This window comes from Panthera tigris, chromosome A1 (genome assembly GCF_018350195.1).
Source record: "Panthera tigris isolate Pti1 chromosome A1, P.tigris_Pti1_mat1.1, whole genome shotgun sequence".
NCBI lineage: Eukaryota > Metazoa > Chordata > Mammalia > Carnivora > Felidae > Panthera > Panthera tigris.
This window is the reverse complement of record NC_056660.1, coordinates 182,150,543-182,222,631: the sequence shown is the minus strand read 5'-3', so window position 1 is coordinate 182,222,631 and position 72,089 is coordinate 182,150,543. Positions and strand designations below refer to the sequence as shown.

General features: G+C 35.7%; 1 long non-coding RNA gene across 1 annotated transcript; it reads right to left on the bottom strand.

Annotated features, from left to right (window-relative positions):
• Nucleotides 1-35,664: 35,664 nt before the first annotated feature.
• Nucleotides 35,665-71,113, bottom strand: LOC122231719. Its single transcript, XR_006208949.1, has 4 exons — nucleotides 70,993-71,113; nucleotides 59,548-59,599; nucleotides 58,015-58,039; nucleotides 35,665-35,912 (listed from the first exon to the last, which is right to left on the bottom strand). It is a non-coding gene; the product is annotated as an uncharacterized LOC122231719 (long non-coding RNA).
• Nucleotides 71,114-72,089: the final 976 nt, after the last annotated feature.

Below are 72,089 nucleotides of genomic sequence, written 5' to 3'. Positions count from 1 at the left end.
ATCTAGGTAAATTTCATGAAAATATGAGTAATCATTTTTTCCCAGAAGCTCCAAGTACATATTTCCTTGCTCCTTATTTTCCCTACAGTTTCTTCAACTACTCATTTCTGAACCAACCATTGGGTGCTGAGGACAATTGCCTTAAGCCAGTCAGCTTCTCTGCTGGGGTTAGAGGCATAGATTGCTCTTCTTTGGGTATTTAGAGAGAAGAATGCCAAAAATGGAAGTCAAAATGAAATCAGTTCACTGCATACAAAAAGCAAAAGACAGACCAAAGCTGACAACTTTTTCCTATTGTGGGGAAGACACAAATTTAGGGAAGACTAAATTTTATTGTGAGGAAGACTGCTATTTATCTGACACATCAGTTCAATACTTAGGACCTATGTCAAGAGGATATGCAAATTAACGATTCTATTCATCAGTAAATAAATTAACTTTGGTAAAATTCGTGATTAATGAATTATATTGCCCATCTCCTTTCAAAAATATTTATATTAGCTTATAAATTAAGCTGTGCATTTTTATTAATTTTTAAAAGTAATATAAAATTTTGGAAAATCCAGATAAGGATAATGTAGGAGAAAGACTATCCAAAAAAATAACTAGTACATGTTTTTATATGTTTATTTTAATTGGATTATCTGATTTGGGTAATGTGATTGCCTTTAGCTTTTCTGTTTTTTGGGGTAGGAATGGAAATACTATTACATCATTTTTGTTTGCTGGAAATATAGTACAGAAAATTTGTTTCCTGATAATAACCTCAAATAGGAATTTGTCTTATGAATCACTTTAAAAATAATTTTCAAGATTTTTAAAAACTACAATTGTAGTTTTATAAGAGATAAGATTGATAGAGCAACATATAGTATTATTATACATAGGAGTTAACTAATAAGGTATACTGAAATATTGTATTCTAAATAGTCTATATGTAACTTTTATAATTTATATACACATATAAGTTATGTAAGTCAGAACCCTATAATGTCCATTATGTCTTTTTGTTTTTAGTTTTTCAATGTTTATTTTTGAGAGAGAGAGAGAGAGAGAGAGAGAGAAGACAGAACACAAGCAGGGGAGTGCAGAGAGAGAGAGCAAGACACAGGATCTAAAGCAGGATCCAGACTCTGAGCTGTCAGCACAGAGCCTGATGGGGTGAACAAACCCATGTCCTGCGAGAGCATGACCTGAGCCAAAGTCAGATGCTTAACCTACTGAGCCACCCAGGTGCCCCAGTTTCTATTATATCTTAATGAGGAACAATGTTTTCTGATTCTATGACTACTAACATTGCTTTTAGCAAAGACTATAAATTCTTTCCCTGCCCAAAGTTGTGAATTTAGAGTGGACTTCACGTCTGATTTGCTTTTCTCTTCTTTCAGAGCATAGGACATCAGGTAAACTATTCTAAATCAGGCAAAACAGAAGAATAGATAAAATTTTTCATTGAGAGAAAAGTATGCAGCACTTGTTATATTAGCATTAGGGACAAGAGTAGGAAGGGGTAGACTAGAAACCCTAAGCGTAATGAATGTTACCAAAAGGCTATTTGTGAGGAAAGTTGAGTCTTATGATTTAAAGGCAAGGGATAATAGACTGAAAGTCTTCTGCCAGCCGACATCTTGTTTAGCAGACAGAAATCAAACAAACAAAAACATTAAAGGAGGGGATAATATGTATTGAATATACACTTTGATGGGGCATTACAAGAGCAAATTAAGTGTGTTCAAGGATTACATCACCCTTAAGTTAAATATTAATTTATCCTCCAAGAGACTGGGTAGATTGAAATTAAAATTATTTAATTTCATTTTCAAGTCCTAAGCAGGGAGGCCACTGGCCCAGGTAGGGTTAGCTGCACACACTTTGACAAATCAGCCAGTGGCATCTGAGAAGGTGATATTCATTTGGTTAGTTTTAGTCACATGCCTGTTCATAGAATAGTAAACCGTGTTCAATTTCTTAGTGTCCCATTGCAAAAACATGGTTACTCCAATAAGTAGAAAGAAATGGAGAAAGAGCATTTCTGAGAAATTCATAGACGAGGGCAAGCTAGGCAGATAAAAATTAGATACCTACAGAAACCGTTTTGAAAGTGCTTTCTCTTGTCATATCTGGGACAATTTGACCATCTGGTAGTGATGAATGACCAATAACTGAATACAATAAGTATCTATGGGGCTACATTGATATAAATAAATAAAATAAATCAATAGATTCGTTTTCCTCTTAAGTAGGATGTAAAATAATACATCTAGAAAACATTATGGACCTAGAGAGTTATCAGTGTTTACTAATGGTTCTCATTAAATTATAAAAGAGGACATAATTTTATAAAGTAGAAACCTGTACACCTTAACCAAGACATTATAGTTAACATCACTAATATTGGGACAGATATCATGGGCTTCCTAATATGGAACCTCAAAAGGACATGATACCACTTTTGTGATATTTCTTCCCAAATGCATAATCTGACTCTAGTCATGAGAAACAAGAGATAGGCTCAAATTGAGAGCTAGTTTATAAAATAACTGACCTTTACTTTTCAAAGATGTCAACTTCAATGTACACAAAGAAAAGCTGAGATATTTTTCTAAGTTAAAAGAGACTAATGAGTAATGGTATCTAAAAGCAATGTATGATCCTGGATTGCTTCTTGGGCTGGGGAAAAATATAACTAAAACAAAAATTATTGGAACAATTAATCAAATTTAAATTTGGATTTTGGATTAGATAATGCTATTATATTTTGGTTGAATTTCCTTATTTTGATGATTATACTATGGTTATGAAGGTGAATGTCTTAGTTCTCAAGAAATACTAAGTAGTTATGAGTAACTACTGCCATTATGCTCTAGATTACTCTTAAATGTCAGTGAAAGGATATAGACTGCAAATACTACATACATTAAGGATGTCAGCCTTTGAGTTAGTGAAGATCAAAAACTATTGCTATTTTAGTCATTGTGGTATTACCATGATAAACTACAATATTGATATTTAGAATATTATATGTTATTGGTTTTTTTTATTTAGTTCTAGGAATCTAAGAAAAAAATGTAACTAAAGAATGGATCAGAGACTTTATATCATACCTCCATTACTGACTTACGTCAGTATATTATACATATTAGATGAATATACTTTAAATGTACTGCATAGGTATCCAATCAAGGGTGAGGTGGAGGGACTCTGGAAAAGTCATAGATTAGGAAAAAAATGCTGGAAAAATCTGTAAGTTTCTTGCTTGTCATTTAAAAACTTGATACCTAAAAAATTAACACTTCAAAACAGACTTTTTTCAAACAATGTAAAAAGTAACAATTTTGTTTTAAGAAATTCTTTAATAGTAGAAACTTCATTATTTCGAGTAATATATTTTACTATTTTTGATGCTTTTAATATTTTAAAGTTGTCTGAAATCGGGTTTAATAAGTTAATAAGATAATGATATAGGAAGTTGGCATGAAATTGGTCTACTTCCATTGTTAAAAAACATTTTTTTTCTAATATTTTGTTTTATTTTAAATACTGGTTTTATGTTTTTATAAAACTACAGGACATTGTATTTAATTAATCAAAGACTCATTATGTATTTCAACATGGATTAGACTAGGTAATGTCTGAAATGAAGGATGGCATAAATTACCTTCAAAATAAAAAACTGATACCAGAAGAAACTAAGGAAATTGCCCAGAAAGAATCTGTGCTTGACGTTTCTCTTAAAATACTCTTATTTCACTTTCACTGTTTACCCTTTATTAATGGATCTCTTCAACAATGTTAGGAGCAGGAAGAAATAGTAGTATTTTAAAGCAAAGAAAATTGATAAAATATTAAGCAAAATAAAAGTAGGAATCATTGGCTGAAATTAAAGTATGTATTCTGAATGTTTTGTTTTGTTTTGTTTTGTTTTGTTTTGTCATCCTATGTTCTACCTAAAGTTCCTTTGCTTTTATTCAGCTGGTTGACTAAATCAGGCATTTGCTAAATAGTTCCCTTGGGGCTTGGATGAGTTAATAGAGAGTTCTGAAGTAACATAGTACAAAATAGCTTACTCTGAAACACGATCTTTAATAAACTGTCTTGTATAAAACTTTTCAGGAAAACTTCCAGACAGTTTGTTTCACATAAGATTAAAGGAGGAAAAAAAAGTGCCCTACTTCTTACTCTCTTTCTCTGGTTAGTTTCATAGCTGTAAATTCTGCATTTATTTGTGTAAATTCTGTATTTATTTGTTTATAACAAAACTAGCTATAGCTATAAATCTGCATTTAAATCTAAATTTGAGGGAAGGTATAGCGCAAGAGGGAAGAATATTGTTATTTCAGAGCCATCTGCAAAAAATAAATAAATAAAAATAAAAAAGAGAGAGAGAAAGAAGGGGGCAGGAAGGGAAAGAAGAAAGAAAACCAAGAAAAAACTTTTTATTATTATTAGTAGTAGTAGTACTTTACAATTAATAAATGGTAAGGAATCTCTTTTTAAAATGGGTTGTTTTAGGACCCAGAGTTCTGTTTTTTCTTCTTTGCTTGTTATACCAAACCTCTTCTACATAGGAATACCTGTAGATTAAAATATTTATAAATTGAAATTGATAGAAATATATATGTGTATCTGTTTATATAATGTATGTGTGTATACATCTATCTACCTACCTACCTACCTAAATACAATTTTAGAAAAAAATATCAAATAATGCTCTAAATTATAATAGGACCTCAAAACCAAACGAAATATTAGAATGGATAAGTCAAATTTTCTAAACATTGTAAAATTTGCCAACAAATATGGTACTATGCTCCTTGGCCATCAAAGCAGAAAGGCAAACCTAACCAATCACTTAAATGACATTTCTCACAGGCTGCACAAGGCTTTTCTTGACTTTAAAGAACATTTTTCCCACCAGGCTTCATAGCTAGGAAACTATAGTAGAGTGAGGAAGAGGAAGGGAGTGAGGAAATTCTCAACAATATTTATATGATAAATTAAATAACAGGTTCATGATGCTTTTCATATTTGGGTCTCTCGATGTAGGTAGAGTTCATAACGCTAAATGGTAAAGTATGTAAAGCAATTCCTAAGGAAGCCCCCAAATGTGTGATTCTTCCCTACAGTTTTCTTGTCAGACCTGAAATGGCCCCAAATTAAAAGTTATGCCTCCTGCTAACAAAAGTGCTACACTGGTCTTTGCAGTCCTACGTTATTTGAACTTGTGCTCCTGCAAATGGCTTTAAAAAGAAAATCCCATATTTCATAGAATATAAATATGTATGTATATATATATGAATACAATACATAATTTCATAGACTATAAATATATATGTGTATACATATATGCATATATGTTCACATATATTCTATGAGCTATATGTGTACATATATACTATGAAATATGGGGTTTTCCCTTTATAGCCTTTTGTATGTATACATATGAATATTGCATTCATATATACATATGTATGTGTGTATATGTGTATAGAAACAGAGAAAGAAGGAGATGAAGGATGTATACATACATTAAGGTCTATAAAATTGTGATCTTTCTGTCAGCTTACAGTATCTAACTTTGATAAAATGTGCTTTTTTTATTTAAAAAAAACACATGTGCCTTGGTCCTCAGATCCTAAATAGTTTAAACAGTCTGGTGAAAATGTTATATTGATGTGTTGATTTTGAATTTTCATATAAAGATAATTAATTGTTCCTTGGAGGTTTGGGTTTGAGAAGAATTTCTGTGAACAAATCGATCTCCTGCACCTTTTACCCCTGCAGAGGAAAGGGGATCCGAGGTCAGGACAAATTCTAGCATTACAAACAAGATGTACTTCCTTAGGTATGATTGCTTTCTTCAAGAAAATTATTAGAAAGATTAACATGCAAATAGCAGACTAAACCAGCCCTTTTTAGGAAAAAAAAAAATTGCTCCACATACACTTTGAAAATCATTGGGACCAAACTCTATTTCTATAAACGTCAGTTAGTTTTATGATAATCAGAATACATTGTTTGGAGAAAAATATTAATTTAGGTAGGTCTGAAGAGTTGTCACCCAGTTAATTAATCCCATCTGCTATTTTTACTGTCAAAGCTGCAGCAATCTGTTTGCCAGAAATTCAAAACCAGAAAAAAGGCCCCATGAGTCCCACTAACAATCTTTGTCTATGTCTTTCACCTAATATACATGAATTCAAATTTAGAAAGGTGATAAAAAAAAAGAAGTTATCAGGATAATCTGCTTTATTTCATTTGTGTTCATGGAAATTTAGGAAGTTAACTTTAAATATCATGGCATTCAGAAAAAACAAACTGTGAAATTGCAGGAAAAAAATAAAGGGGAGACAGAGAGAGAGAGAGAGAGAAGGTGTAGGAATATGATTAAACAATTTTTTACCTTTGTTCCTAAAATAGAATGAGTGGTTTCACTTGCAATTAAAATGTGTATTTTATTACTTATAATCTTCTCCTTGATTTCTTGTGTCAAAAATTGTTCACTGCTCTTCATTCTGTTATGTTAACTTTGCAGTAGAACTTGAAAGTTGCTTTTTTTTCACACTTATTGTTCTATGTAGTCTTTATTCTTTAGATAATATTCTATTACAGGAGGACTAAGATTAGACTTGTTATTGAGAAATAATTCATATGTGACAATGTAATGTGAGTAATTACGTGCATTATAAATTTCCCAAATAGACATATGGTGTCTTGTTTTCCCCAGTGAATTTATCACTCAGGTGCTTAGGGAAGTGCATTAACTTTTCAAGACACCCATTTCCCAAAGCGTTTAGATTATGCCAGACCATAGAATGTAAATAAGCTCAGATATTTATCAGTAAAGAGAACTGGGTAAACACATATGGACCTATGTGGCCACAGAACCTACATATCAGATTTATCATTAGAAATGTAAGCTTCCCTTTCACAGTTCACCTGGTGAAAAGGCTGCTGTGATAGTCATCAGGGAGTGAGCAACTACAAAAGTTAACAAGCTAGTTTTTTAAAATATTTTTTAAATTAATTTATTTTTTTAATTTACATCCAAGTTATTTAGCATATAGTGCAACAATGATTTCAGGAGTAGATTCCTTAATTTTTCCTTACCCTTTAGACCATCCCTCCTCCCACAACTCCTCCAGCAACCCTCTGTTCTCCATATTTAAGAGTCTCTTATGTTTTGTCCCCCTCCCTGTTTTTATATTATTTTTGCTTCCCTTCCCTTATGTTCATCTGTTTTGTATCTGAAAGTCCTCATGTGAGTGAAGTCATATGATATTTGTCTTTCTCTGACTGACTAATTTCACTTAACATAATACCCTCTTGCAAATGGCAAGATTTCATTCTTTTTGATTGCCGAGTAATATTCCAGTGTGTGTGTGTGTGTGTGTGTGTGTGTGTGTGTGCGCATGTGTCTTCTTTATCCATTCATCCATGAATGGACATTTGGGCTCTTTCCAACTTTGGCTATTGTTGATAGTGCTGCTATAAACATTGGGGTGCATGTGCCCCTTCAAATAAAAAAACAAGTAATCCAGTGAAGAAATGGGCAAAAGACATGACTAAACACTTCTCCAAAGAAGACATCCAGATGGCCAACCGACACATGAAAAAATGCTCACCATCACTCATCATCAAGGAAATATAAATCAAAACCACAATGAGACACCACCTCACACCTGTCAAGATGGCTAACATTAACAACTCAGGCAACAACAGATGTTGGCGAGGATGGAGAGAAAGAGGATCTCTTTTGCACTGCTGGTGGGAATGCAAACTGGTGCAGCCACTCTGGAAAACAGTATGGAGGGTCCTCAAAAAATTAAAAATAGAACTACCCTATGACCCTGCACTTGCATTACTAGGTATTTATCCAAGAAATACAGGTATGCTGTTTAGAACATGCTATTTTTAATCCTTATTTTATTTCATCTCATAGTCTGACCCTGTTAATTACTCCTTTCTTCCCCTTTATAATCCTACCTTTATCATCAGGTTTTCTCAGATTTTCTCTTTCATCTCAAGCCCTTACATGTTTTTGTTTTATGTCTTTTCCTAGAGTGATCTTATCAATATCTATGGGCTGAACTGATTCTAGTGAGTCTCCATTTTAAATTGTATTTTTATCCCCTAGATTCTTCTGCCTAGATGTATTTTAAACTTACCCCACCTTACCCCAAACAGATCACATTTTATTTTCCCTCTTGATCCTCTCACCTGTGTATTATTCTTAAACTAATAATGTCCTTATTTACTGTGTCTAGTCAATTCAAAAACTCAAATGTGCCTTTCTTTCTTGTTTACCCAGTATTCATTGTAAAGTCATGTCTGCCCTGAAATGTAAGATCTTTGAGGATGGAAACCAATAATGCCCAGGTTATTTGTCAAATATTAACACAGCTCTGAATTTATATTAGGTACACAACAAATGTTTTTTGATGTGCATACAATTCCAAAAAATGTATTAAACATAATTCATATTATTTGGTTACATTGGAATTTGGTTGTTAGAATTTGCTTGGCATAGTTGGGTCATAGCAAGATTTTATATAATTTTTTAATAAACCCTATTTTCATGGTCCTAGCTATCAGAACAGGATTTTAACTTCTAATATTTGCTCATTCCACATGTAGGGAAAAACTGTAATCCCAAGGAATATCTGGGGTTTGTATATTGATTTAAGAAAAAGATACACCCTTATAAAACCTTTAATTCATCTGATTCCAGCCCATCAAAACACTCACTGATCTATCAATTTGTTGATAATGTGGATCTCCTTACTTGGGTCTTAAATGCAATTGTGTGATTTTTAGAAAGATTTATGTATTCACCACACATCTGTTTAGTGCTTACTATATGTGAGGAACTTCTCCAGACCCTTGGGTATATAGATAATACAAACCAGTGACCCTTGCCCTCAAGAAACTTAAATTCTCTATATATGTATCTATACCTATATCTGTTTCAAGGATGAATGATAAATTACAAAATAAAAGAACAAACCTAGGTGGATAGTGAATCTCTGAAGGGAAATGTTGAAGTTTCCAAGAAAAAGGGAGCGAGAACAAATGAACATTTTTTGACCTTCCTCTAGAAATTGTGACTGAGGAAGATAGATTGCAATCCTTTTCTCCTTTCACAATTGGGAGCTGCATTTTTTTCTTTTCTTCCCAATCAACTCCCAGCCTAAGTAGTGCGATAGAAAATCTAATGCACTGAAGAAATAAGCTCTGAAATAGCCAATGAAAGAAGCCATTCCTAAAGAATGAAGAGTTAATGAAGAATTTTTAACAGCCTATCGACTCAGCTTCACTCTGTTACCATTTAAATGGCCTCAAATGGGATGTGAAGCTTAACATATCACGGAGTAGCATGTAGTTTCTGGTGGCTGCAAACATTTTCTCATTAATCCTCGTTGCCGGATACATCAGCAATACCAAGACATTTTAGAGTCTACAGCCTTACTTCACATTTCTTTCTTTTGTTTTAAAGATGGAATTTAAGAGAATTAAACAAAAAGTAAGATTATGAACATTTTCTTTATTGTCACTACTCTTAAAAACCCATTTTTTAAAGAAAGGAATTAATATCCTGTTCCTATTGGTGGTGAAGAGTGGACCCAGTATTCTGCTTTCAAACAAAAAAAATTAAAAATTCATGTGACTTACGTGCTTCTATCCTGTTTTATTGCTTGTTCGTGTGATGTCTTAAATGTTCACGTGTCCTTGGTTCCATGTTTTTTATAGGTTATCCAATACATCTAAAGTTCCAAATATGCTATTTTGCTTATATTACATTGGCATTTCTGAAGTGTTTTTTTAAATTATGAATTTATATTGCATATATCTGCATGTCTTACTCATGGAGTCTCTACCATATCTGTTTTGCAAGATGCCAACTTGTACAAAGTTTTTTTTTCTATTGACATAGACATTGACAAAATATCTGTAATAAAATTTACATATATCATATTTATTGATTTTTAAATGTTTGTAGGTAACCAGATCTTCAATCCTATAATATCTTGATTGGCTGTTCACTCGACTTTGTGATTAGGGTGAACAAGCATCCCGAGTTGCCCAGGATAGTTCCAGGATAGTTCCAGTTTATGCCTGGCATCTCTGCACACTATTAATAATTCTCTCTTTTACTCAAGGAAGCATCCCTATTTATATGATCAATTAAATGGTCACCATATCCATGACTGATCTGAAACCTGGCTATCATTAGGACCTTGCACTTTAATGTGACTTCCAAGAATTTATTCATCTACTCCTTTACCCTTATGGAACATCCTCAGCTCCTTTGAGAATTATTACTATCATCTTTTCTCTCTTCATCACTGTCATGGACATTTCTCCTCATTTGTTGAAGGCTTTCATAATTGGTCTTACTCTCTATCCTGACTGAGCTATCACCTTTTTTGTACTGTATGCTTTTGAACAGCCAAACACTGTGAAGTCTCAGTTCTTTTCCATTTCATCTCTAATCATATTCACCTCCATCCAATTTTATATCCATAATGATTCCCTGGGTCTTGTCGGCTTCACTATAGAAATCTGCTGTTCAAACATTCCTTTTTTTGACCAAGTCTCCTGGTTTCACATCCTCCTCTTAGCCTCCTTATTACTTACTTGCCCTAAATCTATCATTTAACCCCAGCAATTCCTCAAAGATTTGCCCCCTATCATGCTTTTGGTCTTGTTAATCTCTTTGAGCCTTAGTTTCTTTCCTCTTTAGAATACTTTCCCTTTTATATATTCTTGATTTTTATTTTTGCCCTATTTCCCCAAAAGCACACAAATTTTGGTAGAACAGGGATTTTTATGTTTTGTTTACAAATGTTTCTCTAGTATCCATAAGGGTGCCTAGCACACAGTAGACCTTCGACAGATTTTTGTTGAATGAATGTTTAAATCAGTTAAATTCAACCTAAATGTCAATTCAGAGATATGTATTTTGATGATCCAAACTCAAAAAGCTTCCATCTCCACTCTCATTCACACTCCAGAAATATTCTTGTTTTATCTTTTTCATAGCAAATAGTAGCTCCAGAAATTTCTTATTTGTTTTTAACCTTAAAGGCAAGACTGTCTTGTTCACAACTCTATTTCTACCATTTAAAGTAGTGCATAGTATATTATAGGCCCTCAGAAAATTATTTGTTAATTTCCTAACTTTTCTGTAAAATGTGGGTAGTAACAGCATCGAGTTCACAGAGCTGTTGTAAAGATTGATGATATCATATGTAAGGAGCTTTGCACATAGCCTAGCAAAAGGAAGAACTCAACATTTAGCTATTTTCATTTTGTCACACATAATAGCAGCAAGAGTAGATTGACTTCTAAAAAGCAAATTAATCATGCTGTGCACTTACCCCTCTTCTATTTTTTCTTTCTTTCTTTCTTTTTTTAAATTTCCAATGTTTGTTTACTTTTGAGAGACAGAGACAGAGCATGAGCAGGAGACGGGCAGACAGAGAGGGAAACACAGAATCCGAATTGCCACTCTTTTAAATGGCCAAACACTGTTTTGAAGATGATGGCCAAGCTGCTGTTAACATGGCAGAGGATCTTCTCTCAGCTCTCCTGCCTCATCTTGTGCTACATTCAAACCACCTCGAAGGCCATGTTTTCAGTATGAAACTCTTTCAGTATACAGACTCTTCAAGAGCAGCAGTTATTTTGTGCTCATGTGGAAATCTTTGGCACCTGTTGAATCGGCTAACACATCACAGGTACACAACTTTCACAGACTCCCATCAATACATCTACCCCCCTTTGCAGCATCCACACCCATTCAGTTTTCCCTCCCTCTTTTTTACTCTCAATAAACCATAGGTATCATATCTAATCCCCTTTCTCCACATGCATAATAGAGCCTCTCATGTCTTTTCAAGGACATCACTAGCTTTCTAATACTTTCTTACATTATTACTTTTAATACTCTAAAGAATTATCTGCCTATGATATGCTTTTATTCCCATTTTTTTAAGTGAAAACTCTCTTAACTCTACTTTCTCCTACCAGCTAAAATATTTTTCTTTGCTCTACCATGCACCAAACTTTTAGGAAGATATTTATATTTAAGGTTTCTACTTCTTTGGCTTTCATTTTTAAAAATTTTTTTAAATGTTTTAGATATTTTTGAGACAGAGACAGAGCATGAGCGGGGAAGGAGCAGAGGGAGAGGGAGACACAGAATCAGAAGCAGGCTCCAGGCTCCAAGCTGTCAGCACAGAGCCCGACGCGGGGCTCGAACCCATGTACTGTGAGATCATGACCTGAGCAGAAGTCGGATGCTTAACCGACTGAGCCACCCTGGCACCCAGGCTTTCATTTTTTTAGAGCATAATTTGGTTTTTATTCTGCCACACCTTCAAAAATGACCGTACTAGGGTTATCAATAACTTTTATGTTGCCAAATAGTGGATGCTTTTTAATGTTATTTAGAAATAGTTTCAAACCTACAGAAGTTCCCAAAATGAAAGTAGTGTAAAGCATATAATAAGCCTTTACTTATATTGACTTGTTGCTTACTTTGTATCCCATTTTGTCCCTTTCTCTCTCTCTCTCTCTCTCCACCTAATAACCCCCCACCACACCGAAACCAGCATACCTCTAATTTTAGCTCTGAAATGTTAGAGAATGACCATCATTGATGGTCCTTTAATCCTAAATACCTCCCTGTGTATTTCCTAAAAACAGGCATCATCTTCATACATTTTTGTAATACTGCAATTTTACATAATCTACCATCCATATTTCAAATTGGTCAGAGATCAAATAATGTCTTTATACACCCTCCCCTCTCTTCCTTCCCCACATGTACAGGATCTAGTCTAGAGTTAGTTATTCCATGTCATCCTCCCATCCCTTTAGCCTATCTATTTTGAAACCTTTCTATCGGCTTTGTCTTTATGGCTTCAGTATTTCTTACAAATAAAATTTGTCCCTCCACACACTATTTTTGTTAATAGGATGCTTTTTTTTTTTTTTTTTTGCCTAGAATGGATGACACTGTGTGCATCTTGCAGTATCACATCTGAAGGTACGCAATGTCCATCTGTTCCTCACTGGTGACTTCAATTTGCTCACACATTCAAGGTGTCATCTGAGTTTTCTATCTTATGATTACTGTTTTTGTTTTCTTCCTCCCTACAACTGATAAACAGCCTGTGGGGAAATCTTCAGTGAAAATTTCCTGTTTCCTTTTAAAATTTTCTCTTAGACCTAGCATCCATAATTATCTTGCCTGATCTAAGCTTTATCATAATTGTTACAAAATGATGTTTTTCCAACTCCAGACTTCTTCCACATTCACCGGTTGTTCTTCAGCATTTTACTGTAAATAAGGTCTTTTCCTACTCTCTCATTTATCTACTTATTATTTTATGGACTCTGAATTTCTTGAGCTTTTTTGCTTTATAGATTATTATTGTACTCTGTTGTATTAATGCTGATATTGTCTAGATTCAACAAGTGGGAAGACTTTCACTTTGGGTGCTGTGCTCTTCTAATATGCTCTCATTGCTTTTTGAGCACTTCTTTACTTTCTGGCCTAATAAGATGTTCCTGGTTCACTTTGTACCTATTTCTGTACTACTTTTGGAATCAGCCATTTCTCCTAGGAGGTCTGGTTTCTTTCAACGGGGAATGGCAGTGGATACCAAGATTTGGGCACAAGATGTACTGATTGCTATTGTGACTGTGCTTCTTAGCCCTTTCAGAAATCAGAGCTACGAAATACATGCAAGTATATACACATATACATATATATGCATGCAAGTATATGTTTATACTTAACATGCTTGCAATATTTACACATGCATATGAACATTAATTTACATGTGTTTCAGAAACTGTGTGTTCACAGCAAGTCCTTTCATTTCAATTCTTTCTCACAGAGTTTTTTTTTTCTTCCTTACCCCATTCAATATATGTTTTTCCAATTTCCTGTAGTGGTAATCCTGGCTCCCAACAATTTCAACACATTTATTCATTTACTCAATTCTATAATATATCTAAAATAGTAGGTGGAAATTATGATTCTAAAATAGTTTTAGAATTATTATGTGCATGCCACCTCGATAAAAAGAAGGTGCTGAAAAAGTGTAGGCTTCCACCCAGCCTGCCCAATGCAGAAAGTATATAGACAAATATTGTGTTCATAAATTATTTGAACAAAACATTCCTTCATTTCTTCCTTCCTGAGTATGATATTTATTTGCAATAAAATTAGATTTTTTTGTTTTAGTTTGCTTTCAGTTTTAGAATATTTTCCCCTCCCCACCCTTTCCCAAAAAATACACAATAACTTTAGTTATGAAATATTACTCCTATCTCTTTCATTATAATCCCTACTCATTGTAGATAACCAACTACATTGTATTTTTTGGTTTATTCTTCCTATGCTGTGTTTTCTAATAAAAAGTGTCTATATATTTTTTTTCTCTCTTTTTTACACAATAGGTAGCTTGCTATATGTTTTTATACTTTTTTTTCCACTGAAACTATGTTCTGGAAATTATTCCATATCATGCATAGAAATCTTTTCCATTCATGATTATAGCTACAAAGTACTCCTTTATACATACCATAAGTTATTAAACCAATATCCTATGATTAAAAAATTATATATTTCAAATATTTTATGATCATAGGTAATATTGCAATGAATAAGCACTGTTTGTGCTTATTCATATATTTGGAGGTGAATCCAGGATAAATTTCTGATAGTAGGATTGATGGATTGAAAACTAAATGTAGTTTGTTGAGACCTGGGATGACAGCATAGGAGGATGCTGGGCTCACCTTGTTCTGCTGATCACTTAGATTCCACCCACGTCTGCCTAAATAACCCAGAAAATTGCCTGAAGACTAGCAGAATTGACTCTCCAGAGCCAAGTGTAGACACAAGGACCACAGAAGAGGGTAGGAAGAGGGTAGGAAGGTCAGAGAGGCAGTGCATGCTCAGGGACTGGCGGGAGGGAGCCAGGGTGGTGGAAGGGCAGCCCACCCAGCAAGGCCTAGCCCTGAAATCTGGCTTGCAAAAGCGGAGGGGCTGTACTCTGTGAGTTCTGACAGCTAGCGGGACTTAACATCTGGAATGTTAAAAGTCAACATCTCTGCTCTCAGAGAGCAAGGAGGGAGAGAGGACACTTGGAGGGAGAGTTGTTGAGCCCTGAAGACAGAGCTCAGCTCGGTGGGGGAGCAAAGGCACTGACCAGTGCCACCTCCCTCTCCCACAACCCACCCGAAGTACCAAAGGGAACCAGTTCCCGTCACCAAACTTGCTTGCACTGTGCAAACACCCAATGCTGTGCTTCTGTGCATCCAATCCTCAGAAGGGTCTGCCTTCCTCCTGGTGCTTCAGGGCCCCTCCTGCAGGGGACCACCTAAGGCAAAGCAAGCTAAGCCTGCCCCTCCCACCCCTGTGAACCTTGCAGATCCATCCCAGCTAATATGCCCTTGGCCATATCCCATCAAAGCAGCACCACAAGCCTGGCAGTGTGCAAATAGCCCAGACAGGGGCCACACCACCCCACAGTAAACCCTGCACCTGGAAGAGGGAAGATAAGGTACACACCAGCCTACTTCTGGGGACACACATCGGGTCTGAATACAGCCCTGACCACCAACACAAGTTTCTCTGGACAGCACATGGGAAGTGCCCTGCAGTTTGGAGCTAGCACAGGGACTACCCAACATGATGAAATGGAAGACTCTCCTCAAAAGAAACTCCAGGAAGTAGCAACAGCTAGCGAATTGATCAAAAACAATTTAAGTAATATAACAGAACAAGAATTTAGAATAATAGTCATAAAATTAATCGCTGGGCTTGAAAAAAGCACAGAGGACAGCAGAGAATCTATTGCTACAAAGATCAAGGGACTAAGAAATAGTCATGAGGAGCTAAAAAATATAAATGAGGTGCAAAATAAAATGGAGGCGACCACAGCTCGGGTTGAAGAGGCAGAGGAGAGAATAGGTGAATTAGAGGATAAAATTATGGAAAAAGAGGAAGCTGAGAAAAAGAGAGATAAAAAAAATCCAGGAGCATGAGGGGAGAATTAAAGAACTAAGTGATGCAATCAAACAGAACAATATCAGTATCATAGGAATTACAGAAGAAGAAGAGAGGCACAAAGGGGCTGAAGGTGTATTTGAACAAATCATAGCTGAGAACTTCCCTGATCTGGGGAAGGAAAAAGGCATTGAAATCCAAGAGGCAAAGAGAACTCCCTTCAGACGTAACTTGAATCGATCTGCACGACATATCATACTGAAACTGGCAAAATACAAGGATAAAGAAAATTCTGAAAGCAGCTAAGGATAAACAGGCTCTAACTTACAAAGGTAGACACATAAGACTAGTGGCAGACCTATCTACTGAAACTTGGCAGGCCAGAAAGGAATGGCAGGAAATCTTCAATGTAATGAACAGAAAAAATATGCAGCTGAGAATCCTTTAACCAGCAAGTCTGTCATTCAGAATAGAAGGAAAGATAAAGGTCTTCTCAAACAAACAAAAACTGAAGGAATTCATCACCACTAAACCAGCCCTACAAGAGATCCTAAGGGGGATTCTGTGAGTGAAATGTTGCAAAGACCACAAAGTACCAGAGACATCACTACAATCTGAAATGTACAGACATCACAATGACTCTACACCCATATCTTTCTATAGTAACACTGAATGTAAATGGACTAAATGCACCAACCAAAAGACATAGGGTATCAGAATGGATAAAAAAACAAGACCCATCTATTTTCTTTCTACAAGAGACTCATTTTAGACCTGAGGACACTTTCAGATTGAAAGTGAGGGGACGGAGAACTATCTATCATGCTACAGGAAGTAAAAAGAAAGCTGGAGTAGCCATACTTATATCAGACAAACTAGACTTTAATTAAAGGCCATAACAAGAGATGAAGAAGGGCATTATATAATAATTACAGGGTCTATCCATCAGGAAGAGCTAACAATTATAAATGTCTATGCACTGAATACAGAAGCCCCAAAATATGTAAAACAATCACAAACATAAGCAATATTCTTGATAAGAATGTGGTAATTGCAGGGGACTTTACTACCCCACTTACAACAGTGGATGGATCATCTAGACACAGGATCAATAAAGAAACAAGGGCCCTGAATGATACATTGGATCAGATAGACTTGAAAGATATATTTAGAACTCTACATCCCAAAGCAACAGAATATACTTTCTTCTGAAGTGCACATGGAACATTCTCCAAGATAGATCACATACTGGGCCACAAAACATTCCTTAAAAAGTATAAAAAATTTGAGATCATACCATGCGCACTTTCAGACCACAATGGTATGACCTTGAAATCAACCACAGGAAAAAGTCTGGAAAACCTCCAAAGGCATGGGGTTAAAGAACACCCTACTAAAGAATGAATGTGTCAACCGGCAATTAGAAAAGAAATTAAAAAACTATATGGAAACAAACAAAAATGAAAATACAACAATCCAAATGCTTTGGGATGCAGTGAAGGCAGTCCTGAGAGGAAAATACATTGCAATCCAGGCCTATCTCAAGAAACAAGCAAATTCCCAAATACAAAATCTAACAGCACACCTAAAGGAAATGGAAGCAGAACAGCAAAGACACCCAAAACCCAGCAGAAAAAGGGAAATAATAAGATCAGAGCAGAAATACACAATATAGAATCCAAAAAAACTGTAGAGGAGATGAGTGAAACCAAGAGTTAGATTTTTGAAAAAATAAACAAAATTGATAAACCTCTATCCAGGCTTCCCAAAAAGAAAAGGGAGATGACACAGATAAATTCATGAATGAAATTGGAACTATTACCAATCCCTCAGAAATACAAGCAATTATCAAGGAATACTATAAAAAATTATATGCCAACAAACTGGACAACCTGGAAGAAATGGACAAATTCCTAAGCACCCACAAACTTACAAAACTTGATCAGACCCATAACCAGCAAAGAAATTGAATCACTTATCAAAAAATCTCCCAACAAATAAGAGTCCAGGACCAGATGGCTTCCCAGGGGAGTTCTACCAGACATTTAAAGCAGAGATAATACCTATCCTTCCTAAGCTGTTACAAAAAAATGAAAGGGAAGGAAAACTTCCAGACTCATTCTATGAAGCCAGCATTACTTTGATTCCTAAACCAGACGGAGACCCAGCAAAAAAAGAGAATTACAGGCCAATATCCCTGGTGAATATGGATGCAAAAATTCTCAACAAGATACTGGCAAATTGAATTCAACAGCATATAAAAAGGATTATTCACCATGATCAAGTGGGATTCATTCCTGGGTTGCAGGGCTGGTTCAACATTCACAAATCAATCAGTGTGATACATCACATTAATAAAAGAAAAGATAAGAACGATATGAACCTGTCAATTGATGCAGAAAAAGCATTTGACAATATTCATTATCCTTTCTTAATAAAAGCCTTCGAGAAAGCTGGGATAGAAGGAACATACTTAAACATCATAAAAGCCATTTATGAAAAGCCCACAGCTAATATCATCCTCAATGGGGAAAAAACTGAGAGCTTTCCCCCTGAGATCAGGTATAGGACAGGGACGTCCACTCTCACGGCTGTTGTTTAACATAGTGCTGGAAGTTCTAGCATCAGCAATCAGACAACAAAAGGAAACCAAAGGCATCAAAATTGGCAAATATGAAGTCAAGCTTTCACTTTTTGCAGATGACATGATATTATACATGGAAAACCCGATAGACTCCACCAAAAGTCTGCTAGAACTGATACATGAATTCAGCGAAGTTGCAGGATACAAAATCAATGTACAGAAATCAGTTGCATTCTTATACACTAATAATGAAGCAACAGAAAGACAAATAAAGAAACTGATCCCATTCACAATTGCACCAAGAAGCATAAAATACCTGGGAATAAACCTAACCAAACATTTAAAAGATCTGTATGCTGAAAACAATAGAAAGCTTATGAAGGAAATTGAGAAGATACAACAAAATGGAAAAACATTCCGTGCTCATGAATTGGAAGAATAAATATTGTTAAAATGTCAATACTACCCAAAGCTATCTACACATTCAATGCAATCCCAATCAAAATTGCACCAGCATTCTTCTCGAAGCTAGAACAAGCAATCCTAAAATTTGTGTGGAACCACAAAAGACCCTGAATAGCCAAATTAATATTGAAGAAGATGACCAAAGTGGGAGGCATCACAATCCCAGACTTTAGCCTCTACTACAAAGCTGTCATCATCAAGACAGCATGGTATTGGCACAAAAACAGACACATAGACCAATGGAATAGAATAGAGACTCCAGTATCAGACCTACAAAAGTATGGCCAACTAATTTTTGACAAAGCAGGAAAGAATATCCAAGGGAAAAAAAGACAATCTCTTTAACAAATGGTGCTGGGAAGACTGGACAGCAACAGGCAGAAGAATGAAACTAGACCACTTTCTTACACCATTCACAAAAATAAACTCAAAATAGATGAAGGACCTGAATGTGAGGCAGGAAACCATCAAAACCCTAGAGGAGAAAGCAGGAAAAAACCTCTCTGACCTCAGCCACAGCAATTTCTTACTCGACACATCTCCAAAGGCAAGGGAATTAAAAGCAAAAATGAACTATTGGGACCTCATCAAGATAAAAAGCTTCTGCACTGCAAAGGAAACAACCACAAAACTAAAAAGAAACCAACGGAGTGGGAAAAGATATTTGCGAATGACGTATCTGACAAAAGGCTAGTATCCAAAATCTATAAAGAACTCACCAAACTCCACACCCAAAAAACAAATAATCCGGTGAAGAAATGGGCAGAAGACATGAATAGGCACTTCTCTAAAGAAGACATCCAGATGGCCAACAGGCACATGAAAAGATGCTCAACGTCACTTCTCATCAGGGAAATACAAATCAAAACCACACTCAGATACCACCTCACACCAGTCAGAGTGGCTAAAATGAACGAATCAGGAGAATATAGGTGCTGGCGAGGATGTGGAGAAACGGGAACCCTCTTGCACTGTTGGTGGGAATGCAAACTGGTGCAGCCACTCTGGAAAACAGTGTGGAGGATCCTCAAAAAATTAAAAATACATCTACCCTATGACCCAGCAATAGCACTCCTAGGAATTTACCCAAGGGATACAGGAGTGCTGATGCATAGGGGCACTGTACCCCAATGTTTATAGTAGCACTTTCAACAATAGCCAAATTATGGAAAGAGCCTAAATGTCCATCAGCTGATGAATGGATAAAGAAATTATGGTTTATATACACAAAGGAATACTACTTGGCAATGAGAAGGAATGAAATCTGGCATTTTGAAGCAATGTGGATGGAACTGGAGTGTTATGCTAAGTGAAATAAGTCATACAGAGAAAGACAGATACCATATGTTTTCACTCTTATGTGGATCCTGAGAAACTTAACAGAAGACCATGGGGGAGGGGAAGGAAAAAAAATGTTAGAGAGGGAGGGAGTCAAACCATAAGAGACTCTTAAAAACTGAGAACAAACTGAGGGTTGATGGGGGGGGTGGTAGGGAGGGGAATGTGGGTGATGGGCATTGAGGAGGGCACCTGTTGGGATGAGCACTGGGTGCTGTATGGAAACCAATTTGATAATAAATTTCATATTTTAAAAAAAGAAAGAAAAGTAAATGTAGATGTGATTTTTGTTAGATATTGCAAAATTCTTATTTGTAGAAGTTATGTCATTTACATTCCCATCATCAGTGTATGAGAGTATTTATTTTCCCACAACCCTGCCCACAGACATTATTGTCAGGTTGTGAGTTTTTGGCAATCTGATGTGAGAGAAATGGTATCTCAGTGTCATTTTAATTTGCATTTATCCTACGCTGAGTGATATTGAATACCTTTTATGTGTTTAGTGGTCATTTTTACTTCTCTTTTTGTGAATAGTGTGCTCATATATTTTGTTCATTACAATACAGAATTATTGGTCATATAGCCTCAAATTTTAAAAGTTCTTTATAAATTATGAATGTTAACCTTTCATCTGTGATATATATTAGAAATATTTCATTTGTTTTTGAAAAGTTTGTTTTTTTACCATGTTTATTTTTTATTTATATGATAAAATTTATTTGTATTTTTTTTTATTGTATATGGATTTTTAGTGATAGTTAGAAAGGCTTACCCTATACCCAGAGTCAAGAGGAATTCATTATATTCCTTGTTGAGGGAATAATTAGATTCCATTTTACATATAGACTGTTCATACATTTAGAACTTATGCATGTATATGGTGTGATAGTGGATCCAACTGGATCTTTTATCAAATAGCTATCCAGTTGTCTCAACATAATTTATTAAAAGGCTCTATCTACCTTGCCTTTCTTTGTGTGTGTTTTGAAAAAATATTATGCCAATCTAATTCTCAAAGATAAGTGATTGTGTATGTATATATTAGCCTTGAGTCCCTGAAGATTTTTCTTTAAGTCTAGTACTCTTACTAGGATATGTCTCAGAATTTATCATTCTGGGTCATATTTCTCTTGCAGTCAATGGGCTCTTTCAATGAGAAGATTAATGTCTTCTCTAATTTCTAAAAATTCTTCTTGAGTTCTAATCTTAAATATTAGTTTAATTCCATGTTTACTTAATCTTTTTTCTTAGGGGCACTGATTATATGCATGTCTGATCTCCTTTTCACGTTTTCCATTTCAATCAATTTTTCTTCATCCCTCTTTATTTTATTGTTTATCTCATTTTCATTATCCTGACCTTTGTGATTCTTTTCAGTGTCTTGTTTTTATTTAATTCTAGTTTCCTTGTGCCCCTTCCAATTATGTATTTATTTCTGATAAGATTTTGTCTTTTTGTTTGCATTTATGTCATTAATTCATGAAACACTAATTTAAATTCTTCTCATTTTATTTTTTCTCATTTCCTCTAATAGAGTATTTGTTTCTTTTGTTTTGTGTTTTGTGTTTCTGAATCCAAGTGTCTATACCACTAAACTGCCTATTTGCGGATATTTAATTAATTTGGGGTTCTATATTTCAGTTTTCTTTATTTGATAGTGATTCTGAGAGGAAATATTTTTATCAGCATACCTTTACTTGCATTCCAGCATTTTAAATAATTTTATATGGATGTGATATGTTTTATTCTATTTTTATTTATTTCATGAGTATGTTTCCTCCACATCTTTGATGTGCAATGTCCTGACATTTTTTGTTTTGCTTCCTACTTCTAAGAGCTATTTTAACTCTACTTCATAAGACCTCAGCTCCTTTCTGCTATTTTTCATTCACTCCTTCCAGCTCCCCTTTTCTGCTCATCCCACACAGAGTCGTATGATGGTGGTCAAAGATGGGAGTTATATGAATTTATTTGTTTTTTTTTTCTTCTACTTGAAAATATTTGAAGGTTGCCTCTCTTTGCCTCCTAGTAATGGTGAAGATTGTTCTCCCTGTTGATATTTTTATTATTTTGTGAAAGTGAAGGGGAGTTTCAGAATCATGCTGCTATTCTTTTTTAAAACTCAATTGGTCAATTCTCAATCCCCATTTTATTTGATTTATCAAACATTTTTTGGCAGGATGATAACTTCCTCCTTCTGGATATACTTCCTTCATTTGACTTGTAGGACACTATTTTCTTGGTTTTTCTTACATTCTGTCATTGCTCCTTTGTTTCATTTGTTAGTTATTACACTTCTAGTACTCCCAACCCTTGTATCTACCACTTAGATTGCTCTCTGAAATTCTAGAGTTGTATATACAGTTTTTACTCAACATTTGCACTTGTATTTCTAACAGACACCTCAACATGTTCTAAAGTGAACTCCTATGCTAACTTCTTCTAAGTCTCTGCACACATACACACCCCTGAAGACTTCTCTATTCCAGTTGATAGATACTGCATTATTTTTATTGCTAAGACCAAAATCATGGAATTTTTTTTTACCTTTTCTCTGTCTTAAACCTCACAACTAATTCATCAATAAGCCCTGATGGTTTTAATTAAAAAATATTTCCATTTGAATGTTTCCCACCACCTCTATTAGTACCACCCTGGTGAGCTGCCATCATTTTGCATCTGGACCACTGACGTAACCTCTGAAATTTTTCTTCCCTTCCTTCTTACAGTAGCCACATTTTTTAAAACTTAAAGTATATAGTATCATTCCTTTGCTCAAAACTCTCCATTGGCTCTCCATTTTCCTCAGAGTATAAGCTAAATTCATTATAATGGTCTATAAAATATTACATGGTCTGACACTCATTACCTCTCTGACATCATCTCTTACTAATCTACCATTTGATAATTCCATTTTAGCTGCACTGGTAACCTGCTCTTCTACAAACAAGATTTTCTCCTGGATTGGGATTTTGCACTAGTAGTTCTCCCTGCTTAGAACAGTCTTCACCCAGCTATCTATATAACTAACGCTCTTGCTTCTTTCAAGTATATGCTGAAACACTACTTTCTCAATTAAGCATACCTTGACCTTCCTATTAATACTATAATTTGGTCTACCCACCCTGTGTCACTGTAAACCCACTTACTTTGGTTTACATTTTAATTTTTGATGAGATTTATCACTATCCAACATAAATAGACTCCACAGAGACTTAGCTCCTTTGTCGTTTGTTATTGGTGCTCAATAAATTATTGTTAAATAAATGTTGACCATTTGAAATAAATTCTGCAATTTTATAATTTTTAAAGTTTAGACAGATGGATTATTTACATTTACATCTCAGTTCATTAATAGTGAATGTTCATAGTCACCTGTCAGATTTAGAGTTCATGGTTTTTAAGCATTTCTACTAATAAGTTCATGTTTAATAAACTGACATTACCACTGAAGAACGCAGACCAATTAATGGAGATGTCAGTCTGCATCATTTGAGAATGTTTTCCAAATTAAAAATAGTAATAAAATTATACTAAATGTTGAATTTTTTCTGTCATGTTTATGGGAGATGTACTATTCAAACATGTATAATATATGTCATGTTTATGGGAGGTGTAATAGTCAAACATATATAATATATGTTATATAACATGTTAAATATATGTTAAATATAACATATATTATACATGTTTGACTATTACACCTCCCATAAAATATGTTATATAACATATATTATACATGTTTGAATAGTACACCTCCCATAAACATGACAGAAAAAATTCAACATTTAGTATAATTTTATTACTATTTTTAATTTATATAATATATAAATTATATATAAATATATAAATTATTTTTAATTTACATATATATACATATATATGTATATGTATACATATATATACATATATATACATATATATGTATATGTATACATATATATACATATATATACATTATATATATATAATATTTTTTCATATTTATGCTTAGAGCATTTTTATCACAATATATTTGCTATACCAGTCATCTTCCTCTTTCTCATTCTCCTCCACCTTCCCCTTCTCCCCTCCTCCTTTTCCTCCTCCTTCCCTCCTCCTCCTCCTCCTTCTTCTTCTTCTTTTCTTCTTGTTCTTCTTTCCTCCTCCTCCTCCCACCTTCCCTCCTCCTCCTCCTCCCCCTCCTCCTCCCCCTCCTCCTCCTTCTTTTTCTACTACTTCTCCTTCCCCTTCTCTTTCCCCTTCTCCTTCCCCTTCTTCTCCTTCCCTCCTCGTCTGCCATCCTCATTGTTGTCGTCATAGTCGTCTTCTTCTTCTTCTTCTTCTTCTTTTCTTCTTGTTCTTCTTTCCTCCTCCCCCCTCCTCCTCTTCCCCCTCCTCCTCTTTCTTTTTCTACTACTTCTCCTTACCCTTCTCCGCCTTCCCTCCTCCTCCTCCATCATTGTTATTGTCTTCTTCTTCTTCTTCTTTCTTCTTCTTCTTTTCCATTAAGGAAAGCATATAAGAGGCACAACACTAACACATTTCATTTACAATTTATTGTTACTAATTACAAAAGAACCAAAATCATATGCTTATAAACAGAAAAAGACCTAGAGAATATATAATAAAACCCCTCAGTTTAACAAATCATTAATTGAAGCAGAAAAATTATTTTATTCACCAATGATCATACACTTAATGAAAAAATGAGGACAAGAATTCAGGTCCCCAAGTTGCTAGATCAAAAGTCCTTTCTACTATCCTATATTGTAATATCATTTTAAAATGCCATAAATGTTTTTGATGCATTACAAGATAGTATTTCATTTTCTTTTTTTCTATTACTTTTCTTTCTTTTTTAAATTTTTATTAATTTTTGAGACTATTAATTCTCATTTTATCATCCATGTCCTATAAGAATTATAGATATTTGAATCTAAACACAACTGTTAAGACGTTATACTCTTCAGTTTCTTTATCCCAAATCTAGAAATTTGTCAATAGGTTATTATAGAAAAATGAGCCTATTTCTTTTGGGACATTTTCTTCTCCAGCTAACATAAAAAATCCAACAAGCAGTTACTAAACATAAGAGCATTTATATCTCACAAATCAAAAAGTTAATAGAAAGTTTACAGAATTGGTTAGCCATATAGCTCAATAACCATCAAATTTTATCCCACACTTCCATTTGGCATCCTCATCTTGTAAACATGTGCTCTTACACTGTCACTCTGCATAATACATCGACTGTTGAGACTATTCAAGGCATCATATGTGGATGTCAATAACTACATAAAGTGTAAGTTCACTGTTCACCCTACCTATATCATTATATGTGAACTGGGTTTCTTATAGAGTATATATATGGTCTGAATTTTTGTTTCTTAAGTTTATTTATGTATTTTGAGAGATAGTGAGAGTGGGGTAGAGGCAGAGAGAGAGGAGAGAGAGGATTCCAAGCAGGCTCTGTGCTGTCAGCTTAGAGCCTCAGGTGGGGCTCGAATCCACAAACTGTAATATCATGACCTGAGCTGAAATCAAGAGTCAGATGCTTAACTAACTGAGCCACCCAGTCACCCCTTATACTTTTTAATCCATGTTGATGATACTTGTCTCTTTTTTAAATGTTTTTATAATGCTATTTATTTTTGAGAGAGAGAGAGCATGAGCAGAGGAGGGGTAGAGAAAGGATACACAGAATCTGAAGCAGGCTCCAGGCTCTGAGTTGTCAGCCAAAGCCCAATTCAGGGCTTGAATCCATGAACTGCAAGATCATGAGCTAAAGTCAGACACTTAACCAACTGAGCCACTCAGGCACTCCTCTTTTGCTGCTTTTAATATTCTCTCTTTATCTCTACTTTTTGCCATCTTAATTACAGTGTGTCTTGATGTGGACCTCCTTGTGTTGATTTTGTTGGGGAAACCTCTATACCTCCTGGGTCTGGATTTCTGTTTTCTTCCTCAGATTCAAGAAGTTTTCAGCTATTATTTCATCAAATAAGTTTTCTGCATCCTTTCTTTTTCTTCTTCTGCAATCCCTATAATACAAATGTTATTATACTTGATAGTGTTGCTGAGTTCCCTAAATCTGTTCTTATTTTGCATAACATTTTTTTCCCCTCTCACCTCTTCAGCTTAATTACTTTCCATTACTCTGTCCTCCAGGTCGCTGATTCATTCTTTATTGTGTTCTTTATCTCTGATTGGTTCTTTTTTTTATCTCATTTTAAGGGTCTTTCTGATGTCCTCCACTCTTTTCTCAAGTCCAGTGAATATCTTCCTATTCATTATTTTAAATTCTCTGTTAGGCATATTACTGATCTTCATTTCATTTAGCTGTGTTACTGTGATTTTGTTCTAGTTTGGGAAATATTCCTCTGTCTCCTCATTTTGTCTAACTCTCTGTATCTGTTTCCATGTGTTAGGAAATACAGCTATGTCTCCTGCACTTGAAAGCAACGGCCTTTTGAAAAAGAGGTTCTGTAGTGCCCTGCTATGCAGTGTTCCCTGTTCACTAGAACCTGGAGCTTCAAATGTGTCTCCTATGTGTGTTTTGTATGCCTTGCTGTTTTCTTCAGTCCAGTCATCTTCACTGGCTCTCTTTGCCTGTTGTGGATAGTGTTTATTCCCTATGGTGTTAGTGGGTCAGTCTGAGGACACCTTGGCCTTTAGTTGAGTCATACCAAGTGGTTGCCAGAGATGCAGTAGCACCAAATTGCAGGGCATTTTCCATGTGTTGTTCCCTGAGAACTTTTCATTGGTGGGCAGGGCCTATCGTCAGACCAGATGTCTTCCTTCAGCACATTGCTGATGGCTTCATTTGTCTGGTGTATTTGGTTATCTTCCCCTCTGTCCAGGACAGGAGTCATTTCGGAGTGGTGCTGGCCACTGTAGGGCCACTGTCAGGTTTGTGGTAACACCCTGTATGGGCTATGGACAAGAGCATATTTAAGGGATAAGATTCACTAAAGAATGAGTGGGGGACAGTGTGACCAGGTGGCAGTGCTAGCAAGCTTTGTGCACCAAAGTCCTCTCTGTGAGGATCCCTAGAGTGCCAGAACTTAGGCAGACTGCCCAGGGGGATGGATTAGTGGAAGCACAATGCACTGAGGCAGTGAGGCAGTGGGGCAGTGGTGCTAGCAAGTTAGATAGGGAGTCCTGCAGGTGGCCCTGTGTTTACACAAGGGGACAGGGGAGGGAAGTGGCCCCTCCATGGAGGGTTCCTCAGTGATTTCTATTCTTACAGGACATACTCCAAAGTTAGTAAATAACTCTCTTCCATATGCCCCAGGCACCTTTCAAACTGCTGCTTCTATGCTATTTCCATGGGCTATTTGTTGTGCTGTCTTTTTAAGGGCTGGGGCTCAGTTTCCTCTTGCCTTCCCAGCTGTCCCAGAGCAGATCCTACTGGTATTTCTATTAACAAAAGAAGAAGAAGAAGAAAGAAAAGGTTTTAAGTCCCATTGATTGTAAGAACTCATAAAATTTATTCTCTCTGGTTTTCAAAGCCAAATGTTATGGGATTCATCTTCTCCATGCAGGATTCCCAGTATAGGGGTTTGTTTCTCTCCTTTTTCTGTGCTGCAGCATCCTCTCCTCCTGTGGACAGTCCTGGGTGGCTGTTTAGTTCCTGACTGCATGTCTGCTCTTCCTACCCTCCTTGATGTGGCCCCTTCTCTACATTTAGTTGTGGATTTTTGCTCTGCCAGTCTTGGAGTCATTTTCTGGGTTATTTACACTAATGCAAGTGTTTTCTAGTTGTAGCCATGGGACAAGGTGAGCCTAATGTCCTGATACTCTGCCATTTTCCCAGAAGTTCCTCCTGTTTGTTTTTAGTTTTTAACTGTTTTATTTTGATGTCTCTGGTTGTAAACTTTTTTTTTCTTTTAGGTTTCTCCTGTTGTTTGATATATGCTGAGCTTTATGAATCTTTAAAGTTGTTGTTATTTATCAAATACTTTATTCTAATGACACAAAAATTGGACCTTTAATTATTTGTTATTATCCTATAAATTACTGAGATCCTTTTTATTTTTTCCTGTGTGTTTTCTTTTGTTTTCCAGACTGCATAATTTCTATTATTTTAACTTCAAGTTTTCCAACTCTTTCCTTTGTCATCCCTATTCTGGTATCAACCACATTCAGCCCATTTTTGTTATTGAATTTTTCAATTCTAAACTATCCATTTATTTTTGCATTCTTATTTTTTTATTTATTTACTGAGAAGTTTTGTTTTTCTTTTTTTTTATTTTTATTAAATTTTTTTTAACGTTTATTTATTTTTGAGACAGAGAGAGACAGAGCATGAACAGGGGAGGGACAGAGAGAGAGGGAGACACAGAATCTGAAACATGCTCCAGGCTCTGAGCGGTCAGCACAGAGCCCGACTCGGGGCTCGAACTCACTGACTGTGAGATCATGACCTGAGCCGAAGTCGGACGCTTAACCGACCAAACCACCCAGGCGCCCCAGAAGTTTTGTTTTTCTATTCGATTTAACAGAGGGCTCATTTACTTGTTGGGCATTTTTATAGTAGGTGGGTCAAGTTTTTGTGATATCTGTTAGGCATCTATTGATTTTTTTATGCAAGATTAGATTTTTCTGGTTCTTTATATTGAGTAATAATGAAGTATATCCTGAACATTATGAATATTACGTCCTAACACTCAAGTCTTGTTTAAATCTAATGGAGAATATTTATATTCTTGCTATATCAGGTGGTCAATTTAGTTATGTTCGTGTCACAGTTCCATACTGCTTTCTTTGGACTGTGGTTCCAATATCAGTTCATTTTTTTTTTAAAGTCTTTGCAGTGACATTCAGATGACAGTGACATTCTGTCCTGTGTATACATCAGCCAGTGGTCAACTGGGGCATGGGAGTTAGTCTGGTTTGGCAGACAAAGGCTTTCCTTCACTGAATAGCACAAATCCTTGCATGTGGTTTTTTGGTGTAAACTCAGGATCTCATAAACAATTTTATGGGGTTGCTTTTCTAAGCTTCTCCCTCTCTGTAACCTTTCCAATACTTTCCAATTCCCTGGGCCTCGTCTTTTCTGTCTTCTGTTTAGAAATCTGGTGTTAGTTATCCTATTCTGCAATGCGTTTCTACAAGTGTGCCCACATCCATGGTCAAGCAAGGGTAGCCAGAGAGAAAAGTAATGTAACAATAATCCATCTCACTCTCCTGGAACCACAGTTCTACCAACTGGTAAGGAAGATTCCTTACTTTCAGATGTTTAACTCCTACAAACTGCTATTACTACTGGATGCTGCTGCCACAATGGAATTGCTTAAAATTTGGGGCAAAAATAGGGGATTTTTCACATTTCCCATGAGAATTAGATGTTCATTTTCTTACTCCTTTAGCCAGTCATAGAAGTCTTTTTCTATAGCTTCCTTTTTCTGTTCTCCATTACCTGGTTCTGGTTCATTGAGTTTAGGCAAGGGGATAATGGAGAGGAAAAATGCTAACTTCATCACTAGTTCAGTGGTATTTTGAATTCTGGCCTCTTACTCCAATTTGCCTGTTACTTTTTACTTTTCAGAGTCCACTAACAGACTTGCTTCATGCATTTGTTCAAGTATTATATTTGTATTCATTGGGAGAAACAGGATGGAGTATACTACAATTTACTCAGAACCAGAATTTTATTCTGGTAATTAGTTAATTTTATGGTAATTAATTAATTTAATTCTAATTTCAGCCAGAAAGCCATCATTTTCCTCCTATAAAGTAACTATCTTCATTCTCATCTTATACTCATTGCTATTGTGTTTTCATATTTAAAGGATGCTTTATTTCTCTAATTTGAAGCTATTTTGGATACGTTATTGATTCATATAGGTAACAACTACTGTATTTAGCAAAACTTAATTTTTTCTAATTCTCATTTAATACACTATTGCAATTGTTAATTTACCTATTCTAATAGTTTGCAAACCTCTTAAGGTTACACACTATATAACTGTACTTTTGAACGTAAAATGAAGTGACTTGCATATGTTAATTTAGAAAATATGCATTGAATTGATGGATAGATGGATGATGGTGAGTGAGTAAGATGATCCTGCAATAAAATAACACACACACACACACACACACACACTGTTTTTCTAAAAGGAACTATATTTTGCCCTTTCCCACTAAAGAATAGATGTGTCATGTAGATGAAGGCACTTTTATTTCTTTCCTCAGCCCCACAAAAATCATAAGTCTTATAATTTTTTGAGGGAAAAATGCATTATAAAGATAACCTAGTATCTTTAAAAGAAATTTCTGAGTAATGAATACTAGAAACATTTGTAGTTTGTTTCCTTAGGTCTTTTTTACCTGAAAAATTACTCTTCGGTATACAGAATGAAACACTATTGTAGTACAGTTCCTTATCGGTTCAGGTAACTCACAGGTGGAATAAGTTAGGTACCTAGAAGCCTGAAAATTCATTTGGCTACTAGGAAGAAATTCGGGGCATTAGAGCAGAGTGGGTTTGTGGAAGAAATTCCATTAATTCCTTACTACTTCTAGATAGCATCAGAGCATGCAACATTTTTTTTTCACTGAAATTTTGAGTTTTGGGGAAAGGATAAAATGTAATATTATAGGCACTTATCTTTAAATCCCTCCTACTCTTAGTATATCTCTAAGGAACAACAAAATTCTACAGTTCAATATGAGAAATGGTTGAGAGTGAAGTTAAGGAATTTAGAGAACTATTTATTGCTTTGAAATACCCAATTATAAATCAACCAAAAGTTTCTCTAGAAACTTTATTGAATTATTGGGTCACCCAAAATACAATTTGTGCCCGTAAGTTTCAGAATCAGGGAAAGCAAGTTCCTGTTTCCTATGTTAATTAAAGAATCAAAGTTTCAATTCTCCTATTTATAAAATAGAAATAATAGTTTCAAAGTTGGGAGGCTGATGTAGAAATTAAATGTCAATATGATAGTAAAATGTTGTATTCATTTTCTATGGCAGCTTTGACAAACCACAAATTTAGTGGTTTAAACAACATTTATTATCTTACATTTCTATAAGAACAAGAGTCTGAAATGGATCTCACTGGGCAAGATCAAAGTTTTGTCAGGGTACTTTCGTTTCTGGAGTCCCTCTGGGAGAATTAATTTCCTTGCCTTCTCCAGCTTCTAGAGACCACATATTTACCTTGAAGGAGAGCTTCTTCTTTCATCTTCAAGCCTACACTGGCATCTCTCTAGTTCAGTTTTTTGTTTGTTTTTTTTTTTGTTTGTTTGTTTGTTTGTTTTTCGCTCCTTCTTCTACTCTTAAAAACCCTTGTGATTACATTGGAACCACCTGAATAACCCCAGATGATCTAGCTATTTTAAGGTCATTTGATTAGCAACCTTAATTTCATCTACAGTCTTAATTCCCCTTTGCCACATAAACTAACACATTGATATGTTTGGGGGATCAGGATATATATCTTTGGAGAGCCATTATTTTTCCAGATGCTAATTGTTATTGACAGAGTCTTCAAATCCTATTTTTAATCCCTTTGTGGAGATAACAATAATATCAGCTTAATGGAGTATTTATGACGATTATATGTGGTAACACAAAGCACCAGGAACAGCTTTTCGTAAATAGTACCTATTACCTAGTCCTTAGAGTCTAGTTTTGTTTTTTTTTTGTGTGTGTTTTTTTAACCAATAAAAATTTTTGTAAATGTATTAATACATTTCACAGCATTATGAAAACTAGAAATAATATATATACAGTTTCTAACACTTTTTGGTTGTATAAAATTGTCTAGTTAGTTAATATCTTTAGTTTTTGTATCATCATCTGTAAATTGGGGTCAACAATTGAATATACCTTAGAGAATTGTTGAAAAGATTAACTGAAAATATATATTAGCACTTAACACAGTACCTGACACCTACTAAGGGCTTAATAGAAAATTAGTCACTATTATAACTTATAATAGTAATACAAATTATTACTATTTCTATGTAGTCTATGATATATGATACTTTCTAAAATAACTCTCTCTTGAAAGATTTCTCAATTTTCTTGGAGTGATCAATGCTGTATGAGAAAACTGGGAAAATGTTCATCATAGACAGATGGATTCAATCTCTTTAAGCCAAAGCAGATTACTCCCTACCTGCAAAATCCCTCCCTTTTCCAGAGACCTATTGAGGTTTAGTGAAAAGCAAAGATAAATGGGCATTCATAGGCTGACCATAAGCCAAGAGTAGAGTATTTATGCTTGCCAAATCCACATGTACTAGGTGCACAGCCGGATTGTGCAAGCCATAGGAGTTCTAACAATCTGCATAAGGTCCTAAGAAGCAGCTGGGTATTTGGAGACTTCTGAGACCATTCTTATCCATTAGCCTCCATTGCTGGACTACAATTATTACTTAAGATAATCTCCTTTGGGGCATTTTCCTTAGCAGTGAGCATAGCTTTGTCCATGTGTCCATAAATTATTTATTAAAATATAACATAAGTCTAAGCCTTTTAGGATGGGCTAAGATCTGACCCTTCTCTCTTTCATAGTTTTTTTATATTGACTGACAATTTGTGTTCAACAGCTAGAAATATATATTATACATATGTATTTATAATATAATATATATATATAGTTGAATACATATTACCTTCTTAAGCCTCTGTTTTTACACCTTCTGTTCCTTCTTCAAAGAATGCTCTTAGACTTTTTATCCACCTAAAAAACATCTATTGACCATTAAAAACCTGTATCAGATAATACCTCCCTCTCTAAGTCTCTTCTCCAAATTGTCAACCTATTCATTTTCTAAACAACTTCCAGATCTTGTATTGATCCTTTTATTTCACTTACAACATTGTGTTAATTTATTATTATTTTTTTTAATTTAGTGTTACTATCTGGCTTGCCAACTACCCAAGAGATCTACCCAACTACCCAGAAGTGTGTCTTTTCTATTTCCATATCCCAGACAGCAGCACAGTGACTCAAAGATTGCTGAAAGCTCAGCAAATTTTGACAAAGGAAGCAATGGATTTAGGAATATTTCAGTTCCAGTAAACAAACACTGATTCAAATCAACTTAAGTGAAAATTAAAATTTATGAAAGGGATATGGGAGCAATTCATAAACCAAGAATTAGAAAGTAGAGCCAAACCTCAGTTCAGCTGTTGTTAGTGATATAGGTGAATCAGTGTCTCACCACTGGAAATTTTCTTTGTCTTTCTGGAAACATTTTCATTTTTTCTCTCTTTAGGTTGGTTTCTCTGCATCTCAAATACAAAAGGGACAAGGATAGATACCCTAACAGGACCATCTGATTAAATGCCTCTTTCATTCAATTATATTATAAAGAACAACGAGGCTTTTTGAATTCTTTTTTTTTTAAGTTTATTTATTTTGAGAGAGACAGAGAGCATGAGCAGGGGAGGGTCAGAGAGAGAGGGAAAGAGAAAGAATCCCAAGCAGGCTCTACACTGTCAATACAGAGCCCAGTGCAAGGCTCGAACTCACACATCATGATATCATGACCTGAACTGAAACCAAGAGCTGGAGGCTTAACCTACTGAGCAACCCAGGTGCCCCTAGGCTTCTTGAATTCTAACAAGTGTTTTGCAAGAAAGAGAATTGATAGACATTCATAAACTAATTAACATTATTTGGGGATTTGGAGACTTCAGGTAGATTACTTCTGAGATGACATTATTGTACTGATAATAGTTGTAGACAAAGAGGGGAGGGTCTACTGGATGGGGCAACACCTGTCTACTATATCTAAATAGGAGAAGTAAGTGAATTCATAACATCTTAAAGGAAATAATTTTGCTTAAGAGAAAAGCCTAAGGTTATGTGAATAGCAGTTAAACACCTTGGTGAAAAGGATCTCTAGATGTTAAAGTCATTGGGAAAAGATGTTCCTTCTAAATTCTACCAGGCTGAGCCTACTTTTATCTACCAACCAGAAGCTTCAGGGACTTTGCTGGTGTCTTTTACACGCAGAGCCACTCTTAGGGGCTGCTGTGTATTTATTAAACACCACCAGCACTCATTATGGATGTGTTAAAAATTCAGATCCTTAGAGAGCACAGTAGATCGAAGTATTGACTCCTGTTTCACTTTCCCCATCTGTCCAAACATCAATAACAACAGTGTATGGGGGTCTGGAAGCACTGGGCTAATGTACCTTCCTTCGATCATAATTCCAGAGTTCGCCTTAATTAAGATTGATTTTTGCCCCTATGTTGTACATCTCTTAAGTAACAGAAAAGTCGCAAGGGCACAGTTTTTAAGCATTAAGAATATGAGGATTGAGAAGAGAGTGGAATCAGATCTTGTACTTATGGAGTCTGGAAACTGCATGGCTGATGTGCTTAAAATAAGTCCTCAAGCAGATTCCTAAGGCATTGATGGAGCCACATAAGGGCACTGGAAAAATGAATTGCTCTTCTGACTCACTTCCCTTCATATGTGCTGCCTGGGTGCATTACTGTTTATGGGAGGAAGGAAAGGTACTTTAGATTAAATAAGTGAAGGCCACAGAGGCCAGAATTGTCTGTTTTTATTCTTAGACATTTTCAGAAACATCACTATCATCAACAAAATTCTACTGAGTGCTCATAATACTCCAGGCTTCTTCAAAATACGTGTGCTCAACAAAGGGAAAGTACAGCCTCTGCCCTCAAGCAAATTACAATCTAGAGTAGAAAGTAGACACAGCATTAAGGAAAAGGGAAGGTGAAATCATAAAATGAATGAAAAAAAAAAAAAAGACTACACAAAGGGATTTTGATTAGTTGTGATTTTACATCTTCATACAGCTACTGAAAAAGAGACTTACTTGGGGAAGTAACTTTAAGAAAGTGTGGGGTTTTGTTTTGTTTTTGTTTTAAGAATCTAAAATATAGACCATTGGGTAGGGAGAAAGAAAGGGACTGTTTCGAGGACTGTAAATATTTCATGCTAGAATTTTAGCTTTCTATGTATTAAAGCATATCATGAGAATAAAAGGTCATGGAAGTGTGTATGTGTGTGTGTGTGTGTGTGTGTGTGTGTGTACTATATACAGAATACTTGCTTCTTTACTTCAGAGAAGATATATTCCAAATGTTAGCTTCTTCAATAATGTTACCATGCCATACAAACACAACAATTTTAAAATGATTATTTTATAAATATTTAAATAAACATTGTAGTAATTACATTTACTCTCTGCTTCCTTTTCTTCCATCTTTTGCTTCATATCAGCTCTGGAAAACATATTGTACATTTGTGTGACTTAAATTTTGGATAGGTGTGTGGAACATCTGGAGAACTCTGATAGGGATCATTTGGAGGTCGGGATGAGAAAATCCTCATGCTGGTTATAATAGAAAAGAAAGTTATTGCAAGGATTCACTGTCACAGACTTCATTTGCTCAGGAATCCAGGAAAATACTTAGTCAGGGTCTCTCCAAGGTCATCCAGTCTCTTGTTTCTATTCTCTGTAAACAGTTTTCTGTTCTTCTTTGTGTAGAACAGACTACACAGTTCTCAAGGGAAGAAAGAAGAAAAGTGAATGGAAGAAGACAAAGAGAAAGGAAAATGTGATGTGTATCAAAATAAGCATGTGTTGGGTGTGTCTACATTTATAAAAACTCATATGATATAGCAATTCACTGTGGTACATTTTAAAATATTATAGCTGTAGGAACAAAAGAAACATATATACTCCTGCTGGGTAGAAGGCACTGAGATTATGAAGAGAAGGAACATATTAATATTACTTCTTTAATGAACAGTAGATGAAAGCTTATGTCTCACTCACATTACATATTTATTTAGGTTAGTGGAGGTACTCTGCTAAAGAACACAGGTGTATAATGTTTCTTCAGTTGGTGGATACACCATCTAGAACGCAAAACCCCCATGATGGCTCCCTTGGCACTGAGGATCACACATCAGCTCTTAAATTATTTAGCATGGCAGTAAAACACATGGCTTTTTCTCTAATCTCATTGAATGGAAGCAGTCATATGAACTCTTATCCCCCTCCCTATATGTGGGTTTTCACTGAGACATAAAGTCACCTGCTATAGGATCTTAGACTAAAAGGACTTATTTGAAAATAACACAATATAGAGTAACTCATAGTGAAAATTCAAGCTGTATGGTCTAGGGCAAGTTTTATCAAAGTATGGCACCTGGACTCAGGGTACCTGGGTGGCTTAGTCAGTTGAGCATCCAACTCCTGATTTTGATCCACTTCAGTCCAATGAGATTGAGCCTTGCATTGGGCTCTGCCCTGAGTATGGAGTTTGCTTGGGATTCTCTCTCTCCCTCCCTCTCTCTTTCTCTCTGTCCTTATCCTCCACATATGCACTCTATTTCTATGTCTCAAAATAAATAAATTAACATTTAAAAAAAAGTGTGATACCTGGACCAGTGACATCAGCATCATCTAGCTTCTTGTTAGAAACTCAAAATCTTAGCCCTGCCTCATTCTGGGGTGAGGCTTAGAAATCTGGACAAGTTTTCCAATGTTTGAATGTATGCTAGAATTTGAGAAACATTGTTCTAGTCTGTGAGTGCTATAAAGGTATAAAAATATAGAAATATAAATATATAAATACAAATATAAATAGAATTCAAACCATAAATCTCTCCTTTTTAGTGTATTTGTGATAGTTAGCTAGATCTAATAGCAATGATAATAATAGCTTATTATGTTCTATATACTATGCTTACTGTCTGACATGGTACAATTCTCAAAATAATTATATGACATAGATCTTCTTGTTATTTCCACTTTACACAATAACCTACCTAAGCATCAACAGGATAAATCAGAGGATTTATGAGAAAATTAGCTAATATAGAAACCTAAGAAGTATAGTTTCAGAGTAGGGGTTTTAAGGTCAATTTATTTTCCTCAGTAAGACTTAATTCAACCTACATTTGCCATTTTTCTTGTAATGTGTCTACATACAGGGATTGAGTGCCCTCGTCTGTAGAGATACAAGTCTACCCATTGGCCCTATTCTCAAGCTTTGTTCCATTTTCCTTTCCTAATCCCCCACATTTTGCATATTTTATAGACTTAATTACTACATCCTTCTGCTGCTGTTTCCAGGGGCAACCTCTCTGGTTGTACTTTGTCAAAACTGTCCCAATTCTTTAATTCTTGGATTACTACAAGCATGCAGTGAGGAGGTGTAATAGTGCAACTTGTAGAAAACTTATTCTTCAGGACTTCCAAGGGTGCTTCTAGGAAGTCAGAACCTACCTTAATCTTTAGCAGTTAAAATTGGTCTTCTTTGCTCTAATATCTCCTCCCTTATGTCTAAATGCTCCCTAAGTGGTTTGTTACAACTACACATCAATAGTATTTACCCTCCTGAAACTAAAAAGGCTATATGTGTTAATTTCCTATTGCTGCTATAACAAATAACCACAAACCTAGTAGCATAAAACAACATAAATGTATTATTTTATAGTTCTAGAAGTCAGAAACATGACAAAGGTACCACTGGGCTAAAATCAAGATGTTGGCAGGGCTTTTCTCCTTTCTGAAGACTCCAGGGGAAATCTGTTTCTTTTCAGCTTCTAGAAGCTGCCTGCATTCCTTGGCTCATCACTGTCTTCTGTCTTCAAAGCCAGCAATAGACAATTTTTCAAATCTCATCATTTGGACACTAACTTTTATGCTTCTTTATTCTCTGTGATTACATTGGATATAGTTCATAATCTAGGGTAATCTCCTATTTTAAAATCCAGCTAGTGAGCAATCTTGATTTATCTGCAACCTTAATACTCCCTTTCCATGTAATGTAGCAAAGTCACAGATTCTGGAGATTAAGGTGTTGACATCTTTGGATGGGTTGGGGGATGGTATTCTGCCTACCATACTGACCAACTCAGAATGGTAAATTTCATTATTTTACTGAACATGATGTATGGTTTTACAAAAGCAGACACATTTGTTTTGAGTATAGAATTGCAAGTCACATGAACTTGCTTATTAATTTCTTAATCAAGCTACATCTCTAATGAAAATGGCTGTATGTTCCCAAACATCCCAAAATATCATTTAGTTTTTTCTCTATCAATCTGTGTAGCACTTCTGGCTCCAAATCTCACATCCTGTGAGATTTCCATGATACCCCACTCCCATCCAGCTGCATTCATTCCACATTTCTCTACCATCAGTATCTTTGGCTAAGTATCCAGGACTCATTTACATACTTCTTTCTGCTTAACAACACCTATTACTAGATTTCTTGTGTGTGTGTGTGTGTGTGTGTGTGTGTGTGTGATATGTGGGCATTTTGCTACTTTATTGTGTGTTTCTTGTCCTTCCCTTACTAATGCTATCCACTTCCCAAGGATAAAGTACAAGCTGTGCCTCTTTAGTTTCTATTAGTCTCTAATGCAGAGTTTTGTTTATTTTTGCCTAAAAGTTTTCTGAAATCCATGGGACACACAAAGTTATACTTTAAAAATGTAGTTCTTGAGAGTACTTTATAATTAATTGAATAATACACAATCCTTTATTCTCATTATTTTTCCATCCTTTCTAAGTGAAGCCTTTGATAGAATCCATTCTTGATCAAAAAAACACAACTCTCAGTAAAGTACCCACAGATTTTTAGGACTTGCTATACTGTGCTTAACACTGTGCTACAACTTTACATACCTTTGTATTATAACAAGAGGTTTCCGAATTAAATGCTATTCCTACACTGTAATTTTTAATCAGGTAAACTGAGTCACAGAGATTTTGAGTAACTTATTTATGATTACACAGCAAGTAAGGGGCAGAGTTAGGATTGACCTTTCTATCACAAACCCCAAAAGTATGAGCTTTAGTATGAGCTGTAGGTCCTGGACTTCTAGGATATTCACTTCAGTTGCTCAATCAGCTGCCTTGGGAACCACATCAAATCAAACCTATCAGGCTACCAACTGCTTTTTTCAATTCACTTCAATTCAACTCAGTTCAATTCAATTCAATTCAAGAAGTATTTCCTGAATGTATGCTACAAGCCTGGTGTCATTCACCTGTGATTTTGCAGTGTTTATGCTAACTCAGCCTTAGAGCATTATACACTCTTCAGAATATACTGTCTCTCAAATACAGAAATCATTAATGTCAAGGGCATTCTTAAAATTGCTATCAATGCAAAAGCTTTCTGAATATAGCATATAGATGTTAAAAAGAAAAAAAATGAACTTGATTTGAATAAAAGAAAATTAGCAGCAGTTGTTTTGTCAGTTCTTTTCAGAAAGCAGTTATACTTAATGCGGAGCAAAATGTCCCAGGGATGTTTGCATGGAGAGGAAATAGTTGCGATGGAAGTGGCTTGGCTCCTTGGTAATGAAAAGAAAAAATGTAAGAAAGGGGTAGAGAGGAGACGGAGAAGGGCCCAGTGTGGAAAATTATACAAAAAGAGTACTAATTTTTTGTTGGTCCCTCCCACACATGTGCACACTTGTTTTGGAGATCTCATTTCTTGGAGACAATGTTACCTCTGATTTCAGAGGATCATAGCAAATTAACTCAACCCTTTGTTCTCATTACTCTTTAAAAAGCCGCAAAAGGCAGATGGTACAAACTAACTAGTCAGGACTCCTCTAAAACACAGAGCGTAGTAAACCTGTTATGAATTTTGGAGGCAGGTAGGGTTGTTCATCTGACTATGGCCCAGGAATCATCTTTCTTTTTAGGCTTTAAGAGATTCTAGGGGGACAGTCAGATTCTGAAGGCGGAGTACATTTGTCTGTGTGCACTTTTAGGAAAATTTCAAGAATTAGTTTTCACTTGAGAGTTCTATTAATTCCATCCTCTGACTTGTCTCTCTTCATACTGCACAGCATCCTCCAGAAGCTAAAAAAAAAGTCTCTCGAGGTCCTTGAAGTAATGAGAAAGCTGATTTGTTAATTATACTTTGATTTCTCCATAACAGTCTTTAGTTTATTGCCAGTTGTCACTAAAACTTTTTTGCAGCTTTAACCTCTCTGTGATACATCTTGCCCCTTTCCTGCAGATCCGTCCTCAGTGGGCCACATCTCCTTTGCAATTCCCATCTATGTGAATTTGTCCACTAGGTGGAGATGTAACAATTTAGCTCACAGATCACAGTGTGAGACAGATTAAATTCACTGACCACTGCTCAGTACTCTGGGGAAGCATATTGCTATGGCCCAGAATTGCAAATCAAGTGCAGAGTCAGAAAACAGAACAACAAATCCCATAACAGGAGCACAATTGGAGATAACAAATTCCATGGGACAAATGCACGTTGATTCCACAAGCGAGCCCTGTGTTAGGCCTCCGGAATTGCTTGACTAATTCCTGTTTGGTTTGTAGTAGTGGGGGGGGTGGGAAACTCTGCACCAAGTCAGGAAGCTGGGTTCTGAACCCAACTCTGCCACTCACCAGCTGCGGGCTTTATGTTTCTGAAACTCCGTGTTCATATCTATAAAATGAAAGGGTTAGAGCACAGGACTCTGAGGGTCTCTTCCAACTGTAACTCTGGATTTTACTATAAAAATTGTAATCAAACTGCAACATTTTTTTTTATAAAAACAGGGGAAGGTGTAAGTTTAAATATCTGCTCTTCAAGTCTTCTGAGTTAAAGTCTGTCTCTATCTATATCTATATACAGTTGTAAAATACATATTAGAATATATTTTTCCCACTTTTATTTAATTTAAAAGATAGGACCAAGTAGGAGATTTCCAACTCTAAATTTAAGATGTTGATTTTGTAAATGTAAAGGCAAAACGGTGGCTTTCTTGGAATGAATTTACTCGTAACTGCTCTCCTCCAAACAAGCTTGCCTAGCAAATTTACTTTGTTTGGTTAAGTATCCACACACACACACACACACACACATATATATATATATATATATGACCTGCATAACATCTTTTTCTATTGTGGTGAATTAATACTGCTAGATTGCAAATCTGATGCAAAAGTTGCTTTTCACTGAGAAATGTGAATATTTTCTATTTACAGTTTATTGGTGATTCTTTTTTCATGCCTATGTCTCAGTTTTATATCCTTAAACAAAATTCTTTTATTTTTAGAACATTCAATTTTCTTTTGCTCTAAAATCAGAATGAATACATCTTTTGTCAGAAGATACTAGAAATTGATATCCTGCCTTCCTGTCCTGATCTGTTTGATCCAAATTCTTATGTTCTAATCTGTTTTTGTGAAACATTAATTGAACACATAGAAGCACAGAAAACCACACACACACGCGCACACACACATATATATGTGTGTATATGTGTATATATATGTGTATATATACTGTGGAAAGGCATGAGAGATCTTTCAGTTAAACTCTTTTTATTACACCAATGAGAAATTGAAGACCCAGAGGTTAAGTGGTTTACCCAAGGTTATTCAGCAAATGAGTGAATATTGTTTCAGGAGGAAGCTCAACTTGAACAAAGATAGGGCTAAATCCATTCTTTATTTTCTCTACCTATATAACCCCAATATTTTGACCCAAGCATAACATGACGTCTGCAAGATGGGATCACATATGCTGTGGCTGGCATGTAGAAATAATGCAAAGCAAATTGTAAAGTATACCCGATAGTGTCATAACTGAACTATAACACAAAGAATGGAGTAGAGCAGAGGCTTCCATAATGTTTTCCCTGGTAATTAGTCCAATGAAGTGGACCCACCAAAAGGGCTCTCCATCAAGTAAATTGACGCAGACTCTGTTCTAGAACAATCTTTAGCCACATTTTTTTAAGTCCTTCTCTCAAGTAGGCCTCAACCTTTCTCACCCTCCCAACCACAGAGGTCTATCTTTATTTAACTTACTAGCTCAGTTGTAGCAAAAATACTCCTAAGTCAATTTAGTGATAATTTCCCACCTTTGAGTCTGAACACTGTGGCCTGACTTCAGGAAGAATCCTGTAAAGTCAGTTTAGCTAGAATCTCCTGCCCTTGATGTCTCCTCTTCGTATTTTTCCATCCACTGTTCCCTTCCCTCTGTTCCTTGACTCTAAATCCTTAGCTGTCTTTCATTTATTTAGAGTTGAACTCAATCTCTCTCCCCTATTACAATGCTGTCATTGCAAAAATATTGAATAAATTCTTCCATACCATAACAAGTGTCAGGATACTTTTTTTTCTTTAATAAAATACAAGGAAATACTACATATTCACTTTACATGGGATCCACTAATCATGTAGCACACTTAAGACTTTAAGAAGTTCTACAATAGAGAAAAACGTTTACCACTATTTAACCAATTATTGCTCAATCACTTGGATTTTTTTTTCCTTAAGGATTATATACCAACATCCATGTGATTTAGTTCCAATATAATTGATTTTATGATCAGAACCTATGTTTGCTGTCATTATCGGAAGCCTCTTATTTTCCAGGTATGCATACCTGTGAATGAATCAATGGACACTACAGATAGGAAGATGGGGGTAGGGAGCTCTGGTCAGGACTTCCCTCTGTACTTGTGAGGAAATGCTCTGAGCTGCTTCCATGTTCATATTTAAGAATCCTTCATGACAGAAAATGAACTTGTAACCAGAGTTCCATGTATGCAAACTAAAGACAGAAACTGTAACTATTGCACTTAATATATTTATATTGTAAATTCTGCATTCCTCTCTAACATTTGTTTTCACGTGAAATTATATTTGTGAAATTATAATTTCACATGAAATTATATTTCCTTCAAAACTTAGGTGTCATGCCCTTCAAAAAGTGAAGAAAATGTATAATTCATAGAAATATATCATGTTTATCTGGTAACGTGGACCTTCATAAATTTGGGGAAATGCAAAGCTGGCAGAGACAAGAGAACAGATTTAATTGGAAATCCGTGATGTGATTTCCTATTCTGCTTCCTTTTTGGTTGTGTGATCTTGTTCTAATCACCTGCCTTATCTGAGGCCTCACAACACCAGCCAAATGGGGTCCATCAGAGCCGCTCTGCCTACCACACAGTGTCCCTATGATCTCAAAGGTAATAAGTAGCATATGGAGAAACTGTGTATAGTGCTTTACAAACATAAGTCTCTATTATTATTGTATGGGATAGATGACAAAACTGGTATCTTATTACTTATCAAATTTGTTCTCAGGAAGAAACATTGCCTTGTAATATTTGGTCAGAATAATTATCAATAGTGTAGTGGGGTTAGAAACAATACTTCATTTTAATTGAACCAAAGAAAACAGGGAAGAGGAGGGGTATATATCTCAGACCTGATCCACTAAATTAAAAGAGTTGTATAAAAACACTATATACCCATCTGGTGATATTAGCATCTCATTTTGTGAATGAAAAATTCACATCATATTGTAAGCTATGCTAGGATAGGAATGTCCTCCAGATGTATTCTCAAAACAACCTTAAAGTTTGCATTAAAAAAATCATAGGATTAAATGGCTTTCTTTTTTCTTGTCAAAGTTAGTAATGCTTTCACTGGGGTTCTTTTTAGCTCTCTGAAGAACAAGAACACTCCCTATTGACTCAGAGGAGAAGAAAGCCTGTAACTAACTTTCTGTATGGGTGTGGGTGGGAATGGGTATCAGATCATCTTAATATAATTTCATGGTTACATCAGAGAATGTCATAGATATATCAGAGGACAGCAGCATGTGAAGAAAAAGTGCTAACATGAGAGTCAGGATATTAGAGTATTTTAATTCAGTCAATCCATGTTTATTGAACACTTTCTGTCTACCTGGCTGGCCACTAGGTTAACAACGGGCAGCAAAGAATATGGAGGCCCTGGCCTCCATCAGACAGTAAGGGGTGGGGAAGCCAGGATTAACTGAGATGAACTTAATCCAAGAATGGGAGGATATAATTGCTTGTGGTGGGTCAGGATGTGGATGGAGAATGCTTTGAATAAAATTCCTTAGAGTTTACCCCAAAGTAATGATACAACACAACTGCAATTTGGGCAGAAACCCAAAAATCTTTATTGGTCTAAAACTTCCTAAATTTTATTTTATTTATTTATTTTTTAATTTTTAGAAATGTTTATTTATTTGAGAGAGAGGGAGAGCTGGAGAGGCAGAGAGAAAAGGAGAACAGAATACGAAGTAGCCTCCAGACTCTGAGCTATCAGCAAAGAGCCCTATGGTGGGGCTCGAACTCATGAACTGTGAGATTGTGACCTGGGCTGAAAGTCAGAGGCTTAACCGACTGAGCCACCAGGTGCCCCTTAATTTCCTAAATTTTAAAGTTATTTAAATTTTTTTAATGTTTATTTTATTTTATTTTTTTTGAGAGAGAGACAGAGAGCTAGCAGGGGAGGGGCAGAGAGAGAGGGAGGCATAGAATTCGAAGCAGGCTCCAGGCTTTGAGCTGTCAGCACAGAGCCCAATGTGGGGCTTGAACTCACGAACAGAGAGATCATGACCCAAGCAAAAGTCAGACACTTAAGTGACTAAGCTACCCAGGTACCCCTAAAGTTATTTCAGAGAATACTGGAAAGTAGGACTGGAAAGAACATTGAAGGAAGAAACAGAGTCTAGACTCAACTTTGCTCCTGATAAGTTTGTAGTCTTAGAAAAGTCCCTAGACTTTAGTATTTTTTTTAATCAAAGATTGAACTAGACATTCCTAATATCTGATCTATATCTCATCTTCTGTAATTTTATGATTCTAGTTACCACTATAGTTATTCCTGATAGTTTACTCAAATTAAATATTCACATCTTTTTCCACTAGAATTTATTATGAAAAATGATCGACTACTAAAATGTATCAATTGGCAAGATGGATTTAAATAACTGGAGATTTATCTCTGGGAATGAATAAAGTTTTTATTCTTTTTTTTAAATATAGTATTCCTTATGTTGTAACAGGACACCTCCCACTATTCCTACACATTTCATATAATGCACTGAGGTTAGCACTGTTTAATAGCCTGCAAGTTACAATTAACGAGCAGTGCTGAACAATTGCCTAAAGGGCCATGAGGTCTGCTTTGACATTGCATTTCTCTGCACAGGAACAACATTTGAATTTTTTTTTTCCTTTTTCACGCAAGTAACTCAGTTGCTTGGGGAAAAAATAATTCCAAAACACAATATCATCTTAGGCTCAAATAATGAATGACTTGTGTACTGCTTACTGTAACTATTAATATTTCAAACTAAACTTATCATGCACCCTGAACTAAAGCTGAGGTAGACAGGTGTGGGGTATGATCTATTACTATAGAGCAGTAATATCTATTGAAGAAAACCAGCTAGTGGAGAGGAGGTTTGAAGCTACTTGGAGATGCATAGTATTACTGACAACTAGCAAAGACAAAATCTTAGTATTGTGCATGGTTTTGCAATGTATTATGATTACTAGGCACTCCACTAGCAAAGTAATCTTTAATCCATAGATCTCCAAACATCTTAAACACATTGATTTATTAAATGTGGCCTCTGCAACAGTAATGCCTTCAAAATTAAATCACTTAACCTCCCAGTTCAATATTGTTACTGTTGTCTGATGCTATATCTACATGACACTGAAACAAGAAGCCAAGTCAGTCAATTCATTTTAAAAAAAAGTCAAACTTGTTAATTGCATTGTGTCAAATTAGCTAATTGGTATTGTGTCCATCAAATAATGAACTTCCTGGCTGAATTATTATTTTTCAGCTGATTGATTTGGACTGATGTGGAATCCACATGTGAGGGTCTTATAATGTTTGGTTTGTTTGTTTTTCGTAAATTTTCAAACTAGACTTTTTGCTTTTTATTATCTATGTCTTACAATAATTAATAAAAATGATCTTTTGTATATCAGGATGATGATGATTAGTGCTGAAAGAGTTAAGTTTTATAATGCATTGGTTAAAATTCTAAACCTAAGATCTCAAAAGTCTAAATGATAGAGATGATCCTCTTTCAACTTGCATTTCATTTTGTAATTTTACTGAGTTTTACATTTTAATGATGCAAGTAAACTCTCTTCATTGAGTTTTCAGAAGGCACTACAATTTCTCAATAGAGCTAAGAAGATTCTCTTATCAGGTTGTATGAAAATCGTTGTATAAAAATTAAGGAAATAGCACACTTCTGACAGTTTTTGATGTTTATTTATTTATTTATTTATTTGGGGTGTGGGGCAGAGAGAGAGACAGGGAGAGAGAGAATCCCAAACAGGCTGTGTTCAGTGTGGAGCCCAGTGAGGGTTCGATCTCATGACAGCAAGATTGCACCCTAAGCTGATATCAAGATTTGGATCCTTCACGGACTGAGCCACCCGGGTGCCCCCTGACTTTTTAAGTCACCATTATTCTAAGTATGTAACCTCAATGAATGTATAGTATCTCAATAAAAACAAAAAATAGTCTGTGACACTTAGTTTTGACTAGGTAGAAGGATACCCTCTACGAATAATTTATATTTAGTCAAGTAAAAGCAAAACCAGCATATCCTGGGCTTCTGATGAGGCTCAGTATATCTAATGTTTACTGAAGGACTTTGATATTGCTACCACCAATGATTCTTATAACAGAAGCCATGCATATATCCATGCATTATGAGCTGACAATCTTCAAAGATTGATCTTGCTAAAACTTGTTAAATAGAACTAAAAGAGACCTCAGGATGTGTGCTAGTGTACATCTTACTTTTTAGATCAGGAAAGTCTATAGTGGTTATTATTTGGGTCTCTGATGTTTATACTCTGATAATCAGATGTTTGTTACTAAAAACCTTCCTACATCTATCAATGATCTCAAGGACTTTAATAGAAGTATGACAAAAATTACAGATAAATGATCATATAATGATACTGATGCTAATTATAGTGGGATGCTGATGATGGTAATAATTTATATTTATGGATAATCTGTATGCAGTACAGCATAGTAGTTAAAAATATAAGTTCTAGAGTCAGACTATTTTAGTTCAAATTACAGGTTCATTACTGTGACTTAGCTAAGCATCAACTGTTTTACCTAGAAAAAGGGATTAGTCAAAGTGTATACTGTATTTGATCACTGAGAAGATTAAAGAATGCAATGCATGTAAGGTTTTGGCAAAGTATCTTGTATATAGAACACTCAACAAAACATTAACAGTTATTTTGTGCCAGGTCAATCAATGACTGAACAAAATGATTATTATTCTCATATTACAGTTTAGGAAACTGAGTCTCAGAGACTTTAAGTAATTTGACCCAGGGGAAATAGCTGGTAAATAATAGTGTGATTGTTACCCCAAACAGTAGAAGATAGCAATTATAGAGATTCTTATAACTGCATTTTAAACATCTTTAGTGTAATTACTAATGCTTTGGTGAACAGAGACTGTTTGGAGTCCTTCTAGAAAAAATAGTGAGGGAGTGAGTGAAAGGAATGCATAGGTTGGTCCAACATTCCTATTCTCCTAAGCCTTTGGATTCTTTTCTCTACATTCTAATATAGGCCAACACTGAGTCCATGGTTCAGTCAACCAACTAGGGGAACTGTGAAAAACATGACCAGCTGTTCATGTTAACTCTTCAAATTCAGAATCTCTGGTATATGTACAGTTATTAATGGCTTTAGGCAAATAGGCAAATCCAATGTTATGTTCTTTCTTCCCTAACCTAGCACTCTTAGAATCCATTTGTAGATAGATAGATAGTCTCATATTTCAAAATACTGAAATCCATCTCACGTAATATACTAGCTTTTTGTGTGTAAGTCTGTAATTCTTTCCTGAAATTATTCTGAAATCTGATTCTAGTCAAGGGTCTGGAAGCTGGGTACTGGTATTGGATACTGAAAGAATTAATATCCCTTTGAAAGAATACTGCCTCAAATTAGCTCACTGTAGCCATTCAAACAAAGTACATTGTCTCTTTAGAGGGGGGATTCAGGAGAGCTGCATCTACCAGTAAGGGAGTTCTATGACATTTAGAGAGTTAAGGTACTCATATGCATCTACATCTATCCAAATATCCCCATTTCAATCCTTAGGTCCAACCATTTTCCAAACACTGTCCTAGCTTTCATATGAGACCTTGTGCATCCATAAACTCAATTGATTTTCCTTCCTGAAGAATTAATTGTTAGCTCTATTTTTTTTTCAGATAGATCCATTCTACAGCTATAAACGGATGGATAGACTTTTTAAAAGGGCAATTATAGAAGTTCTATGGCTTTCTGACCATATACTGAAAATACAAAGTGCTGATCTTGACATTGTCTTCCTGAATGCTCTCCAGGACAATCAGAATCAGCCATGCTACTTTACAGTTAATTCTTGAGTGCCTCACACCCTACATAATATTGTATTGTGGAAACTACTTGATTTGCTTCATTAAGTCTTATACAAGTAATAATTTCAATAGCTGTTTGACACTGTATGCTTTGGAACATCACTACCCTATGTTCTGTTTTCCATTTCTAGGGATTCCTTCAACACTAACCATTAAAGATTAGCTATCTTACATCACCACCTTTGAAGCTCTATTTTCTGGAATTACTTCTGGTAACAAATGCTGTATTTGAGATTGATCAAAACAAGACCATATACTCCTCTAATTATTCCTAGAAGGGTGGATAGGATATAATACAAGAAATTGGGTGCTATAGAACCACTGGCAAAAAAGGAGAATCTAAGGTCAGGGAAATTGCTAGTATCTCATATTTGCTACTAAATTTCATTTTCATTTTCATTCAGAGAGTAAAGAGATTGCAGAAGCCAAAGCAATAATCACTATTGCTTGGGGCCTACAATCAGGTGATTTGCTAAAAGGATTCTGCAAATTTTTCAGGATTTGAATCTACTCACCTGCTTATTGTTGCTGGAGTAGCAATAATATCACTAGTGTCTACCTTTCAACTTTCAGTCTAATTTGTATGAATTGCATTGGTAGAAGATAAGCTAGACACCTGCTGCCAAAGTATTCCCAAATGAGTTATAAGTGGGTTATACCACATTACATGTACTCTTTAACTCTTAATATACTGACTGGCGATTGGTTTAAAAAATGCTTACTCCTCACTAGTCGTTGCCATTGTAAATCTTTATCAGTAGTATCACACATAATTAAATATCTCTATAACTGTTATAAGTACATATAGCTACTGTAGTACAAAGATTCTCAAAGTATACCACAAATAGATTGGTTAATTAAAGCCCCTTGCTCTTGTAGTAGTGATTTTTAACTTCCCTGAGGCTGAGAATTCTCTAATTTCTCATTCCAATGTAATTCAATATCCCTTTTTAATTTCTGAAAACATAGGAAGGAGAGTCCTTTAAAAATGGTTTTCCAAAGATACAATCATGGAATGCTGGCCACTTTATACACATAATCAATTTAATTTGTCACAACAATATTATGAAGCAGACATTTCAAGTGCCTATCTTTTATAGGTAGATAAATTGTGGACCACTTGAATTGAGTAGGAGGTAAAAACACAGTTATTAAACAGTACAACTGTGGAGTCTGAACTCCCAACTGCTGCTACATGATGTTACTTCTCAGAGTACAGATAGGATTACATCTCCAAACTTGTAGCATCAAATATTGTTTTCTCCTAGAATGTAGAATAAATCTCATTCCCTCTCTCTCCCTTTCTCTCTCTCTCTGTCACTCTCTCTCTCTCTCTCTCTTTCATCTCTAGTTCTTTCTCTTTCTTTATCTCTACCTTTAACTCTCCACTAAAGAATCCTTTCCTGTTCTCATTCTTAACTTTGTAAAGACTTCCTACCTTCCTTCTGGGCATTCAATTTGTTTTTCCTTCTCTCAGCCATTTTTCAGTTTTTATTAGATTCTTTGTTCATCCCTGTCCTGGCCCAACAGTATGATCACAAAATTATTACGCATTTATTTCCATTTCCTCAAACATAAATATATACAACATAAAGTAATAACAATTAATGCAAATAATAAAGACATTTATCACTTAGGAAAAAATACTGTTTTTTAGGTCTTCTTTGCAAATTATAAAGAAGTAGCTGGAAGTTGCAAGTTAGTCATATATATTCATCAGACAGGACCTGAACTTGAAAGTAATAAGATAGAATTTTTAAACTTTATTTCATAACTCAGCCATGCCCATTAATTTAGACTGACTTTTCCCTAATTAATATAAATTAACTGAATCATACTTAACTCTCCTCATAGGTATGTACACACATGCACACTCACACACACGTATCAACAAACAAATTTTACGCAGATATAATTGCAGTGGTTTCCCATGTCTTAATTTTTCTCTGGCAATATTGCTTTCTTCATCCATTTAAATATAACAAAATTACAACATCAGCTCCCTGTAACTGTGCAATGTTGATTACATTCAATAAATTAACTGAAGAAAGTCACCAACACTAAAGAAAATGGTGCCCAATCACTTATTGAAGTTACTGCTCAAAAGCTGTATTTTTTTTCCAATAAATACACACAGAAATTATTCCCAGAGGATGTAATTCAAATTAGTCAGCTCCAAAGGGTTAACACAAGCACCATCAAGCCACTCCTTTACCTGGCAAATTATATCACTCTTCAGCATATGTCACTTGCACAACTTTTCAACTCTTTCCTTCCTAAGGTAATAGGCCCAGAAGCTGGATGCTGCTGCGCTTTGGCACCTGTCATTTTGACATTTCATGCTTTCTTTAGAAAAGAGAAGTTGGTAGAATGTGAGAAAAGTGGAACTTTGACAGGTTGTCAGAATATCTTGCAGCACAAACCAACCTGCCAGCCAGCCTGTTTTCTGGTATATTTCAAAGTCTCCTAGCAAACGAACTGCAGTTACTGACTGAAGAACTTCTTAAATAGGAAGACTCCTTACTTTTTACAAGATTGAAATTAAATAATTTTCCCTGAATTGGTTTAAATTTTAAGTGGCTTACTTACAGTTGCATATCAAATAAAATATAGCTTGGATAAGCGAGATTTGATAAAAAGTATCTGAACTGCTTCTTTTATTTGACATTAACCTTCTTTGATTGAGGATGGGCATCTATAAATCCGAAGTAATTAATTAAATGACCTTGAGTTTGGAATCAGTGAATAGTTAGTGCCTTGTTCAAAACTAAAAGGTTTTGGCATGCAGGCACCAGCAAGGGAGCAAGGAAAAAATAGGTCAGTAACTGTGACTTTAAGAATACTAGCAACAAATGGAGTAAGAATGTAGGTTAGCTGTGATAAGCTATGGGAAATGGTCATGCAGACAAATGGCCTGTATAAAATATGTTAGTGATGCCAAGATCTTCTACTAACTTCACTTCACTTTTGAATGTTTGCACATACACAGTTTAGCCCAGGAAGAAAAACAAATACTACAACATTGTGAAGTCAAATTATTGAGGATAAAAGTATTTCATTTTTTTAAATCTGAACTTGATACCAAAAACAAAACTAAACTAAACTAAACTAAACTAAACTAAAATAAAATAGAGGAAAGAAGAAAATGTTATATAACTCTCCTAGTATTCCTATTATAAAATTTTCAGATAGGTCTTACTCTTAAAATCACTTTTTTCAGGTTCTCCTCCCCATCACAAGTTAGTAACTATAAATCAGTATGTAGTTCATTCTAGGATGATTTATATGTCTTTCTCTGTATACCTTTGAAACTACTTCTAAAAGAAAAAAGTATTTGGGTTTTGTTTAATTGAGATTTTATGGCATCTAGGGTATAATGCCAACAGTTAATGTCCATCTAACTTCTGTAATAAACCTTTAATCTGTGACTTTTTAAAAATAAGACACTTTGTTAAAATCACTGCATTGTATTTAATACAGTTTCTATCTGTATGACCAAGTGCACCCCCCTAAATGTTATATCCTCTTTTTCTTTCTGACACAAGATTCAACAGATATATGTCAACAGTATATATGTCCCACATATACTGACTTCTAAGGGAATTGTTCTGAAGCACAACTACTGTCTAAATGACTCTGTTTTACATTGTGAGACTTACCCAGCACATTATTTAGCAAAAGGGAGGATCAGTGTGCAAAGGCTAGCCCAAGACCTCCTTGATTAAAAAAAAAAAAAATGATTAGCTCCAAGAGACATTTTTTCTCTCTCTGGAGAATTTGCAAGGTAGAAATGGAGTACTAGATATAATCAATGAGAATTCCTTGATTTTGAGTTGGAGCTGGCCAGGCAAACTAAATACCCATATTTTGAAGGACCAGTAATGGCATTGGAGGTAGACTAATCAATGGGTAGCTAATCATTTAGTAGATAGAGTATATGTGCAGATAAAAGCAGAGATGCCATGACCAAAAATGTCTGCTCTCCAGGGTCCTGGCAAATTTTAAGACAAGTCTATTCTTATCATAAGCATATTTTTCCTGAACTTGAGTGGAGCAGTTCCTTAATACCAATAAAACTCTGCTTATAATAGGCCATTCTAAGCAAATGTGAACCTATCCATAAAAATCATTATCCTTTCCATTTAAAGATTATATTTTTAAACATTTTGCTGTTCATTCACATAATGGCAAAATCTGATGCATTTGCTAAAATCCTTTCAATCCTGTTCACATATATTAACCTGTCACCTGGAGAGTCTTTTTTTTTTTTTATCTTTCTCTTTTAATTTTTAAATTAACTGCCTCTTTTGCAGACTCTTTTCTGTTGGTGGTTAAGCACTGCATTTTCTCTTTCAGGATGATTCACTCCATCTCTTACATCTCTCTATATTTTTTATTCTGTTGCTTGTTTGTCATTTTTTCTATTTCCTTAATGAGGAGTAAATATGCTACAAAGTCCCAGGCTGTGATTCAGGGTATCCAGATTATAATCTTTCTTATAAATAGGGGACCTGGGGAAAATCACTTTACTTTTTGCATGCCAGTTTTCTCATCTAGAAAAGCCTAATAATATTACTGACTCATAATTTGTCATGAAGTTTAAATGGAATTGCACACATGAAATTTCTTAACACAATACCTGGAAATTGGCAGATGTCTAATAACATGTGAGGAATTTAGACCTAGAAGACTTTGTTCAATCTTTTGAGGTATTTCCTCAGGGAATATTGTACTTCCTTTAATCCACATAAGTACTTCTTATGTGCTAGAGACTTCATTTTCATATATACTCCCAACACCTGTGGTTGTCTCATTATTCTTATTTTACCAATAAGAAAATTGAGGCAACAACAGTTGAAATAGTTGGCCCAAGTATAAGTAAATGGAAGCATCAACATCCAAATAAATTCTGGTGGGTTTGATTTAAGAGTCTGAAATTTGAACCACTCAGGTCCCTGCCAGTTTGCTTTTACACATTTTATCCTTCCATCATTGTCCATACTGTGTCTTACTTTCCAAAGCTTTTTGTTTGTATTTCTAACAACTGTAATCCTGTATTTTATATTGTTTGATATTTTATAAGTTTTAGTCATGCCTCCCTAAATAGACTATGTAGAACTTCAGGGAAGAGGTCATGTTTTAAATGTCTGTGTAATTTTACTTTGTCGGTTAACCAATAGCAAGAAGTATGGCATATATCTGATAGACTTTTCTGTAGTATATTGTTCCTAGATGACCAATGTGGAATGTGGTAGGAACATATGAGAAGTCCAATCATGAAGAGTGTTAAAAGACTCTAAAAAAGTCTGTTTTAGTAGAGTTTTAGATGTCCCTACTCTCTGTAAATTGTCTTGTCAGAAAAATAGGCATGGAGGGTGAATGCCTTTTCTTCACTTGCTTGCCATAATTGCTCATCATGTCCTCTATCTGTTGCCCAAAGACTTCCTGTTTATTTGTTTGGTTTTTTTTTCAGCCAGCTGCATATTTTAGGTTTGCTCAAGATCTTTACAGCCCTGCTCATGCATTTTGTCTGTATATCTTTAGTTAGTTTTCATGTCACAAGTTACTTATACATGTGCATCAATGTGAAGTTCCTACAGCAGAATAAGGAGTAGATCAAACTGAAATGACTATAAAGAAAAATCTTAGAAAATAATGTCTGAAAACAGGGAAAATATAGGCAATTGTGATGTCTAGAGGTTCAATCTGGTGGATGGAAGCTGGCAATATGTTTTAGTGATTATCTCTACTTCAGCTAAAAAAGGGTAAGAGACCATGCAGATTGCCTTATCTGGTTCCACTAGTAAAGAATAAGAATGTAACCCAGAGGGACTAAGACCTGGCATGAGTTATATAGGAAAGCAGGGTCTCTAGCTACCAATAGAAGGGGTTTATAGAAGGAGACTGTTTTTGGACAGAGATTTAGAGACGAGACAGTCTAATCAGGTAGAAGCAAAGAATTACACAGGTCAAGTCATGTGGGCAATAATAATTCTGGAATAATAATATAACCTAAGACCCATTGAATTCAAAATCTAGCAATTGTAGAGTCTAATATAAGCTAGGACTCATTGTTCATTTAGGGCACCCAGGATGGAGGGGATAAGATGTGAGAAAGAGAGGTGTGTGAGGATGTGTCATTGTGCATGATACATGAGTGCATGAGTACAGATACTTAATGTATGTGTAGGAAATCTCCTCTTGGTGGAGCCCAGGTCTGGATTACATGGCAATTTCAAAGTTTCTTAAAATGGTGGGTTTGTGAGACCTTTGATATATGTAATTTTTTGCCTTTGAGAGGGCTGAATAACTCTTCCTTCAGATGGAGTCACTAGTGACTTAGCTCTGAGAATATTAGCTAAAATATATCAGGAGAGATTATCATGGTAGTCCATGTAAAGACATCCAGCATGAATTCTTGGAGCATCTTACAGCCTCTAAAATAGCTTCCTGTCAGAGTGGAGGGAAAGTTGACTTAATTTGCAAATATTTGTTTTTTCATTTTAAAAATTTTCTTAGGTCAAATTGATAAAAATTGTGCATGATTTTTATTAAATATTTCAAGCTAGAAGATGCACATTTAGACCAATACATTTCTTTATTCTTCTATAGAATTCTATCCTACTATATTCTATGCCCATGATTGAATAAGAAAGGGAATCAACTGAATAGTGTATGTGTCGTAAAGACTACATAGATACATAGATGATAGGTAGATAGATACAAAATATTGAATTGATAATTATCAAATTCATCTTAATGATTCTATTATCATAGAATGAAAATATTTGAGTTCTGATTTGATATCCTCCTCCTGCAAACTACCACACTCTTTTGTCATCCCAAATACAAGTATGTTAGACTCCTTTATCTGTTACTTCATTTCCAAAGTATTTATAACTTCTGCAGTTTCCTTCCCTCCTTTCTTTCAATTCTTTCAGTGGTAAATTTTGGTTTTAAGAGCAACTTAAACCAAATAATACCAAAAAGTTAACTTTCATTTACTTTACATTTCATTTTCACTTGTGTCTGTTTGAATCAGTACCAAAGAAATATTTTTACTCGATGCTTCCAATATTGTGATTTATAAGAAATGTTCATTTGGACATTCAAATAACCAAAATATATTTTCCATATATATTTGGTCTCCTTCTACAATTCCTGGTTCACAGCTCCCAAAACCATTGGGATTTCATATGGGTTAAGATTGATAAAGGTGTCATTTTTTATGTTAATGAGGTGACTTTTGGAAACTATCTAAGGATGGGAGCTGGTAGCCAATGGAGCCATCCATGTGATAAGAGAGTTGGAACTTTTAGTCTCACTCCCTGACCTCATGTGAGGTGAGAGGGGCTGAAAGTAGAATCACTTTCTGATGGGAAATGATTTGATCAGTCATGTCTATGATGTGAAGCCTCCACAAACCCAACAGGACGGGGTTTGGAGAGCGTCTAGCTTGGTGAGTATGTGGAGATTTGGAGAGAATAGCCAGCTCTGAGAAAGAGCACAGAAAAAGTCCCACACTCTTTCTACATACTTTGCCCTATGTATCTCTTCTGTCTGACTGTTTCCAAGTTATATAATTTTATAATAAACCAGTATTCTAGTGGCTAAAGTGTTTCTCAGAGTTCTGTGGGTAAATTAATCAAATCAGAGGATGGGTTTATGGGAACCTCTGCTTTATAACTAGAAGTATAGGTGACAATCTGCCCTTGTGACTTGCATCTGAAGTTGGGGGGGTTGGGGTGGGGGAAATCTTGTAGGACTAAACCTTTAACCTGTGGAATCTGATGCTATCTCTGGGTAGATGGTATCAGAATTGAGTTGAATAGTGTCAGAATTGAGTCAAATTTTCAGACACCGGCAGGGTGTTTAAGGATTGCTTATTGGAATGGGAAAACCACCTGTACAAGCACATATTGGAAATTTGGGCCCCAGGACACGCCAAAAGAATGCTTAATGTGGTGGTTTGCATTCACGTGTGAATCATGAAATTTCCTGAAGATTACAGTTTAAAAAATCGCATGTTTCCTAAATTCTCTCTGGCTTCTTAAGAAAGCATGGTCTTTCTTAGTGATACAATTTTCATCTATGTTCTACCATTATACAGAGATTACTTGTTTCTGTTTCTCTATTTTCATGAGTGAGGAGCAGGGTGATCTTGTGGTATTTTTGAACATGCAGTCCAAAAGAGGTTCTATTTTTTTTAATAAACAAAATTTCGTACAGCTGCTTCTATGGTAGCTAAAGAGAGACCTAAAAAATAAAATTTTATCTCAGAAAACCAGCCCTAAAATCAAATATAACCTTCTAAGACCTCCCAGATGCTTTTACTCTGTATTATAATTATTATATTTTCTGCCCACTCAATTTTGAACTTCTCCACAGTTAGCTATCCAGCCAGATTTTTAAAAATCTCTTGACACAAAATTTAGCACCATGGTAGGCACCTAATAAATCTAATAGTATGGATTAATTGTGTGTTGGCATGCAAGGTTGATTCACTTCTTGTATGACTCTTCATTGCTCACCTAAGGTGATACTGAGATATTCCTGGATGTTGGCCCTACTTTTTTTCAAATCTTGCTCCATGAACTCCTGATTTTACGTCTTCACTATACTACATCTCACTCCTTTCTCCTTTATCAGGACAATTCTACTCAGATTCCAAAGGGCAAAAATTGCATATTCTATCAGGATTAATATTTCTCCAAGTCTTTTTGCCTCACACATGCACTTCTTGTTTTGGAACTTAAAACAAAACAAAACAAGGGGCGCCTGGGTGGCTCAGTCGGTTAAGCGGCCGACTTCGGCTCAGGTCATGATCTCGCGGTCCGTGAGTTCAAGCCCCGCATCGGGCTCTGTGCTGACAGCTCAGAGCCTGGAGCCTGTTTCAGATTCTGTGTCTCCCTCTCTCTGACCCTCCCCCGTTCATGCTCTCTCTCTGTCTCAAAAATAAATAAACGTTAAAAAAAAAAAAAATTAAAAAAAAAAAATGATTTCTTACTTCTTTGGTTTTACTGTCTGGTAATGGAATCCACTTGACTAGTTTCTTAGAGAGGAACAGCTCACTAAGTAACAAGGAATTGGGGGACACGGGGACTGAGGATATATACACCATTATATACCATTATATAATATATATGTATGTGTATATATATATATATATATATACACATACATATATATATATATACACACACACCGTTATATTACTATTGAATGGATAAAAAATTTTATAACTTTAACAATAAGAATATATAATATATTGTTGAAAGTTTTATATATACAAAAGGTCTTTTAAAATCCATTAGTTTTTATAGCCAAGTACGTGACCAAGACTTCAGTGTTGAATTGCTAATTGAGACCTACCAGATTCATTGTAGAGTGTGGTAATCTGCAAAAGAAGAAAAAAAAAAGGTACAGCAGTCTAATGACTCTCTGGGTGCCATACCCTTCAGCCACTCATGATGTTCCTTTCCACATCTTTCAGTACCTTTAGAGGGGTTATTTTCAGGGCAGGGAGCCCTCAGTTGTAGAACTTCCCTGACTATAGACCTCTCCTAGGAAAGATCAAGCTACCTTTCACCTACAAGCCTCTGTAATGGAGACATCATTAAAAAGCGCAGAAAAGCTACAGTCAACTTTGGAGACACAGTAAGTCAAACGAGTTTTTTGGTTAATAAAGCTCATTCATTCTGAAAGATTCCAAAGACTCAGACAAATTGCATTGAGTTAACAGTAAAATATTGGTAACTGAAATCATTCACCCTACCACATTATGAAGGAGGAAATTTAGGCCAAGGACACAGGGGTGGCCCCTACTGTTCTATAGTGCTATGTAGTCTTTAATGTTCACACAGAATTTGCTTTTTAAGGCATTATCTGAAAGACGCACACATTCTAAATTGTGCAACACTCAATTTATCTACCTTGGAAGGATGAATGGTCGAGTGAGTCCTGCTGAGATCTAAGCCTCTCTGTCCAGGGATTCAAAATGTTTGAACCAGTTGCTAAGCCTACTAAGCCAACTCTCCACCCTCCAACAGGATAGCTTCTCTGCAAAGGAGTTTAACTTCATCAGTCATTTCCCCTTCCACCCATATAATTTTCCAGAAACTAAACAGTAGTGAGTTGAAAAAAGAAAAGAAGTTACCTCCTCAGAGTTTTTTATGCATCAGAGTGCTATTAAAATTTGTGTGCTATTTGTGGAAACATGACAGAGATCATGAAAAGCAGCTCAAGAATAATTTCATGTCATTAATTCAATCTATACATGAGGGACAGAGGCTCCGGGTGTTCATCTCTAAGTGACCAAATGCAAGTCTTATGCTTCTCCTTCAAAAATGTACACAAATATGTCTACTGCATCTCAACTGCTACCAGAATAATGTAAGCCACAGGTGTCTCCAGTGAACTAAATCTCCTAAACAGATTGCATGACTCTTCTTTTTAAAACATTTTAGAATAAAATCCATAGTCTTTTACATGGCCTCCAAAACCCTGTATATCCTGGCCAGAGACTATTTTTTGACACAGTTTTCTATTGTTCTCTCCATACATTATATTTGAGGCACCATTACTGTCTTCTATTCCTGAGACACACCAAGTTCACTCCCACTGCAGAGCCCAGGCACTAGCTATTTCTTCTGCCTGTAAAACTCAGATCCCGATGTTCAATGACAGGCTTTTTCTTCTCAATTGCTAGTTCAATTCTTACCTTCTCAAAGGACCTTGACTTAGCATTCCAACCTAATATTGTCACTTCCCCTCCCTTGTTAAATTTATCACACAACCTTGTCTGTTTTCCTAGTGCTATTTATACTATCTGGATTTATTTTGTTTACATGTTTAATATCAGTCTCACCCACTAAAAAGATATTTTCATGTAAAGAAGTGCCTTACCTCTCTTGTTCACTGCTATATCCCCAGCACACAGGACAATTCCTGGAACATTCTAAGGTTAACAAATGTATCGGAAAGAAGGGTAAAAAAGATGGGAGGAAGGATTAAGAGTCAGTCTTTGCTGTATAATAAGATCTGCTGCATAAAATTATAATGCATTAAGTAATTTTTCATGATAAATTTCTTGGTGAACAGAAAATGGGTAAAGAAAAACTGTATAGTAACTGCATTGGACACATGCATGCATATGTTTTTGTTTTATAAAACATCTAGGAAATATACTGAAAGAAAATATACATTGACATTTGACCTCAATTTGCAGTAATTATTTCTGTTCCTGTATTGTCTTAATTTTCATGACAGTAAATATATATTCCTTCTGTTGTAAAAAGTGATTTTAAGTCTATATGCCTTCTGCTTTACCCAAGATTCTGCAAACATAGAAACTCAACTGGATCAAGCAGATCAACGCATATATTGGATTGTGCAACTATTTTGCCCAAAGGTCAAGGGTGACAAGAGCTTTCACCTATTTGGTCTTTTATTTTGTATTTTAACAAAACTTCCTCCAAGAGATGGAGAATATGACTGATAAAAGCTATCAGATTCACATTTTCTACTTGAAATTAAAATCGGGGTTAAATTTAAAACGGAGATACAAAAGGAAATCTCTTTTCTACTAGCTTTCACAAAAACACAAATCTATGGAAATGAATCTCATGGGGCAGGCCTGGATATCCATCTCAGAACAAATTGTTCTTTTGCAAGGATCATGTGCCCATCCCTATTGGAAAGGTGAGAGTTACAGTAGGTTGTGAGAATGTCGATAAACACTAGTCATCAAACGCTTTACACCACTAGTTCAAAATGCCCCCACAACTTTTTTTTGTAAGTTTATTTATTTATTTTGAGAGAGAGAGAGAGACAGAGAGAGAGAACAAGCGAGCAGAGGAGGGACAGGGAGAGGGAAGGAGAGGAAGATTGCAAAGCAGGCTCTGCACTGACTCTGTGAGAGTCGAGCCTGATGTAGGGCTTGAACTCACAAACTCTGAGATCATGGCCTGAGCTGAAATCAAGAGTCTGTTGCTTGACCAACTGAGCCACCCAGGTGCCTCAGCCCTGCAACTTTTAAGTCACCTTTTATGAAGAGATTCCTGGGGTTGTTTTTGTTTTTAGATAGGGACCTGGAGCTGAGTCATAAAACAATTATGTATAGACTAAGAGGGGAGATGTTCATTGAAATTAGAAAACTCAGTTGTAACTCTTTGAGTAGATATTTTTTTATATAATTTGGAGAGGCCTCCTGAAATCCCTAAAGGTCCTCCATGGATTCCCTAGATGAGATTCTATAAGGTCCATAAGCAGCCACCTCCTTTCACTCTTTAGATCCAGTTTAGACATAGGCATATAATTCAGAGAAATGAAGATCAACATATCAACCTTATTATTCGGTAAGAATGGAAGCCTAACGAACTGGAAGATGTGGCTGATATGTGAAGTCATATGGACTTGATAATTCTCCCCAAATTTAGATATGCCCACACACCCCTTCTTAGATTGCAGTGGACAACTTGCCTGCCATGCTACCCATACCAGAGCCTGCCCCACCAAGATTTCTCACGGGGGGGGAGACAACAAACAACAATTTGTGTTTTCTGCATCAGACCTAAAAAGCAAACTGGGAATGGGCTGAGCCTTGCATGACTGATCCCTGCTCTCAGCTACCAACTGGAAAAGTCCTTTCAAGTTTGAGATGTGTATGGCAGAAAGGAAATCAGAAATTTTACCTTAATGACAGCGTCCCCAAATAGAGATAGAGCCTAGATTTAAAGGCATTTGCCTTTTTAATGCCCTAGATTTTAATTTCCGGATTAGATTCCCCCTATTATCACTCTTCTGATTTTTTTTTTCCCTTATACAATTTTGATGTATATCTTCCATTACACACAGTGGCCCTTCCAGAGCATCCACTGAATTTTGAATCAAAAACTAAAATTGAATCTGTTTGAAATGTTCAAAGCCATCTCCATTGGCATCCTTGTAGCTCCACATAATAAATTGAATACAGGAGCAGTAGCCTTATTAAGCTGATGAAATCATTGCTTTCTTCAGTATGTAGTGGTCACATAAAAAGCTGATATTTTCAACAGATATAATATTAAGTAATTCAGTGCCTTCTCAAATTAACAAAGAGACTTTCAACTTTAAGACCCTTATTGGAAAATGTTTATTGAGAAATAGCTATAAATATAAATATTTTCAAAACATGGTGGCAAAGTATTCTATGCTGCTAGTCATATTAATATCACTAGCTTGACTCCACTGTCTACCTTTCTTGCATAGAAGGGGTGACAAACATTAATGCACAACCAATAAAAAGATCAAATGCTTTCTTACTTGTTTTGTTTACCTAACTCCAGGGTAGAAATATGCTCAGAATATCCTGCCTTGACCATTGGTTCCCAAATACTGGTTCAAAGTCTTGCTGTACCAAGCCACTTTGAGTTTCCAAAATACAGACACTTAAGTCCAAGGTCAGATATTTGGAATCAGAAAGGAAGACTGACGTAACTTTAGCAAAAGTTTCAGGCGATTTGGATGGGCAGACAGATTTGGAAAAGATTACAATAAAATTGCGCTCTAGATAAGGCGTTGTTCTGGGCTATTGTTTGTTCTTATCTCTTTTTCTTCCTTTGATATGAATTACATCCTTCCATAGACATAGAAGTCCTGTGCAAGAAAGGTTTTTGAAATGATTTAGTGTAGTCTCATTACTCAGAGGGAAACTGATGTTGAGAGAAATAGAGATTCAGTTGCTGTGTACTCAGTTTACTGCGCACCCTCTCTGCCTCTCTTTTTCTTGAGCCTGTCTTTGGAAATATTCTGGTGAACTCAGTTTCAAGATACAAATGACTGACGGGAAGCCTAGGTGGCTCAGTCAGTGAACATTTGACTTTGGCTCAGGTCATGATCTCACGGTTTGGGAGTTCAAGACCCGCATCGAGAAATATGCTAACAGCTCAGAGCCTGGAGCCTGCTTCGGGTTCTGTGTGTCTCTCTCTTTCTCAGGTTCATGAGTTTGAGCCCTGTGTCAGGGTCTCTGCAGTCAGCATAGAGCCTGCTTCAGATTCTCTGTCTCCCTCCCGCTCTGCCCCTACCTTGCTTGCATGTGTGCACTCTCTCAAAAGTAAATAAACAGAAAAAAAATAAAAAGATATATATGACTGACAAAATATAAATTTATTTAAACTGTGGTATTTATTATTTTGGCAAAATCAATGACAGTAAGCTAAAGAAAAGAACACAAATTTTGTAAAGATGAGGAGGGAAAGAAGAAGGTAGGAAGGAAAGAAGAATATAGTGAAATAACTCTTAAAACCCAAATTTCATATAGGTTTCAGCCTTCTTTTCGTCCGACTGACTCTATCTGTAGGATTTCAAGAGTTGATCAAAATAGTATCAGATAGAATCTTAAAAACAATACCTTCAACTATTTCGTCCATTCATATTCTTTTTTTCTAATTAAAAATTTTTTAAATATTATTTTATTTTTGAGAGAGAGAGAGAGGCAGAATGAGAGCAAGGGAGGGGCCAAGAAGGAGATACAGAATCCAAAGGCAGGCTCCAGGCTCTGAGCTATTGGCACAGAGCCTGATGCACAGCTTGAACCCATGAACCGTGAGATCATGACTTGAGCCGGTTGTACACTTAACTGACTAAGCCACCCAGGTGCCCCTTAAATTTTTTTAATGTTTATTTATTTTTGAGAAAGAGAGATAGCAAGAGGTAGAGAGAAGGAGAGAGAGAGAATCCCAAGCAGGTTCCACGCTTTCAACACAGAGCGTGAAGTAGGGCTCAGTCTCAATCGTGAGGTCATGACCTGAGCCAAAATCATGAATCAGATGCTCAAATGACTGAGCCACCCAAATGCTCCAATTCATACATTCTTTTGCAAAAATGATATCTTAATCTTCATGCCATTTTGTAATCCCATTTTCTTTCTTACAAAAGTAAATCAACTGCATCTTTTTAGGGTTTTACCACATAATTTTAAATAGCTGTGTCATATACTATTACCATAATATAAAATACCATAATAAATGTGTTTAATCCTTTATTATAGGGTATTTATTTTTCAATAGTTTGCTAGTACAATGTTTAGATATATATTCTCAGAATCCATTCATATATCCATGAAGATTTTCTTAGAATATATTTCTGAAAGTGGGAATTACTTGAGACATGAATATAGAAAGAATTAAATAATGATAATTTAAAAATTCTAAGTGATTGTTTCTTGGAGAACAATGAATTTCAGAAAATTTGGTTATTTGGAAGGGAAGATAAAGTGTGTGTGTTGACAGTTGCATGTGCAATGAAAATAGACATGTCAATGTTCACAAATGGCTAACATTTTAAAAGTAAAGAATTAATGGCAGCAGATTACGTTAGATAGATAGATTCTATCTATCCATATATCATCTTTCTAATGTTTTAATTGTCTATTTCTCAAACGAATACTTTAGAAATGGAGTCTGCAGATAAGTGGCAATTTTCAGAAAATAAACCCTCATTTTAGAAAAGGAACCTGTATAAATGCAGACAGTCTTTCTTCATGGGAGAATAAATACCACAGAAAATAGCTCTTTTTAACTGGCTCCTTTAAAAATATTTGTAATGAAATCTTCTGCTTAAGTTTGAGAACAACCCCAATAAAAACAAAAACAACATTACACAAAACCAAACTAAAGGAATAATAAGGAGAAAGGTCAGGAGAAAAAATAAAATACTTAAGTGACATATCTTATTAGAAGGCATAAACTATCCATCATCTCAAAGAATTTGGAAAGTAGACTGGTTTTACTGGGAGAGAAGTTGTGATTCCATATAATGATCCAAGTAATTTAGTGCAAAGGTTTTCTCCAAAGACTATGCCTGTTGAAAATGAGGTGGGGGGGGGGGTGGGAAATAAAGATAATTGGTTAAGCACTTGGGGAGATTGTAATTTCCCCAGAGGTCTGATAATACGGCTGAGACATTCTGCCACAATCAAAGCTTCAGTGTTATATCTTTGGACTTTCAAAAACCTGGACTTTGAAATTAGACACTGAGATATAAGGAGTGTGGTGGAGTTAAAAGGAAATTGGATTGGGAATAAGGAGATTTGGTTTCAGACTTGACTCTGCTGCTCTATTAGCTGTGTGACCTTGGAAAAGTCAATTAATTTTTCAGCGTGCGGAGTTTTATTTCAATGGAAATAGTTAAGGAACATTTGTTTTGTAATTTAAAAATGCACCTTAGTGCTCAGAATACAGTTTGGCACACTGTTGGTGCTCAATGTACCCTTTTCCTGAATCAAAGTGATTTTGGTAAATGTTGTCATTTCATAATATGTAAAGAAGTTTGTTTTCTCATTTATGTATTCTTGAGTTCCTGCCATTTCCCTTTTAATGCTATATTTGCTTAATAATTTATCAGTTTTGCTGGCTGAAATGCAGAACTGACCATGTAAAAATAAAAAGTACCTTTAGAGTGAGCCTGTAGGGTCTAGGAGCCTCACATATGGATCTTTATTGAGACCAAAACCCAGACACGTACAAGATTTGGGTTGGTGTAGAATATTAAGGAAGGAACTGGGAATGGGAGAATCTATACAGAGTTTGTTTGAATGCTAATAAATCATGAAATCACTGCTTCCTGGCTACTGGGATTTGCTGCATAAGAAGCCTGCAGTTCTACAAAGAATGAGGTTCCCTACAGAACTCCTTATTCTGGCTCTAACTAATACACTATAGAAGGAAAAAGGCTGAGTAGGTGTTGGGGAAAAGAAACAGATTTCAGGAACAGAAGCGATTCCTCGTTCCAGAATCTTACATATGTATAATTGTTATTTTAATATTAATCAAGCCTTGGTGGCAGAATTGTGATAGCTGTGCGAACAGGACTCCTATCCACACAGCTGGTTGTTGAGTTAATTTACTTCTTTTAAAGGTCCCCTTGCAGTCATTTGATATTGTTTTCTGTGTGCAGCTTCCCTACTGTGTCTTGAGCTAAGTCAATCTACCTCTCTGAATTTAATGTACTCTGACATGGGCATGTTCAGAAAGGGAGATGATGCACTCAGACACAGGAAGTAAGATCCACATGAGATAGTGCCTTCATTGCTTTCCCCCTGCCTGGAAGCTGTGGGAAAACCTCCCCAGAAAGAACTGATGAAGAGCGAAAGCACACAGGCCACCTGGGCTGAATGTAAGGAGAAGCTGTACTCTTCAGAAACAATTCTTCCTGAGCAAACATCTCTCGCTCTGCCTCCTCCCTGCAAATTCTCACTGTAGAGTGAAACTAATTTAACAAGATATCCCCATTTCCTCTGAACAGTGGTGAAAATATTCCTACAGGACTTTATTAAGACAGACCCCAAAGTACTCATCAGGCCAGTGAAAGGAAAAAAATCCTGCTGTGGCCTTTCTACCCACAACACTACTGCAATTAAAGAAGAAGCCAATATCAAAGCAGACAGGTAACTTTATAAGCACACCAGGCATCTGCCCATGCCCAAGGCCACATTTTTAGAGGAAAGAGCCATTATTTTTCCAATGGTACAGGAAAGGAGCTGCAGGACATACAGGTTAAATTGAAAAGGGCTCATAAGTACCTTAGGAGGTTAACAGTATCACCTGAAGCCAGGTTCCTATCAGTTATGGATTCATATTTTGTTGGAATTTGATGAGGTCCAAGGGGATGTTTGCAAAGGGAAAGTGTGATTGGTCCTCTAACTTGGCAGCTGTTTGGCATCCCATACAGAGCTTATAAGAAGTTCTTTGTTTTCCATGTGGATCCGGCATTCCTCACACACTGTGCTCCATGCCAATACGATCCCGGATATTAATCACAGCATTTTCATTTCAGTAATCAGTTCAGTGGAAAGTTGGCTGTGGAGGGATGATGTAGGGGCTCCGTTATTATTAGGAAACACAAAATATGAATCTGGTTTTCACTTTTCCCTTCGAAAGTGGCATGTTGACGAAAAGTTTTAGATCCAAAAATAAGCCAAGTCTAGCAAATTAGTGCACTGCGCTAATTACGGTCTGAAAAGGTAATTACTTCCACGGTTGCTCTTAGGCTCTCCCACGACCCCCGCAACAGTCCATCAGTCTCCTTTACACCATTTCTGATGGGAAATCTTAATTCACATTTGTGCATTTTATCTGTTAACCCTGAAGAGGGTTTAGGGATTTAAACTCTTGTCCTTCAACTAGGTTAGTTTCTTACAAAAGAAAACAAAAGCAGAGGGAAAGATCACCTACAGTTCCCTCTGATCCTGGGAAGAGTTACGACAAAAATTTTCTCTGTTGCTCAGGGTTCAACTGCACACTTTATACAAGGCTATCTTAGTGCTTTGGGGTTCAACAGATCAATTTAGACTGTGTATTTTTCTGTCTTTGTTTGCATTGTTCTTTCATCCAGCTGCAAGACTGCTTTTCTTTTAACAAAATGTCAAATGGTGGTGAATTTGTTCCATTAGCTTTGCAAATGTGTGTTTGACTTCCTATGGCATTTTTCTCCTCCTTTCTTTGTTGTATATTTCTTACATTTCAAAGGGGAACATCAAATAAATTCTTCTTTTGAAAGAATTAGCATTTTAATTCTTAGGTGATAGTCTGCAGTTGTGTTTCTGATTGTGCTTTTAATTAAAGGACAAATACAGATGCATTTTCCCCATTTGATTCAATTATTTTGGAGGTGAGGAAAATTCTTAAATTCCAATTTCACTGAATTAATATTTTGACATAAGATAACTTTGTTACATAGAGTAGCTCAATCACTGCATTGTGTGTGGCCTACAATCTACAAAACTCTTTTCCCATTTTGTTTGCATAAGCTTTTATAATTTTAGTTATAGAATCTGAAAATATGTAAAAAGAAAAAAATAGTTTAAGTATCACAGGGATTGGAAAGTATATTTGTTCTCTAATAAGATAAAATCAACAAAGCAATTTTTTAAATGCTTAGTAGTGATTCCGGGTTCTTATTTAAAAGGAGGGGAAGAGACGCTGGAATGGAGATAAAATAGTAAAATATTTGATAATACACACTCCCTCGTCACTCTTTTTTCTCATTGAGTCCTTTGATATCTGAGTAAGTTTTGCCAGTCACAAACAATAGTTTATTATCCTCATGAATACTTCAGCTTCCTCTTAGTTCTTATATCTAATGCAGGTAAAAAACATTCATCTTTGTCCCTTTTTCTATTTCCCCAAGTAGGAGAGAGGTGGGTACATCATATGAAATACAATTGAAGGTCTTCAAAGGGCCACTTGACTGCTGAAGCTAAGCGCCTCTTATCTGTATCAGGATTCAGTTTCTTTGAAGTTAATTCAGAGATTATATTTCATGCCTTTAAAAAATCTTTAAATAAGAATGTGTATTATACCTTTTCCTAAAATCCTCTGGAACATTAGGTTGAAATGAAGCGCAGTGTTCCACTAGTTTCCATTCCAGTCATGGGGTAGGGGAAGAATTGCAGCTTTTGAGGTTCCTTTTTCTATTAGTTATCAACAGGATAGTGGAACCATCAAAAAACAATGCTTTTGTCTCCTTCCTTTCTTTTTTCTCCCTGTTAGCCTTCAGTTTTGCTCCCCTCAGCTGGAAAAATAGATATATATACTTTTCATCACTGCACTGCATGTAAAGTTGTAAAATACACCTGATGGGCTTTGCTTGCAGTGTGTAGCTAATTGACTACAATCTCCAGGTGTTATAAATAAAGTGTCTGGGAGCGCTTATAATAAAGGTGTTTTCCCCAGCTTCAGAAGGAAGGTGCTGGTCACAAATGAGGAAAGAGACTCGCTGCTGAAGGTAAATTTACTCAAGGTTAGTAGCGTGTTTGGCAACTTTGGTTTAGAAGAACATCGATTTTCTTGTATAAAGCATGGTGCTCCCCAAAGTAGAGGGATTGATGTGCAGAGCAAAAATATTTGATGAGTTAATGCATTGAGCATGCTGGTGTGAGCAAGTTTTATTTGACCTCAGCCGGGGTAGGGGGAGAGGCTGGATATGCCCGAAAGAAATTGGAAGAGGAGATCCTTGTATGTTTCTCTCAAGAGAGCCAATAACCTGTTAAGAAACGTGTGTAAAACTGTTGGCATCTGAGTAATAGGCTCGCCGTGTAAGAGCAGACAAGTAAGATTGCAATCCAGGGGAGTCGGTCATAAGATTTGAGGAAACTTCTTCAATTTAGTGGTAGAATCATATGTTATGTGAAATTACCTACTTTTAAAAGTCATTTAAGTAAAATTGTCAACATAGGGAAAACAAATTCTTTGAATTCTTTATCCTTAATTAATTCAAATATGTTCCTATTTTCAACTAAATACAAGATTGGGGGAATGATGAGACCATAATTTTTCATTGCTTGGGGCCTTTACATTTCTTCAGTCTCCTTGTGCAAGATGTTATTAATCTTTGAGGTGGATATAATAAGGTTTGCCCCTCACAAGAGTTTAAATTTAAGTTCATTGTGTTAAATAAAATAATGACCTAAGAATGAATACCCACTTTTTTTCTTGAAGGATAAACAATGATTAAATTAATTAAAGATTATTAACTGTCAAAAGTCCCACCCAATAGTTTATTAATTTATCAGCTCAAGCCTTCGATGCTGATTTCTTATTTTGTCTATAAGAGCTACAGATGTAATTTTTTTTTAAACTACTTAGTGACTATCTGGGGCACCTGAGTGGCTCAGTTGGTTAAGCATCTGACTCTTGGTATCAGCTCAGGTCATGATCCCGAGGTCGTGGGATCAAGGCCCATATTGGGCTCTGCACTGGGCATGGAGCCTGTTTGGGTTTCTCTTACTCCATCGCTCTCTACCCTTCCCCCACTTGCACACATGCATTCTCTCAAAAACAATTAGTTAATTAAAAACAACTGCTTAGTGGCTCCTATAATAAACAATCAGCGTAATCTCTTGAAATAGAAAATGCAGGGGTTTTTTTCTTAAATTTTACTTTACATCCTTTTAAATACTTAAGGTAAAGGAATATTGACTTAAAAATCTCGTTTTTTTTTCTTTTCTTTTTTTTTCTTCTATATTAACTGCCATATGTAAACTGAGAATTTCTGCCAGCAATTAAGGGGCAATATCAACCATTTGAACAAATACTGGTATGGTCAAGTCTTAATATGCTATATGTTTACCTCGGTACATATTAGGTCTCATTTACAAAATTCACTTAATATGTTACTAAGGAAAAGGTACGCAGACAAATATTTGGAAATTTATTCAAATATGTTTATTGAGGTCTTAGTATATTCTAGGTTCTGTTCTAGGTACTGAGAATGTATCAGATAGAAAAGCAGGTAAAGATTACAGTTTTTCCTGAGTATACCTTATGGAGATGTGGACATACTGATAAACAAGGATCATGCAATGGAAAAAAAATAATAGCAGATTGGAGATGCCAGGGCATGGGATGAAGTTGGAAGTAAAGTAACGGTCTAAGGTAAGGAAGGGGTGGGGGGGCTCATTGAAAAAGTGAAATCTGGGCAAAGAACAGGAGGGATGTTGGCAAGGATGTGAAGACACAAACCTTGTGCACTGTTGCTGGGAATGAAAATTGGTATAATCATCGTGAAAACCGTATGGAGGCTTCTCAAAAAAATAGAGCTACCATATAATCTGGCAATTCTACTTCTGGGTATTGATCTATAAAAAACAAAAATACTAACTTAAAAAGTTACTTCTACCCCTGTGTTATTACACATGATTTACAATAGCCAAGATGTGGAAACAACCTGATGAATGATGAATGGATAAAGAAATTGTAAGCTATATATCTATAACTGTATCTATATAATACAGCCATAAAAATACCTTATGATCTGTTTTATATGTGGAATCTTTAACAACATCAAAAACTGACAGATAAAAAGAACAGTTTGGTACTTGCCAGAGGCAGGGAAATAGAGAAATGGGTGAACTATCTTTCTGTGTGTTTGTTTGTTTAAATATATTGAATAATTTATAATAATTAAAAAATATAATTTGGGAGGGGCGCACAGAACCCTAAGCAGCTTACGTTGTTAAGGTCCAGAAGCCAAGGGGTGAGGTGGGAGGAAGACTGTTCAATGGCCGAAGGGTTTGTGGTTGGCCATTCTTGTCCCTTAGAGTTATTGGACAGTCATTCTTTCACTCAGAAACAATTGAGGTCTACCATGTTCCAACTGCAGTTTATTTAGTGGTGACCTCCCAGGACAGCATTGACGGGGATGAGAAAGAGGCAGCTATTTCAAAGGCTTTAGAGCTGGAAGGGAGATTGGAAGTCACCTAGTCTAACTCTGAAATACACAAAGGAGACCTGAAAGGGTTAAGTGATTTGCCCAATAAGTCACAGAATATAGCTGAGGTTGGACCCTCCCCACCTCCCCTTGCCACTTTACCTTCCCAAGCCAGTCCTTGTCATTATAAGCTCCTGTGGTCATAAATGGTTGAGCATTAGGGCAAATGCACAGAAGCTTTGAAGAAAACTTAGGGGAAGTGTAGATGTCCTGTAATCTGTGAGAGCAGGTATGCTGGAACCCTGGTTTTAATAAATAGAATTGAAAGTGCTAGAATTTAGAATCCATTGTTTTCCCATTATTAGACTTACTAATCTGGTTTAGACAGCCAAGAATTCTAAAACTTCACTTTTTAAAATATTTTGTCTATCTAAAAAAACAATTTGGGAGTATATAATAACTGGGGAATACAAAAGAAAAAAAACAAAGGAAAGAAAAAAGTCACCTACAACCTTGGAATGAAACAATAACTCCTATTTATATCATGGAATATTCTGATTGTCTCTGTATCTCTCTCTTACTATAGCTCTGTAAATTGATGGATAGATAAGCTAAAACCTACTGTATAGGTGTGCTGTGAGGATCGGGGATAATGTATGCAAAGTACCTGCCTTAAATTTGCTTGGAACACGGTACATGGAGGTATTAGAATGCCTGTCATTATGCCAGCATATTCACAATGACAAACATGAGAGGAGACCAATCTAAGTAGCAACTTAGCCTGGACAATTCTTTGTTCATGTAGGACAAGTAGAGCCCATTTGTCAACCTAAAGAGGATGGTAAATGAAGGCAGCATTGCTTGGCAGCAGAGATTTTTCATGGCCACCAAAAATGAACAAGGAATACATAGGATGGAGGCAGTAAGCCAAGCAAATAATCTGGGAGAAGACCATTCCAGGGAGAGAAACAGCTGGAGGAAAGGCCCTAAAGTGTGTGTGCTTGGCATGTCAAAGGAAAAACAAGAGGCCAATGTGTCCAAGCAGCATGAGCAAGTAGTATAACCACACATGAGGATGTACATGTATATAGGTCCAGTGTATAGATACCCTTGGAGACTACTTGACTTCTAAACTGAGAGAAATGGGGTGTTTCTGGTAAGATCAGACTGAAGAGTGAAATGATTTAAGTTTGAAAAGTAATATAAGGCAAATAGGTCAATGAGGGGAGAAATAGTTGGGGGGGAAGGAGGCTGTAGAG